Source organism: Leiobunum rupestre, chromosome 6 (genome assembly GCF_980474605.1).
Source record: "Leiobunum rupestre chromosome 6, qqLeiRupe1.1.hap1, whole genome shotgun sequence".
Classification (NCBI taxonomy): Eukaryota; Metazoa; Arthropoda; class Arachnida; order Opiliones; family Sclerosomatidae; genus Leiobunum; species Leiobunum rupestre.
Window position 1 is genome coordinate 51526473 of NC_143389.1, and position 64336 is coordinate 51590808.

Genomic DNA, 64336 nt, shown 5'->3' on the forward strand with positions numbered 1-64336 from the left:
GTCCATGTGTCAACGCATTGAAGTCGTTTGGATCCGAGCTTAACGCCGTTAAAGGACGTGAATTTAAGCAAGCTTCGATTTGGCAAAGAAGCGTTTGCATTTCTTCAAAGTTTAGAACCATGGTGCCAAGAACTCGTTTCAGATGATACTTGACGGACTTCACCCCGGCTTCCCAGAGGCCTCCAAAATGTGGCGCTGCAGGCGGGTTGAAGTGCCAATTAATTCCTTCGTCTGCGAGCCATCGTGATACTTGATCGTTGTTGTTTGTAGAGACTATGAATTTGATGAATGTTTTCATCTCTCGATCGGCTCCTGTAAAGTTGGTTCCACAGTCGCTGTAAATGTCGGCGCATTTTCCTCGTCGAGCAACAAAGCGTTTCAATGCTGCCAGAAATGCTTCGGTGGTCATGTCACTGACAAGTTCAAGATGAATTGATCTTGTGGTAAAGCAAGCGAAGACGGCAATGTATCCCTTAAACCTGAAGTGACTTCGTCCCTTCATTAGTTTAAGGGTAAATGGTCCTGCGTAGTCGACTCCACACTTCAAAAATGGCCGAGCAGGATTTACTCTCGCTGGTGGTAAATCGCCCATAAGTTGCTTTACAGTGACTGCCTGCTGTCGTACACATGAAACACATCTTCTGATATGGAAACGTATGGCATCACGAAGACCGACGATCCAATAACGTTTCTGTAAGACAGAAGTTAGTAGTTGAGCACCTCCGTGAAAATGTTTCTCGTGCTCGTGTTGTATTAGAAGTTCTGTTAATTTGCTCTGTCTCGGTAACAATTCCGGATGCCTTTGTTCGTATGGTAAGTTGGAGTGGCAAAGTCTGCCACCAACTCTAAGAATCCCATCTTGATCGATGTACGGACGCATCGAAAGGATTTTACTTTTCCGTGGTAATTCTTTGTTTTGTTTAAGGCAAGCTATCTCTTCGTTAAAACTGTTGCTTTGGACGACCCGAATCCAATGGGATAGCGCCTTTTCGTTCTCTTCCTTCGATAAAGGTCCAGTAATCCTCAATTCTGTCGCATTTCGCGAATTGAAGACAAAACGTAGAATGTAGGCGGTGATATGAATGAGTTTTTTAAGCGCTGAAAATTTGGAAAGGAGCGTGAAATCCATTTGATGATGTGTTACTAAAGAAATAATTCGTCTTTCCTCGGATAAACATTCATTTGGCTCTGAGAGTTCATGTAGTTCTTGCGTTGTTGCGGCGAAAATAAGGCATTGCGGTCCATGCCACCAGATACCATGATTTCCCAGTTCGCTAGCGGATATTCCTCGAGAAACGCAATCTGCGGGGTTGCTGTCTCCTGAAATGTGATGCCATTGCGCTCTCGGTAGTTTCTCGTGGATTTCTGACACTCGATTGGCTACGAACGTTTTACAACGTTGCGGTGGAGCTTTCAACCAAGCTAGGACGATTGTTGAGTCCGACCAGCAATGAACATCAGCTATATCCAATCTCAATGACTCCCTGATCAGTTGAATCAGAGAAGCCAAAAGTAATGCACCAGATAATTCCAGTCTCGGAAGTGTGATTTGTTTGAGCGGAGCGACTCTTGTTTTCGCAGCGATCAGTTGTATTTTGATTTGTCCGTTGTTATTCACCGTCTTCAGGTATACGGCAGCTGCGTACGCTTTCTCCGATGCGTCACAAAATCCATGCAGGCTAATGTCTGTAGCATTAGCTTGCGAAATGTGCCGTTGAACCGTAATGTTTTCAATTTCTGGTAAATCGGTTCGAAACGACCTCCATTTAGCTTCAAGTGGTTGGGGAAGTTGCTCATCCCAATTCAATTTTAGCTGCCACATTTCCTGTAACATCAGTTTCGCTCGAACGGTTACTGGTGCCAACAGTCCCAGAGGATCGAATATCCTTGCTGTATCCGAAAGAATCGTACGTTTAGTGATTGAACTTCTTGACGCTGGAGAAGTAACCATAAACGAGAAATTATCAGCCGAAGGAGTCCAATATAGGCCGAGAGTCTTGACTGATTCGTCGTTCTCGATGCATAGTGGCTTTTGTAAATCCTTCATGTTGGCTGGTAGTGTATCCAATAATGCAGCTTCATTCGACGCCCATTTCCTTATTTCAAATCCTGCTTGAGATGTAGCTTGAATGATTTCTGACTGAAGTCTTAAAACGTTCTCAATCGATTCGTCTCCTGTCAATAGATCGTCCATGTAGAAGTCATTTTGTAAAGCCGAAGATGCCAACGGAATTGTCTCTTTCACGTCATGGCCGAGTTGCTTCAAGACTTTAGTTGCTAGGTATGGCGCTGATGCGGTTCCATATGTAACCGTTAGCAAACGGTATTCGAGCAAGGGTTCGTGTGAGTTGTTTCGCCAAACAATTCTTTGAAGATCGGAGTCGTCTGGATGTACTCTAATTTGACGAAACATTTTGGCAAGGTCTGCTTTCATTACAATGCGATGTTGACGAAAGCGAATAAGGAGGTTGACCAAATCATCTTGAAGTTTTGGCCCCACTAGCAGATGATCGTTTAGGGAAACTCCAGTTGTAGATTTGGCTGAGGCGTCGAACACCACACGAACTCTCGTGGTGGTACTGTCTTCTTTGAATACCGCATGATGAGGCACGTAGTAAGATGGATTGGTTTCGATTTTTATTTCATTCGAGGGAATGAGTTCCATATGTCCAAGGGCAATGTATTCCCCCATGAACTTGCGGTACTCCTCATAGAGATTCGGGTTAACACGTAGACGTCGTTCTATGTGAGAGAATCGACGGATTGCCATTTGTTTAGAATCTCCAAGTTTTGGTGCATCGTTTATCTTTGGTAATCGTACAGTGAATCTTCCTGTAGAGTCACGTGTTTGTGATTCTTCAAAGTTCTTTTCACATCGAATTTCTGTTGGAGATAGTATTCTTCGAGGCTGGATGTCTTCTAGCTCCCAAAGATGTTTCAAATCTGCTTCCAATGTACAATGGTGGACCTTTATTTTCGAACTTCTTCCGGCCATCAGCAATGGACCGGAAACTGCCCATCCGAAAAGAGTATTAAAGGCACCTGTAAGACCTTCTTTCCCCTTGCAAATGCCATCTTGTAAGAGCTCTAGATACACGTCAGCACCTAGTAAAATATCCACTTGTCCAGGGCTATGAAAAGTTGGATCAGCAAGTGTTAAGCCTTTCAAGTGTAGACAATTTCCAGGATCGAACGGACTGTTAGGTAAATAATCCGTGACCTTTTTCAGGACGATTGCCTCGACGATGACCTCCGACGTGTTAATGATATTTGACTGAATATTCACCATGACACTGCCTTGAGAGGTGTTCATTCCGGTTGCTCCAATTCCGTCAACTGAGACGTTGAAACGTGTTCGCTTCAATCTTAGTTTCCTCGTGAATTGTTCCGTGATGAAACTGGCTTGAGAACCCGAGTCCAGAAGCGCTCGGGCTGGATAAAGTTGCTCGTCAAGTCCCTTGACTTGGACCATTGCGGTTGCCAAGATAACTTGGGTTGATCCAATTATTTCACGAGATGGGCATGAAACTACACCGGAGGTTGCCTTCGTCTTCGTTAATTCCTTCTCTTGATGTAGAAGTGTGTTATGTCGTGCGTTGCATTTCCTACAATGACCAGATTTGCAGTCATTGCTTTGATGACCGGTTCGTAAGCAATTGAAACACATGGCACTCCTCTTGACCATGTTCCAACGCTCGTCCGAAGATGCATTCAGAAAATTGGTACATTTGTATACAGAGTGTGTTTCGTTGCAAAAGTGACACGTCTCGCTCAGAGCACCATGATGAGCCTTTGTACTCGGTCTCTGATATAATGGAGGCTTCGACTTGATTGCAGTAGTTGTAGGCGGAGCTGCTGCTAAGGCTCTGGCCCGTTGTTCAAGAAATGTAACGAGATCCTCGAAAGTTGGTCTTTCGGTCCCCCTCAGGGAAAGTTCCCATTGTCGGCGAGATTCTGAATCCAGTTTTTCCTTTACAAGATGAAGTAGTATGGAGTCCCAATGTTGTACTGGTTCTTTGAGAACCTTGAGCGCCCTTATGCATTCGGCGGTGGTATCGATGAGCGTTCGTAAAGCGGATGAAGATTCTTGGATGACATTAGTTTGACTGAAGAGACGTTTTACGTGTGCATCGATGATTTCCCGGGTATTGTTGAACCGATGGTTTAAGATATCCCAAGCTTCCAGATAATTAGCGTCAGTTACCGGAATAGATTGAACTAGGAGCGCTGCTTCGTTTCGTAATGATGACTTCAAATACTGAAACTTCTGAGCTCCGGTGAGCGATTCGTTGCTGTGTACGGTGGCCGTGAAGAGATCATGAAATGGAAGCCAATCGACGTAACCACCGCTGAATGATGGAAGTTCCAGCTTAGGTAAACGTACATCACTAGCTGGTCTGACTTGTCTCACTGGAATGTTTGCTGCTCTTTCATTCGATTCAGTGACGAGTAGGATTGTCAGATCTTCGAGTCGAGCGATTAGGGGGTTGTATTCATCTTCGTGATCCGCGAAATCGTCGTCGTCGGGATCGATATTTGCCACTACGGCATCGTGAACCTCATCCAAGTCTTTCGATAGTTTTTCCACCTTGTCTACATACAGCTTCAAGGCGACGTCAGATAGATTCGTTGCTGTTTGACCCACCGCATTTTCAATCCTGGTGATCTGTCCCTTGATAGCTGCTCTTCTTCTCACCAGAACATCCATGATGACTTATGTTGATTCGTTTACGATCGGGATATGATCGATGGTTTAAACGGTTTCCAACGGAGAATCCACGCTAATTTTCACTGTCTCTCACGGAAAGATAGCCGATTCGATGATTAGTTGAGGAACATAATCAAGTTGACGAATGTATCCGGCTCGACGGACCAAAAAATGTCGTGAACAGCGAAATAAAAGACGCGAACTTTTCCGACATAAAAACCGGTAAACCTTTTTCCTCTTATTTCAAAACAGAACTGGCCGTTAATTTATTTTTACACGCGCAAAATAACACCTTTTTTAACAGCAACCAAAAACTCACTTTCACGCGCGCGTGCGCTATATAAACATTTGAAAACGAATATAGGTACATGTACTATACAAAATTACGATGTGTACAACCGAACAATGAGAATACAATACAGTAGAATTACACCAAGAATTTCAATGTACCGCACGTCGCAGATAGTGTTCGGAAGATTAGTCTTCTGGAGCGCTGAAATGAGCGTTGGTCGACGCCCAGTGTGATAGGCGCAGCTGAACAAGACGTGGTACGCATCGTCCATTTCACCGCAGCGAGTGCAAGCGTCCGTCACACTGAGATTGAACCGGTGTAGGGTTGCATTTGTGGGAAGCCTATCACAACAAAGTCGCGAGAGAAGAGTATCGTCCTTGCTTCAAATGGAGTATAGCGCTAGAGCCGGGAAAAGGTTTTGCCTCACGGAGAGGCCAGACTACCGTGCTGGTCTGCCATTCCGTACTCCACTCAGCTGTGAGCGCCCGACGACATGCAATTGCAATCTTTATTTCTAAAAGAGTAGACGGAAGGAGGAAGTCCACTCTAGGAGTGCGCTGGAGCCCAGTGACCGAGGCGCGACGATCAGCCATCTCTTTTCCGGGAATTCCCACGTGTGCTTGACACCAGATTAGATAAACCGGATACGGGTACTTATCGCAAAGCCCATGGATCGGCTAGGCTAATACCCAAGGCACCACCTTAGGCCTAAGTTATCAAGCTACTTTTGAAGCCAATAATTCAGGTGGCCGGGTTACAATGAGTAGGAGGGTGGTGGCAAGCCCTTCATGCCACGCGAGCCAACAGCTCCCTACACTAACTATTACCGTTAAGCTCAACAAGGTTTTATGGAGATGGCCCCCGGGTCAATCGACCGTCTTGCCAGTTGGGTGAGGGTGCTTTTAGAGTCAGAACAGACAACTACAGGCGAACGCAGATGTGTAGACGTGTAGGAGAGAGCCATCTGGATGGCAAATACTCGACCCGATTAATAGGATGTCTGGAGTAACCGCACCAACGTTGAGGGAGTTAATAGCGAAAGCAGCACCCGTGATCCCTGAATCGGGGGAAGCCGAACCGTCCGTGTAGAATACCGTCGCGTCCTTCGCGTGAGGTTTGAGAATCGCGAAAAATAATTGCCGTAACTGTTCAGAGTCAGCGCGAGATGATGGTCACCGACGGAGGGGTCCACGGCGAGGGGTAAGACACTCTGCGAACTCGGTGTACACTGCCGTACCTTTGACAGTGCTAAATGGAACTCGCGAACTCTTGAAAATATGTACCTTTAACAGTGCTAAATGCACGAACTCGGTGTACAGATTATCTGAGACTGTCTTACCCCTCGGTCCAGGGTGGATTTGCCGCAGTGACGAGGTGGCGACTAGTAACGTGGAAGAGCCAATCAAGATTTTGGGCCTGAGCCAGGCGCCAAGTCCTAAGTAGAAAAAGCAGCCTGTTCTTTTGGGAGCAATGCGCTGCCCTACGTTTCAAAAACGCATTATCGTCCATTTTTGGCTTTTTGAGTTTGAATTCTCCTCGTACTAATTTTAGGGTGCTGATTCTAAATATGAAGTCCGTTTTTTTCTATTCCTGTCTAATTTCCGAGATGTGAAAATGCAAAAACGCATTAAAATTGAAAAGTTTCGAAAATACTCCGCAGAAACGCATCAACGACCGTCGGAAATTTGCAGAAACGCATTATGTCGTTATTAACCAATAAGTGTCTTCTTTTCGTATAATTTCGTCTGCTCTAATTTCTTCAACTGCATTCCCATTGTAAAAGTCACAATCATAGATATAAGAAATGTATATCAAGGTCTAGATAAATTTCGGGTCGTCTAAGCCTAACATAAAATACGGAATTGACACCTAGCAGACACCGAGGAAGGCACGTGACCAAGAGCGCGAGCTCTCTTAGCATTTTAGTACTAACGTCGTAAGTGCTTGACCTTTCCGCAGGCCGTAGTCTTTAGACACCATCTGTTGGTGACTTTTAGTATAATTTTTAAGCAGGAGACAATGACTCTCGCGACGATAGCACGAGCTTTCTTAGCGATAGATAGCGCCTTATAAGGATAGCCTGCAGAAATTAAGCGTTTCTGCTAGCTGTCACCTCCGTATTCACTCCCTTTGAAATATTTTATCTAGACCTTTATATACGTTTCCTATATCTATGGTCACAATGGCCGTTACTCAGTATCATATAATGCGTTTCTGCCAAGAGTTTTAACCAAAAATAAACGTACAAAACGCATTATGTCAAATTATTCTGAGATTTACTTAATTTTGGCGATAGTCGTTGTCATATTTAGATTGCGGACTAAAAGAAACCCTTAACAATTTGTTTTCAGTTAAGTAAATACTGTAGTATCGTTATTTTTCATAATAATTAAAAAAATCGATTTCAAATCAAATTCAAATTCAAGTTTGTTTTTTAGTTATCTTTGACTTACATAGAGGTATTAAGGGCCAAGTCAATTTGTGACTTATATCCCTGGCTGGTTGTGCAAAACTGATTGTAAAACAATGGTATCAAATAAATTATGTAACAATAGTAAAAAAATAAAATTAAATTAAATAAATATAAACCTTATAAAAGAAAAACAACACTAAAAAAATCGCAAAAAAAAGAGCAGCTATATTTACAAAATATTTTCAGCGCAGGAGAGTGCATTAGAAGTCCGCCGCCCCGCATGAAACAAGGATGGTTAGACCCTCCTGTTTCTTAAGTGCGGAATGGCCGCTTCGGCATCCATTAAACTGATAGGAGAAGATGGTGGGGTCCCAAGGATGACTCTAAGGTCCACATTTGGAACTTTATCCAGTTTCTTGACGACTTAGGCCTAAGGTGGTAGCTTGGGTATTAGCCTAGCTGATTATTAACAAGCTGGCGCCGACGCGTAAAGGGGACTAGAGAAATCCATTCTAGAAAGTACAAGGTGGGTATACAGAAGCCGCGGAACCTTACGACCTGCACCCCACTGGGTACCCGAAACCACTCGCACGAGGTTTCATCGAAGAGGAGGAAAGGTCATCGATATGGGGAAGCCAAGAAAGACGGTCATCGAAAAGTCCACCTAGGTACTGATGTCCCAGTGTGCGAGTGAGGGCCGACGGAAAGTCGGTGTCTCGAGAGAAGGTCATAAAATTGCACTTGAGAGGTTGAAGATCCAGGTGGCAATGTCTTCCACATTCTCCCCGTGATTAACCACCATAGGGCAGTGTGAAGGAATCCCATCCAGCATGACGCTGAATAGGATGGGTTTAATGGCGCTAACCGGAGGGAGTCCTCTCCGGATTAAAATTCGCCGTTGACGTGAGCTTGAGAAATGCAATCCGCCAAAACGTTTTCAACCCACCACAGCAGGTTGCCCTCCAGGTCAAAACTGTGGCGTTTGTAGAGGAGCGCGCGATGGTGGACACTCCAGAATGAGTCTTTGAGATCCAGGAACACCGCTAAGCAATGCTTGTTGGAGGCCAGAGCGCAGTTGGCCGCAGAAACGAGACGAATCACATTTGATTTGATTTGATTTATTGATGCAAACAAAAGATACAGATCAATATTATCAGAAATAGTACATACATCACCCCTTTACCACATGAGAACATACTCGTGCGTGGTAGGGAGGTATATATTATTTAAAATTTTTATTCATAGGCAAAGGTATAAAGAAAGTTATTTATCAATTTATAAATATATATAATTTTATAAAGAATGTGTTATAATAGCTACTTGTAGTTAACAAATTATAAAAAAAGTAAACAAAAAGTGAACAAAGAGAGCGTATAAAAATACGAACAAAAACTTAACTCCATTCTAAGTTAATCTAGTGTTACAAAAAGTAATAAAAGTTACAAAAGTTAAACGTAAAATAAATTATTTAGTTCGACATATTCAATTTTTGACAACCACTCAATTATCAGTTTATTATATTTTCGGAAATTAGTACATTTTTTAATATTTTGGTTTAAATCACTAAATATTTTCGGACCTAAGTACATGGCATGTTTTTGACCAATTGATTTAAAAGATCTCTCAGGAATTAAATTGCCTATTTCTTGAAATCTCGTATTGTAGGTTGTTATTTCATTTTGATTTTTTTTTGTTTTTAAAAGTATGTAATAGTATCTCTTTCGCATAGAAGTGTCGAAACGAGAAGACCTTCAATTCACGAAGCAATAAATTGCTTGGATAATCATTTAAACATATTCGTATCATTTTCTTTTGTATTGTTTTTAATGGGTCTAAAATTGTTGTATATGTCCCTCCCCAGCCGGTTGAACATACACTCATATACAATGTAGTTTTCAACATTGGAAAGTTTTATGGAAAATAAGCGAATGCAACGAACTACTAAAAATACTGCACTACAATTATAATATGGAAAACCCTATCTTTAGAGATCCTTCCCACTAACTCGTGTTTACAATGGGGATTAGAGGATAGGCCCAGCGGACCCCACCAGGCTGGCGTCGAGTTTGACCCCCAATAGAAACTAGTTGGCCTAGTCGTATATGGTTTTACATATGTTTAAGTGTTTATATGAGTTGACTTAATATTTCGTCACAACATTCGACAGGATATTGCGTCCTAGCTGAAATTGAAGAGCATCCGTAATCTGTTTGACCTTGGATAGAACCATGTATTTGCATTTCAGCGGCTGGAAGTTTAGACCCCATCTTACGCCATAGGACGAAACATTGCCCAGGGTGACCTTCATGGTCGTATATAGACGCTCAAAGTTCCGACCACATATCCAGGCAGCGATGTCATAGGGAATCCCATCCAGCATGATGCTGAAGAGGAGGGGACTTACCGAGCTGCCCTGAGGCACGCCCTGCTTAACCGTTGACTCGCACTTGGGAGGTACGATCTGTCAAGAAGCTTTCCACCCAGCTGAGAAGGTTGCCCTCAAGGCCGCAACGTCGGAACTAATAGAGGAGCGCGTGGTGATGAACACTCCCGAATGCGTCATATAGACAATGTTGGTTGGTTGCTAGGGCTCACTGTGCCGCCGTAGTCAACCGGAAAGCATTATCCGTCGCCCGCCGACCCTTCCGGAAACACGATCGTTCTTGGGGCTGTTGTAGAAACTCAGAAGTGCTGTGCGGAACGTCGGAATAGTATTTTTGATAATAAGGTTATAAATGTTGTCCACGCCCAGAGCCGTATTGCGTAACCCGGAGATACCCCATATAGTTCCTCTGCCGAGAATAGGGCATTATACCTGGTGGTAGGTCGCGCGAGTAATGGTTCAGGGACATATACCGGCGGGGGATGTATGTCAGCGCCAGGTGAGGATGCCAAACACTCCATAACCTTTTTCTTGTCAGTGAGTATTTCAGCACCATTATGGAGCGTGAGGAGCTTCCTCGGGCGGATCGCTGTTTTGCACCATGTAACCTGGTTCCAAACTTGAGGCAGTGGCGTGTGTGCATGTAGCCGGTCGTAATAGGCCCTCCAACTAGCACGCTTCGTGTCACTAATCAGTCGCTTATAGACAGCCTTCTCCCTTATGTAAGCCACCTGGTCCAACAGGATGCCCGACCACTGGGCCCTGCGACGGGTCTGACGGACTTCCTTGGCCTTGTTAGAACAGCGTTCATCCCACCATGGAGGCTGGCGAGGAGGCGAGCCTCCCCCACCCTTTTTGATAGGAATCGCAGCCAGGGCCATCTGGCGGACAAGATTTTCCGCAGAGTATACCGATAACGGAGCGGCCCCCACTGTGTCATCCTAAAGTATTCTAAAACGTTTCCTGTCCACCGCTGGATAGTGCCAATGCATAACACTTGACGTAGAACGTGTAGTGTGCGCTGGGCGTACGATGGCAAACCTTCGGAGGGAACTTCAGAGGGCTTAACGTTAATTTCAATGAGGCCCTCAAAGCCCTCCGAAGGTTTGCCCATGTATGATGCTGGGTCACCTATAAAAATAGGGAGATGATCATTTGTTCCTCGGTTTAAGACTGTCCAGGGGAGGGAGATAGCCAAATTGAAGCTTACGAAAGTCAGATCGAGGGCAGCCTCTGGGCCTCGAGTTGGGCGGCGGGTGGCGTCTCCAGTGTTGAGGACGACCAGACGCTCCTGGGCTTCTAGCCAACTCTGGATGAGGCGGCCTTGCTGATCCGTATGACTACTACCCCAGAGTGTGTTGCGGGCGTTGAAATCGCCTAGGATAATGGCTGGTGTGTCAACTCCTAGGAGAAGATCGTCGAAAAATTGTCTGGAGGCTACACCACCCGGGTCATAGATGTTAAAAAGCGTAATCCAGCCAGTGGTAGAGCGGATCTTAAGAGCCAGCACTTCCATCCCGACACATCCTGGGGAAGGAAGCTGTACTGTCGGAAGAGAACTAGCAACCACAATCGCCTTTCGCCGGGGGTGTGAGAGAAACGAGGTCCGCAACATAAAATCCAAAGTGGACGTTAAAATTTTACTTCATTTTTCATTAATAGATGGCACCGCGGTCTCCACTCAAGTCGATTTTTTTCGAAGAATCAGATAGATTCATGGCCATCTCTAATAACAGGGGCCTTTTTATAATACAGGTGACAATGATAGAGCCGACAGTTGCTGTAAGTGTGACCGAGGTTTATGACTATGATTGATTTCTTAAATCAATATAAGATTCAGTGATTAATCTATGATTCCGTGATTCTAACGAGATTCCGTGATTCGTATGTGATTCATCGATTCGAGTAGGATTCCAAGATTCGAATATTCCCAAGATCCTGATTAGATTCTTGAGATTCGGAATCACGGAAACAAGGTCTGTACGAAAGTGACGGACCCCTCGCTTCTGCTATTATGTACACCAAAAACTTGTTACTTTTATTTCGACCAGGCTTGGAAATAAGGTTTATTTCTAAACTGGTCGATTTGGCCAGTGACTCCCAGTGACCACCGCTTATTTCCAAGCCTGATTTCGACCCCCTCCCTCCCGAGCAGTGATGCCAAGTCGAGGGAAATTTTCCAGATCTAGGGAAATTTGGTCCCCTAAAAATCCAAAAGGAAAAATTAGACAAAAAATTTGCGAAATCTAAGGAAATTTAAATATATATAATAATAAATATATTAGAAAATAAGGTTTAAATCAATACATTACACTTTGGAAATGAAAGAACGATAGTGTTACCATATCTCAAAACCAAATAAATAGATTTATGTGGTTTTGGAACTAAACATTTCAGTGCCAAAAACAAATAATTTTTTTTACTCAACTTAAGAAATAAAAAGGAAATAAATTCACCATTAAAAATCACACCTATAAAATGTGTAAAATAACCTAATATATTTGAAAAATATTGAGGAGCAAGTTTGAAAACTACAAAAAGTCGTTTTTCTAAAATTGAACTTTTTTAGATATCTGGTTTTGGAACTCAGGTAACGAAAAGGGAAAATTAGACCAAAAATTTGCCTAATCTAGGGAAATTTGACGTGGTGTGATTTTAAAGTGACGGTACCATAGACACAATAAAGAAATAGATACAAGATTCTACGAACGGTTAATATGGAAGCGACGTCAAGCAGATAACCGGTAGCTGTTCCGTATTCCTGGGGTACTACGTTTAAGTGACGCCTGTCGAGTAGGTTGGAAAATAAAAAATCATAACGTGTTCTTGTTTGTAATCTTTTAGGTACTCTGACGTGATTCGCAAATATTTCGGCTGTGAGAGGTTAGCATCACCGGTTTTTTCTATTTCACTTACAAGTGGATATAATTTCTTTACATTATTAAAAAAAACCTTATTTATTTAAACAAAGCCTGAGTTGGAATGGCTTTTTTGCGTGAGACACCTTTTGCCATTTACAATTTGTATATCCCGTTCTAAAAAGTGATCACTACAAAATTATATATATATACACACCCAAAAATAAAACAGTGAAAAAGCGAGAAAAAATGAATAATGAAAATTCACAATATAACTATAAAACACGACCGAGTAAAATACACAATGTCAGAAAGGAGTTCTTAGATCCGAATGGCACGTCGGAGAATTGTTAGAAGAAAGGTGCGCTCAGACCATAAGCCTATCAACCCTAAGTTTGAATCGAAAGGCAGTGTTGGTTCAAGCAAACGACTGGCGAAGGTACCACGCTAAATCCACCCGGTGGCGGAAAATAGAAACGTAACGCGTCCCGCAATGCATGATGCCAGCTGCTTTGGTAAGAGAGAGAAAGGGGGAAGGAAGAAGCTTCAATTTATCTCTACCAGGTGCCGATACTATCGCCTGATTTCTTCTTTTTCGCCCGTCCAGTGGTGGTACAACGGGCGCTATGCGCGTTTCAAACTTAGAGGTTACTCATTTAGTAATAAATCAATTAATGACTAAACTCCGTAAACTCACAAAGGTAGATGACTCTAAAGACATTTTTGTACTAAGGAAACTTTATAATTCAATTGAAACTAGTTTAAGAAACTTACATGTTTTGGGGGTAGATACCGCTGCAAACAGCGTATCATTGTGGCCAGTCATTATTGCATGTCTGCCCGATGATATTAGCATGGTTTGTATAGGAATAGAGTTTGATTTGGAGGAGTTGGTGCGTTTTGTGAAACGTGAAGTCGAAGGCCGCGAAACGTGTGCCATTTAAAAAGGTGAAGATATCAAGCCGCGATCGTTCTCCTCTCGTGATTTGCGAGAAAAAAGTAAATTCGCCAACTTCGATTCGCGTCCGTTACCGCCGCCAACCTAAACACGAACGTCACAACACAGATAGTTTACTGTATTTTCTGTAAATCCGACATCCACGCGACCGTGAATTGCAGTAGCTACACAATCGAAGAGAAAAGAAAGCTTGTCAGTAGCATGGAAAGGTGTTTCATCTGCACCCGTACTCAACACAGAGCATCGGCGTGTACCTCCAAATTCCGAAAATTCCAGATCTGTCAAAGTCGACATAACGCCGCGCTCTGCGAAGAAAACAACGCCCATAAAGCCGCGACTAGCCCTCCCGGCGTCTCCCCGCCGGTCATTCCCGACAATAATGGAGTAAACTCCGGCGCCCGTGGGTCCGATAACACCGCTGTGCGGTCCGTCATCTCATCGGTAGTCAGCTGTCATAAAGAAGTTCTATTAGGCACCGCTATGGCGATCGTGAGGAATCAAGAAAATCCAACGAGAGAAGAGAAAGTTCGATGCATATTTGATAACTGCAGTCAATCTTCTTTCATCAAGGAAGATGTCTCCAGAAAGCTGAACCTGCCGATTATCGGAAGCCAATTGGTAACAATTGAAAACTTCGCTAACGAATCACCGTCAACCTTGCTGAGAAATACGGTCAGCCTAACTTTGGAAAACAAGAGAGACCCGAGGAAGAAATTAAAAATAACGGCAATTGAAGTACCCTATTTATGCAACACAGCCACACTAGTAAATTGCGTGGAAGTTGAAAACTTCGCAAAGAAAACAGGGTTTATTTTAGCTGACGAGCCTACCGCTGAGCGGCGCTGACACCCCGACAGCCTCCAGTATTGGACTTCTACTGGGATTAGACCATTATTACGAAATTGTAACCAAGAGAGTTGAAGAAATCAATGGAGCTTTAGTAGCGATGGATACTATGCTGGGATGGGCCGTTCAGGGTCCCATCGATAGGAGAGTGAGAGCCGTTTCCATTAACCAAACGGGAGTAATTTGCATGAAGGTGGGAATAAGAGACGGTGAATCGGAAATAAACAAAACGCTTAAGTCCTTCTGGGAACTAGAGTCCCTGGGAATAAGCGACAGACCGGAGAAGAAATTAAGTGGAAAAGCCGTTATGGAACAATTCCGTAAAGAAACAACGTTCAAAGAAGGGAGATACCACGTGAAGCTGCCATGGATAGTCTCGAAAAACCAGCTACCGAACAACTACCAAGTAGCTGAAAAAAGAATGAAGAACTTAATCAAAACGTTCAATCGGAATCCGATCCTGTATTCGGACTACAAAGAAATTATAGAAGACCAGTTAAAGAAGGGAATAGTAGTGAGAGCGCATGCTTACAAAATATACCCGACTTGTTCGAAATTGGTATACAGCTCTGAAAATTTATATACACGTGCCTTGAACTATACTTTCGACTACCTAAATTTTATTTTTAAAAAAATCCGACTGGAAAAACTTTTATTTATAAGCAAAAAATGCGCTTGTTGCCGAGGCCGCGCACATCTTAGCTTATTTGTGTTGTAAAGGTGGTAAAGTTATGAATTTGTTTATGGTAATACGTGTCACAGTGCTACTTAAAAACTGATATAGAACCACATCGAGGTATTTTTTTACTTGACGTTTTTTGCCATTTTTCATTTTTCTCCATAGGGAAAAATGGTAAATCGCGTGTATCTCGGGTGGTAAAGGTGGAAAAGTTATGAAATTTTTTATGGTGATACGTGTCACGAAATTCACGGTTGGGGAAATGTATAGGCTCTTGCGAGTTGGGGGAATGGGCAACTCATTTCCCCAACTGCTCATTACGCCAACTTCGTAAAAAAATTGGTTGGCGAAATTTTCGGTTTGGGAAATGCTTAGGGGTTTGCGAGTTGGGGTAACGGGCGACTCATTTCACCAACTGCTCATAACGCCAACTTCGTAAAAAAAATTGGTTGGCGAAATGCTCGGTTGGGGAAACTACTGGTTGCGGAAATGAAAAATTGGTGAAATGCTCGGTTGAAGATATGATAAGTTGGGGAAATGAACCCCACCCGGTTTTCTCCCTTCGCGTTTGTGCACTACAAATCTCTTAAGAGGCCACTAATATCTGGACCAAAGCCCTGGACAACGGTCATGCTGTTGATATCATATATCTAGTTATCCAAAAGGCTTTCGACCAAGTTCCACACCACAAACTCTTCGAGAGAATGAAATTGGCTGGTATTCATGAACGACCTCTTCGTTGGATTCAGGCCTTCCTAATGAATCGTTCTCTGCGCGTTGTCATAAGGGGAATCCATTCTCCGCCTTGTTCTATAACTAGCGGAGTACCACAAGGCTCTGTTTTGGCTCCTTTACTTTCTGAAATATATATAAACAGCCTACCATCTGCTGTTCTGCATGCGTTCCCTAGCCTTTTTGCGGACGATTCTAAATTAATTCAAGTTCTAAGCGCAACTGATTCTTCGATTAAGCTTCAAGACGATCTATCTCGTGTAGAAACCTGGGCTAACGAATCTGGCCTTGTCTTTAATGCGTCCAAATCAAACGTCCCTCACCTTGGAAGAAACAATCCTTGGATTATCTACTCCCTTGCCCTGCAAGCCATTCCACCAGTTGTTGCCTGTGTTCGCGATCTTGGTGTTCAGAACTCAGGAGGACGAGCGTTTATCGTTCTCTGAACATTGTCGCGTTGTGGCGAAGAAAATTAATATTTTTACAGGGCTAGTCCGACGATCTTTCCACTTCAAAACGCCAAAACTCATTAAAGCTATATTCAATACTTTTCTCCTTCCGCTACTTGACTTTGTCTCACCTTTATGGTCGCCTCATCTCAAAAGAGACTACAATCTTATAATTAAATCCTTAAACAAGCTCACAAAACGTGTACCTGAGCTTAAAGACGACAATACCTATCTATTCCCTCTCTTCAAGTTCGGCACAGCAGCAATGACCCAGGAAAACGTTTTTCCATACTACATGGCACCTGTATTTTAAACGATAAAGATTTCTTTGAACGAGCATCAATTACCTGCACCAGAGGTCACGACCAAAAATTGTTTATACCGAGCACGAATACAGCATTTCGAAAACATCACTTTACAAGCCGTATAATCCCGCGATGGAACTCACTCACAATATCAAGGTTGCTAGAGACGCTAATATAGGTTTGCTCGCGCGGACGTTTTTGAAGCCTTAAAATACGAGACAAAAAGAAAGTGGTGGGGTCTGACGACTACGTCACTAAAACAATTGATTAGAGTTTCAGACGTAATAAAGTACGCTAAAAAATATCAAAAATACATTGGTTGGGTAGTCAAAAGTCAGAGCTAATATAATCCGAGGAGATAATACAACTTTTTTAAATCGTGACGTTGGTGTCAGACCCTTGAAACATTAAAGAAAAAATTTACCATTTCAAATCAAGCGTGAGCACCCCTAATTGGGTAACATTCGCTTACAAGAGTGACAGAATCAGATAGCAAAGGCTAAGTCTAAGCCTCCCAAACTAGACCTAAATACAGAAAATATGTTTTTTAATAATAAAGATAGTTACAACAATTATTCAAAAGATAATCTATCATCTCGTAAAATAACAAAGAAATGCTGTATTTACCTTTCGAAAAATAAGAATCCGAAAACCACATTCTGGATAGTTGCAGCTTGGATTAATTAACCCAAGTTTGTAGCCTTCTCTCGCTTTGTACTTACAGCTAAAACCGTTAAAGAAAGTGGAAAAGACCACTAATGAATCAACAACACCTCTAAATGGTTATTTACATCAGTGCCTACGTTATTCACAAAGTAGACGTGATCACTAGATAAAATAAGCTTCGTGCGTGCGGCGTAGATGGTGTTACTGTCGTTTTAGCCAAGAATCTAATCGGTGGTCTGCCAGCCCATGGATTAAAAAAACTAAGGATATTCAGCAGAGCTAAATATCTCTACTAAAAGAAGTGTAGCTAGGTGTGGGTGTCCCGAACTTTTATATGTCATCCCCTTCCTACCCCCCTTTTACTGCGGAAAACGGAAAAATAATTCTAAATACGGCGCCATCTTTCGTTTATTCACGGCACCAAATTAACGCAGTCACGTCGTGCTCTCGTAGCGTGTTTGAAATATAACTGTTTTCGCCGGGAGTAGTGGCTCACTCCTGTAATCCCAGGCGTCCGGGAGGCAGAGTTTGTGGATGGCCGTGTGAGGACGACCACCAATCCCCCAACGGGTGATCGGAATACTTCCGCCACGGGCGTCCCCACCCCTGTCCCCTCGTATCCCGTTGGCGTGGCCGTTACACATATCTCGCCCTGATTAATCAGATGGTGTCTTCGCTGGGATCGCGGTCTTCTCAGACTCAATTCAGCCCTTTCTTCTTTGAATTAAAAAAAAATTACGATTTTCATTTTATAACTACAGACGAGCCAACCCAGCCAAGGCTTAATGTAATTTTTAAATTAAATGCCGGCTTACCCGATGATAAATCTAAATGGGAAATTTCTTTGGCATCGTTTGATGAAGACTAATATAATGTTTCATAATTATAATTCGAAAACATCATCAATTTTAATCATTTAACCGTTGAGCAACATTCGTCTGCTCCTCCGCTCTAGCCTAGGTCACGTGTGACGCAGCAAAAACAATATTGCATCCGTTTTGACGATTTCGCCCGCGAGGTAGCGTTTGGGACAGGTATTTTTAATGTTTCTAGCTCTGTTGAACCAAGGGGTGCTCACGCTTGATTTGAAATGGTAAATTTTTTTCTTTAATGTTTCAAGGGTATGACACCAACGTCACGATTTAAAAAAGTTGTATTATCTCCTCGGATTATATTTGCTCTGACTTTTGACTACCTAACCAATGTATTTTTGATATTTTTTAGCGTACTTTATTACGTCTGAAACTCTAATCGATTGTTTTAGTGACGTAGTCGTCAGACCCTACCACTTTCTTTTTGTTTCGTATTTTAAGGCTTCAAAAACGTCCGCGCGAGCAAACCTATATTAGCGTCTCTAGCAACCTTGAGGCGATAGTAGGTTTTGTTGTAATAGAGAATCTAACCCAGTTAACCTTAACCTTGAACCGCATTAAATAATACACAATAGATGTCACTAGGGTAGACAATAAGACTAAGAAATGTAACAAGGAGTATTTTCCCGCCAGACTTACTCACTATGCTTAACATGAAGGAACGTTAATAAAGCATTCAGTTATATTATATGTATTTGATCTAATTAATTGAAATACAGAATAGGAATCACAACAGGTTTTGTGTCGTATGTAGCGCCGATAACGGGATTATTCATACACGCAAATAAACATTCGATGCGAGGCGATTAATGGGGCCGCTAAAGCGCGGTACGCGTGATTGAAGTTGGCCGTACACCGGCGATAATTTAGAATGCCCTCCATACCACGGACTGTAAATGACAGTCCGTGTCCATAATATTCCTTCATGCATGGATATTCTTTCCATGGTTGGAACCGCTTATTTTCAACTGTACGATAATTTTTTTTAAATCGATAACTTTCTAGACTCGGATTTTCAAGAACGGCAACGCTGCTCTGGTCAGTGTTTCCACATGGAGGGAAAATAATTCTTTTCGCTACTTAAAACGGGGAAAATAAAGTAGGCCGAGTGGAAACACTGGCTTTTTTGGCAGTTTTTGCACCGTGCGCTTGCATTATTTGAGGATTCTTTATGAGCGGCTTCTTTAATACAGATTGTGATAATTTCTTAAACAAATCGAACGAATGATTAAAAATACTATCTGCTGTAATAATTGACAATGAATGCCTTCGCTATTATCGTAGCAGGAAGATTGGTAGGTGCTCCTAAATTATAAATAACTGAAGTAAATAAACGTCTTTCAAAATAATACAGCACATATTTTAGGTTCAAACTGATTTTCAACAATTGGATGAAACTAAATTCTTGATTACAATTCCTGATATCACATCAATTAATCACATTGTAGTGTTTCTAACGGGTGCCCAGCCTCTTCCAAATGGAATTGGCGGATGTGTTTATTTCAGTTGGCCTGATCCTTCAGCCCCTCCAGCCTGGCAATATCTAGGTTTCATCAGCAATGAAAAACCAAGTGCCATTTTTAAAATATCAAAGCTAAAACCAGGTACTAAAACCAACAACTTTGTAAACCTCGCCGATTACTTACATTTTTCAAAACTTTCAGATACTGGTTCTATTAATCCCTTTTCATTAGCTCCTGGAGGAGGTACAGTAGTTCCGCATGTAGCTCAAATTGGAGTTTCTCTAGAGCCACACTCGCAAATTCAATTATTAACCCCAAATTCTAACGCTATACCATCTACAGTGGATTCATTTATGGAATTTGCACAAAAGATGCTTGAAAATTTTGTTAATTACGCTACTTCTTTTGCTATAACGAGAGCTGAGCTTGCTAGTCCAATGGTGGTTGGAGGAAATATGTCAGATAGCTATATACCCGTAAACACCATTCAACAATGGTACAACAACTTTTTGAGGAGGTTTCAACAAAATCCAACATTTTGGAAAAACTGAACAAAAAACTCATCAGTTACCACTACAGTTTAATTGAAATTAAAATTATTTTTGCTTATTTATAAATTAACTTGATTCTGTTTTAGTCCAAAAATTCTTGACTTATATTTCAAATAGTGAAGATACAAACACTATTTTTGCCACTAACTACACAATAATGTTCTTAACAGTTGTCCTATCACTTTAACATTTACACTATTACCCAACACACGGTATGTTTGTTTGTCAGTTGTAGAATCAGGAAAAGCTTTACCCAAAAAAATAAGTTATATTACCTCATGATTCTTTCTCATAGTTATGTACTTACAAAATGGTTTAGTGGAATTGATAGAAGGAAATCCCATTAAATTTGCAATTTCCCTCGCTGTAAAGTAACGGAGGTTGAGCTTTTTTAGGACGTTCACTTTGGCTTCTCCCTCTAAATTCGCCGCTTCCTCATAAATATCACAGACCTTAATAAAAAATAGGAGTATGAATTTCAAAAGAGGCCAATTATAATTTTCAATTTTACATTATAATTATCATTTTGATGCAGAACCGAGCCAGTACCTTCTACATAATGGCTATACCTAAGAAAAAAATGTTTTACTAAGGAATTTCTAATATAAAGCAATGGGTTTTTTCCAACAGACCCTTTAGTAAAACAACAAGAATGATTTGATAATTTGGAAACAATATCCAAAATGTTAGAAAATCTTTCCAATACTTTGTCAGGTAGCAAATATTTATTTGATACTCCATTTTCTAAATAACCTCCAATTAAAAGTGGATAAGAAAACTTTTGGATGCATTTACATTCACTGCTTAAGAAATCTGTCAAAACCTGAACAAAAGTATTAATACTATGGATTTTTTCGCAATTAATTATGCGCAGAAAAGAAAAGTTTACAGTATTTTCATCCATATTAAAGCAGAACTTCAAAGGTTTCCGCTTAGCTAATAGATAATATCGTAGCCTCGAATTTGGAATCCCAAATTGGCTTGGAGTTAGCAAAAATTCTTGGAATGAAAACCCAGATTCTCTAAGAACAGCTGTTAATTTATCTCTGGTCTCTGACGTTTCAAATCCGCATACATTTTCCAGAAGAATATAAGACACGGTTTTCAGGTGGGGCAAGAGATTCAGAAAATGAAAGAGAGATTGAGTTCTGACATCATTAGAATCACGTTTAACTCCAATTCTGAAGTATTAGAAATTCAAAGATATTTATGTTGCTCTGGTATAGTCAGATCAATCACGATAAATACCTGGTAAAAGGTTGACATGGTGGGCTCAGTGTTATTACATCAGCTGCAAAATGTTCAAATTCTTCCAAAGTGAGAGACTAATCATAAATATCACATTAGGTTTTATGGAAATACTTTAATATAAATATATTACTTGAATATTTCGCTGCAAATGATGAGTTTCTGGAAAATTATACTTGTATACAGTGTTAGCTGTAGTGTTGATGTCAACAGCAGCTACTACGTGATGAGGAATACCCGAATCTAATAATAAAAATAATAATAATATTTATATTTCAAAGAAAACTGCCAGAGGCAAAGCCCATTTCGGTGGTAACTAATAGCGTTTTTCATTGAAAACACTCCCAAGAGTGACACGATTTTGTCTCCTACGTCATCACTCTAGATCTGAGGTGCTCGGAGAACCCATCTATATTGCTCCCAATGAAATACAAATTTTTAATAGAGCGGCGTAGCTGTACGAAGTTTGTATTCCATTGGCGATCCAAGCACTCTGAAAATTTTGCTCAGTCTCTCGAGACAGGGCAGCTCGGATCAATCCGAGAGGGAGCAACAGGGTCAACGGAAAATGTGTGTCAGTCTCGGAGCTTCTCCTTTTTCCCCAATGGAATGTTTCATTTTCTAGGGTGATCAGAGACCGCTCAGAGCAGCCCAATGGAAAACGCTATAGAGTTGTAGCACTCCGTAGCTTTGGCCATGGCCACCATTGTGGGTGCGAATTTTTTATGAATAGGAAAAAGCATGGGTGACGTTGTGTGACGTAGCACTGCCATTACTCTATAAGACCAATTACAAATAATTTAAAAGAAATTTTAAAATTTACAAAATATTTAACTAAAAACATACAAGATATTAGAAAATAAATAAAAAATAATTAAATAAAATAAAGGAACCTTCAGAATTTTGAATAACCTAATAATCACTAAAAATAAAATCTGAAACCAAAAACAGTGTAAATTTTATCAATTGAGTGAAAGAACCGAGGTTTAATGACAAGTTCGCAAAAACGGTGTTATTTTGAGCAAACAATGTATAAATTTAAAAAATAACGAACACCAAACTTTACTAATAAAATATATTTACCACGAAAACCATAATGCATTCCACCAATTCCGCTGTAAAGTTCAAAACAGCGCAAAACCTTTTCGTCAAGTCCCTCTTTCTTTTCCATGTTTTATCAGTTTTAAAAAGTGGCAGACGACAATACTTTTGTATCTAATTGGCTTAAAATATGAAAACTTTATTATTGGATATATTCAAAAAATAGGCGCGGCGAAAATGACCGTTGGAGCAAAGAATTTAGACTAAATTCTTTGGTTGGAGCCTATAAATAAAGCAACGAGAACGGCTAGCAAGTAACAACCTAACAACCATAGAGATAGAAACGGAACTTTTATTTCCAAAATCAGGGAGATTTTAAATTTTGTGCTCTTTCGTGAATGCGAAAAAGCTGAAGAAAAAAGAGTGATTTCTTTAAAATCTAAAAACCGAGATAGAAGTGACCGTTTTTCTATTCTTTTTGATCAACTGGTAAGTTCAGAAAATTCTGGGTAAAATAATAATTTTTAAAATCAGTAAAGCCTATTCATTAGGAGCTGTGACCGTTGTGAAAATAAACACTGGGTTAATTATATTATCTGCTATTGCTATTGATTTTAATTATATCATTGTATTATTTAATAGGTTTGTCAAATATTAGGAAAATGGCACTTACAACTGCTCCACATGTTAACAAAGAGAATACGACCATGCTTGGGCTTGGTAATGGATGTAAACTTGTAATGTTTAAGAAATGTTTAACTAACAAAACCTTTCGTTATAGAAAATGTAAAACTAGGTCAAATTGTAGCACCAAAATTAACTCGTCCAGCACTTGGAGATGTGAGGAACAAACCAACAATCAAAACAACTCAACCTGCCAAAACCATCACCGGTGCTATTAAACCGAAACCAGTTGGAAAACTAGGAGTTTTTCATAAAGATGATGTCAGAGTCACAAGAAGCAGAACTGTGAAGGATAAAAGCCCTGTTCCCATGGAATGTGACGCTGATGCTTTGTCTGAAGCATTCTCCTCCAAGCTCCTGCCACCATCTGTGCGTGATGTTGATGCCGAAGATGATGATAATCCCCAATTGGTGCATGAATATGCTAAGGACATATTTGACTATCTGAAAATTGTTGAAAACTTGTTTCCCATCAAAGAAGACTTTCTTCATGAACAGAAAGAAATCAACAGTAGAATGAGGGGCATCTTAGTTGACTGGTTGGTTCAAGTTCATCAGCGTTTCAGTTTGCTACAAGAAACCCTTTTCCTAACAGTTGGCGTACTGGATAGGTTTCTTCAAGCGCAACAAGTATCAAAAAGTCATTTGCAACTAGTTGGAGTTGCCTCCATGTACTTGGCTGGAAAGTATGAAGAGATGTATCCAGCTGAAGTTAATGATTTTGTTTACATCACGGATAATGCCTACACCAAAAAAGAAATTTTCAAGATGGAAATGGCCATTCTGAAAGGTTTAACTTTCGATCTGAATCGTCCTTTGCCCATTCATTTCTTGAGAAGATACTCTAAAGTGGGAAACTGCGACGCTATGGTTCATCAGATGGCTAAATATCTCATGGAACTCTCGATGACTGAATATTCCTTGTGCCAGTTCCCACCATCTCAAATCGCAGCTGCATCGCTGTATCTTTCTCTGCAGCTTCTGGAAGAAGGAGAAGGCTGTAGATGGAATGAAACACTAGTTTATTACTCGGGCTACAGTGCTGATAAGTTAATGGGTCTTGTCAAAAAACTGGCCACATTGCTATCTAAAGCTGAAACAGCGAAGCTTCAAGCAATTAGGTCCAAGTATTCCCAAAGCAAATTTGGCAAAATTAGTTTACATCCTGTGATTAAATCAACAACTTTATATGATTTTGTAAATTGAGATTTCCCAATCTTATTATCCACGTTTTAAAATTTCGAAGCCTTATTTGGCTGAAATACATTTTAATTAAAAGAATTTAAAACATTCACCAAATATTGTTTTTGAAAGGAAATTTTGTTTTTAAAGTAAAAATGACAAGTGATTTTAAATTACTTTACATTAAAATTTTGTAATACATGCTTTGTATAATAAAGTATTTCTCTAAATTTTACTTATTTTAAACACTATACCATTATAAATAAACGTTTTGAAAATGACTTAAAACAAATGCCTCTAAAAATGGATATTGAAGTGTTTTAACCAATTAATCATCAGTAAAAAAGTTACATTTTACCTTTGACTCTCAACAGTGAAAATTTCTTGTAATAAATTTAATTCGAGAAATATTTCAAACAATTCTATTAAATACATAGACTTAAATAGCTTTATTTTGAGATTTTATTTCACATGTATTACCAAAAACCCATAATGTACATTTAAGAGTTCTTAATATTATAAATATTGTTTTGCCATAGCCCTTAGAAATTGACCTTTTCTTATATTAGCTGCTTCCCTCTGAATTTCTTCATTGTTACTGGCATTTAATTCTAACAATCCCAAATACTGCTGAGCCAAAGCCCTTCGATCATTTTCTCCTCTTCTTGCATGCATATTGACCAGATATTCTAAAAGTGTTACGTCCCAAATATGAGCGTAATGAGAGTTACAGCTGTCGCAACACACTCTTTCGCCAAGAACCTTAAAAGACAATGCGTAATTCGGTTCTTCAAGGAATTGAGTTAAAACAGCGGCTTGAGTATGACACTGAAGTTTACAGCAACACTGGATCATTCTTTTCACTTGTTGGTCGTGAAACAAATATCTGGGCAAAGGTTGACTGAAAAAGTTGCTACAAGAGGCTCCAGCTGATATGTAAAATTTCAAAGCTGCAGCAAAATGGTTTTGAATGTACATTAGGTCAGCTTGGGAATTTAACCAACTCTGCTGGGTAGGATGTGCCGATAAGGCATGATGCAAAAGGTCTTGAAGAAGTTGGCCAACAGATGAAATACTACAGTGAATGTTACTTCCAAGAATAGCGGGCCATAAGTGCTGATAGTCAGCAGAAATCTCTTGACTGGATTCATCTTTCACCATGTTGTAGATCCGTATTATTCCACTAATTATCAAGCCAAGTGCCAATGGGCCTGTTAAGCTACGTATAAACTTTTGAAACATGGTTTTGCTGTACTGTCCATTATCTCTATCACCTCGATACGATTCTTTCATCAACCCTGATCCGGATCTTTTAAACTGTCCACTGGTGTTAAAAAAACTGATGAAAATATCCCATAGTTCCCTTACTACCAATCTGTTGGATTTGGGCGAGTCAATGTTACGACACAAAATGGATAAAAGTCTTGAGAGTTCCAGAGATGGACTTGACCTTTGAATTTCCAATTCTGCCAAGATAGACCATTCTTCACAGTTAAGTAATATTAACGCAGCCAATTCTACCAGTTCATTCCTCAGTAGTGAGTCCCTACCATCATTGTAAGCTTTTATGCAGGAAACAGCTTGCTTCAACGCAGCCTGCCTTTTAGGATTGTCGGCGTCATAAGTGTGTGATAATGGGTCAGTGGTGAACTGCAGAAGATCAGTGTGACAGAGTTCCCACTGAATTGTTGAGTAAAGTTTTGGATATGACTCTTTGGCATCCGTTTCAATTTTTCTGAACATTGAACGAGCATCTTCGTAACATTTGGAGTTTCTTTGTTCAATAGCTTTGGCCAATAAAACATAAGTCACTTCTTGATCCTTAGGTGGAAGACTTCTGACCAGAACATCCAGGAAATGAGGTAATTCCCAGTGTTTGTTTAAAGAAACAGCTGTCAGTGTGGATTTGCTACCACTACCTCCCATTTTATGAAACTGCTTAACCAAAGAAATTACGGAATCAACCCTTTTTGTGCTGATTAGTTCTCTCTCTTTGCGTCCCGTTACTATGGGTAAAGCTTGGGTAAAGCTGACGTCTCTAGGAACCCTAGTTATTCTTTTCTCTTTCACAACTTTGAGACATTTGGGATTTCTAGTTCCAAACAGGGGTTCCATTATACCACATTTGGAGCAACGAGATGTTAAGGAAACATAGTCGGTTAAAAAAAGCAACAAAAATTTCTGCAATAAATTCTTCTGAACTAAATTTGCTTTGTCAGTTAACGCCTTCAAAGCTGTACAAAAAAAATCTTGGTTTTGCGCTGATGATAAGTATGGTCTAAGATCAGTCAAAATAACATCTCCATCAAAAGCATGTCTTAATGCATTCGCAATTACTATCTTCGGGTAAAGACTATGTTTGCTGCCATGCTGGTGAACAAACTCCATTTCCATTCTGTCTCTAACGGATTTAGGCATTTTACGCTTCAAGTTATCATCAAGGAGAATATTAACAATCTCTGGACTGCCTTTCTCCATTTCAATCAAAAGCTGAGCTACAGTCGATGAAGCTGTGCTTTGAGAACTCAGTTCTTTTTCGGGAACAGATAACGCTTGTTCACAGGCACTTATATACCCATCTAATTTTTGCTTGTCCAAAGTGGATACCACACATTCTTGTTTCTCAAAGGTATGAATGAGTTGGCTTGACTTTTTGAACATTGAATATGCTGAAGAGTATTTTTGGTTGAAAAAATTTATGCAGCCCAAATCGTAAGTTAGTTGGCACATTGCATCTTCTCTCTTGATATCGAGTCCTTCATTCCATTCATTTTTGGCACCGAATTTGTCTTCTGTCAATATTCCAAAACATTCTGGAATTGGCATGCGTATTTTGAACTGGCCATTTGATAATTTTTTCATCAAGTTTTCCAAAGAACTAACAGAATTATGAACTTGTTCTTTTAAAGTTTTTAAAAACCCTTCAGTTGCTTCTGGTGGGGCCCAAGTTGGATCGTTTTGACCAGGTACATGAACACTTATGCCTTTAGTCTGTCTTGTTGGGTAGCTTCCATTTATTACAACTCTCATAGTCCAACGATGCAGAGTAAAATTGGCAAATCTTACATCTTCATTCATATCCTCCCACATTTCTTCACTAATTTCCAGATTCGGAACAGAGTCCAAAATTTTAATTAATTCGTTGAATAGCAATGATTGCATATGCAGCGGTAGTTTGGTCTCAAGGATTGTCAGGTCCCATTTTAAATAGGCAGTAGCTTTCAAGGCTAACAGTTTCAACGCTCTGAACTTCTTTTTCTCAGTGGAGGTTGTGACTGGCAATGTGGGATTTGGTTCTTCAACAACAGTTTGTTCTTTTAATATGCCAGAATCAATTGGATCAACTGTTACGGGACTGCCTGGTGGCGAAGACCAGATTCCATTCCCTTCTATTCCAGATAATGCAGTTCCAGAATTGTTGTTTGTTGTGGCCACTGTGGAGTTTGTTGTTTCAGTTGGCACTTTGGCATTCGACAAGAAATTTGCAACCAGTTCTACAATTGATATTCTACCATCTTTATCTTCCCCTTTGGATAGCAAATATTCAGTTAATAAATTAGGGTTGATTAGAAATTCGAACCATAACATTTTCCCTTTGATATCACCCATTTTTCTCATTTTCCACTTGACCACAACCACAGCCAAGCACGGTGAGTACAGTGAGCGGGCTAGAAGCCGCTAGATCAGTAATAAGCGCCCTCTTTTAGTTTAATATACAACCTATACAAATTAATTAAAGCCTTAAATTCATAGCCATCTCTATGATTAAATTCAAATTACTGTACATTTCAAAAATCAATACATAATTTCAAGCACGAAGTTAATCGCCTTAAATTTATTTTATTCTCTAATAAGAGTAGTTGCGTCATGTACACGTACTCTAACAAACAAAAATGTCAAACTTTCAAAACACAAAAGGAAATGCATTATGGAGTCACTTTGGCAGGGGGATATTTATAACAGGGGAAATCACAGCTGGCTAAACTAGTTCTTTTTGCCCAAGGGCGCAGAAGTAAAAGACGCGGTAAGAATAGAGATAATTATGGTAGGAATGGGCTTAAAAAAATCCAAACAATTATCTAAAACATGTCGGTCATGTTCAATTTAATGGTAACTGGCCAAAAGTTCACAAACAAGAGACGAAATTATACAATACCTCAATGTAAAGACTCAAAACCATAAGAAAAATGCCAATTTCCATAGAGCTGCTCATTGTCATCGCTTCTATCACTGGTTTATCCATAATTTTGGGGATACTTTTTGGGATTTTTTGCTTGTAGGTTAAATATACTTCTGCATGAAATGTACAAAAACTCACTAATAAATACATTTATTTTAAATTTACAAGATGCCGTAAAAAGAGAAAAGTAAAAGAACCACATTGGCAACCAATGCCTTTAGATACAACTTCAGCTACTGGTCCCATTTATACTTCCAAAGACCACGTGGTGATTTTACCCAAACGAAACTCAAAATACACTCTGGTTCCCACCACTCAAAACATTGTGTGTATTCATAATGAAAGGGCTCAAATTAGTAGAAGTCAAATTGACCAAACATTACAATCAAACCCTGGACCTTCGTATATTACGAATGAGAATCTTGCAGCGCATTTACCAATTGGAACAAAACCCAAACTGGTTCAACCAAAGGAACATGATTCCGTACTCGTAATTGATGTAAGTCCGGATACACAGTTATCAATTCCCACAATTCAAGATCATAAAAATATTTTTTAATTTTAACAGGGAAGCGAACCTCCACCGCCTTATCAAATTTAATCATGAATTAAGTGTACATATTTTTTTAACTAGTCATTTTTATCACAATCTTAATCTTGTATAATCCTGATATGAAATAAACTATAGTTTTGCATTATTATAAATACATTTCAGTTTGAATATATGTTGGTAAATAAACGATTTGTACATGAATGGCAGGATATTTCTTTTATAAAACTTGTAAAAACCATCATTACTTTACATAGAAAAATATATACAATATTTACAAATGTATATATAATATACAAATTGTAATTTTTTTACATTGACTTTAACCTACAAAGTTTTGCATGTAGAATGATACCTAATTTAAAATTGGGATCATATGTATAAAAATAATTTAAGTGCTAGTTCCCCATTACCATTTTTTTAGCAAAACGTTTTCAATGGGCAACCAGCTGTAAATCATGAAAAAAATGTATACTTACTCGTGAGTTTTGAGCTTTAATACTGTTTCTTGAAGTTTCCTTAGGAAAGGCATGTTGTTGCTCCCGCAATTTGTTTTAGTTGTTAGTTTCAAAGATAATTTTAAAGGATATAATAGATGCCTTTCCAAATCAGAGCCTAATTCGTACTATAAATATCGAGCAACGTGATTAAGAAAACTTCGATAATTTTAGGCTAAGTAGTGAATTTTCATTACACTTTCAAAAGATGCAAAAACTGCTCTGAAAGATGGCTGTTTTCCATTTGTAAACACTCCTCTATTTCCATGCAGAATTGAAATGCCTCTAACATTGGCTGATTTGCATATTAGGCTGTAGGGAGTATTTGCCCGATGTCATTATCATGACCTCTGTCAAAGTCGTATCTGCTATACTGTCAAAATATCTCATTAATATTACCTGTACATACAATGATCCGGCCTATAATTCCATTCGCATCCAAATATGAGAAGTTTATCAGGATGATAATGAAATATGATGTTGATGATATCTTGATCTCCCCAAACTATTTTTAGTTTATATTCATGGAAAATTGGTTCTAAATAGCTGTGCCACTGAAATGCTCTCATGCGAGTGAGATTCATTAGCATAACCCCAGAATTTACGCCTAAAAATCAAAAACAAATTATATGAAGCTGATATCTAGGAGCAACAAACACAAGAAGAACGCAGCTAGCCTTAAAACACACCAACGCAGTGTTGTGTACGAATTTCATTGGACAAACCTTTACACTGAAAGTTTTACGGAAAGGGGGAGGACAATTTCAGTATTTTCAACTTCCGACAGCAGGCGCTAAAGCGTCTAACCAATGAAAACTGTACACAAGAAAATGCACGATTTGGCCAGTTTGCCTTCTCCTTGTGTGGGGTGCTGTGTTTGTTGCTCCTAGCTGATATAGACCTTAGACAATGGTACTAAATCAAAAAAATACCTAATGGTTTATAAAAAGGGTGACGGGCAAAACGATTATACCATCCTGTAGCGTAATCCTCAGTTTCGGATGATAAAGCTGCCATTTGAGTAGAGTTCATTTTTTTAAAGTATTTCCATAATTCATCAAGTGGTTGTAGAAAAACCACATCAGTATCAATGTAAACTACCGAGTCTATGTCACTAAGAACAGTCTGAAAAGAAACATATAATATATTTCATACCTAATTTAATTTAAAAAAAATAAAAATTACTGGTAAAAATAATCGTTGAGCAGCACAGAGCTTAAATAGCTTTTTCCATTCATCATCCATTTTGCTACCAGGAAAAGAAATGGGGTGTATTTCAAAAGATAATCTCCAGAGGATCGCTGATGGCCAATCTAATATCTGAAATTTCACTTAAATTTAGACAAAAACTCATTGCATTTTCTATTCAACAAATTTATTTCTTATGTAATTGCTCTCATTTTCAAAGATTCAAGCGCTTTATTCCCAAGCTTAAAAGGAACACGCCGAAAAAAATGGCTCAAGGCAGACCATGCGTGTTTGAAAAAATTGTTCCAAAAGCGGTCTTGATTCATTAATCTGTCAACAGATTCAACCAATCTCACAGTGCTCGAGGGAGGTAAATGATAAAAGTGCGCAAATGGAACAAGAAATGTTGATTTGGGCTATCTTGAGAGAAATCAAATGGAAAATGATATCAAAATATTTAAAACAACCATTACTTCTTCAGCTACTTCTTGGCGATTATTGTCATCAGCTATTATGGCTAAATGAACTGGCGATAAGGCCAAAGCAAGAACAGATTTTAGAGCAACCATGGCTGTTGTTCTTCGATCACCGCATACTACAATGGCTAATGTCATTTTCTCTTGACAATGACCGAACCTATGAATTAAATAATACATTTACATTTTGAAACACTATTAAATATATTTTAAAACAAACCTAATGACACGTGAATTTTTCATTTTCTCATATCCCTTTAATATTTTTGGCAATGTTTCCTTTTTTTGTCTGTACATAGGACCCAAAGAAACTAAACCCCTTGAAAGACTTTGATTTATTGGCAATATCTTTTCTACAGGATTTCTAATACCATTCCCATCCTCATCGATTTGGTAGTAATAAAACAATAGAATGGGAATTAGGCAACAGGCAACGAGAGCAATCCTTGTTAAATATTTCCAGGAAATATATCTTTTAAAATGACGCATTCTTCTTTGGCAACGTAATGTATTGTAAAATTAGTGTTTTATTGTTGACATTTGGATCATTGGCCTTTCAGTCATGACTTTAATTTCATCACACGCAATTTTTGTTTTTATTCAAGACGTCAACTTAAGCCTTGGTACATTTTCTTTTGGACCAACACGGAAGATCTGAATTAGAAGAAAAAATAGTACAATTTATTACTGTTAATAAAACATATTTTCTATGAAATAACGTACCTATGACAATAAGCTTAGTGGTAATTACAATTTATCTAAAACAAACGCTTTCATCATTCACGGGTAAATAAAAGATTTTCCTGGGGAGAGGATGAGGTTAAGCACCTGATATTAAACTGCAACTTCAAACCAACTACAGTACTGTCAAAAAAAAGCATTTGGCAAAATATGTTAGCGTCAATATTTCAACGTAAATCTTTTCTCTGAAATAATTCGTGATTTAAAATTTGCCCATTTATATTTCTAATATAAATATTCACAATAAAACTAAATAAAAAAATAAGAATTTAATGAAGGTTATTTACAGATAAAAGAAATGACAATGAGCTTCAAATCAAAGCCACATTCCACTTTCAAATATAAATACACGTAGTTTATAAAAAGTCCCGTTTTCTTTCTTAAATGTACTTTGAACTTAAGTTCCACATGAACCACCAGTATCCTAATGAAGAAGCCAACTTCCCAGCGCCAACATTTACTAAGACATCACGACTCAGTGGCCGCATTTTCCTTATCTTGGTCTTTGTCACCGTCAAAAAACTCATTATTTGCCTCAGCCTTCTTTTCAACTTCGCAGTCAGGAACTCTAGTGTCCATATTATTTTCTTCTTCTACAACTTGACTTTCTGGGACAGCTGGAATTAAATCAGGCGGAACATGTTGCATTTGGACACTTGGAGCGTGAGCTATGCTTTTTAGGTTTTCAGTTACAGCTTTGACAATAGCCTCCAAGTACTATAAAAATTTATAATAAATAAATACTGAAGCAGTTAATGGCAAGGAAAACCTTCAGTTACCTGTTTGCTATTGGCATTATCTTGTCTGGTAACAACTTCAGGATGTAAACTAAAATCACTGGCAAAGTATTCAAAATACTCTCCGTATGGAATTTCATTGCTTATAGTTTCCTCCAAAAGGAGGGATGTTTCATACGTCCAGCATCTAGCTACATTACGAACGGTATATCCACCACCTCCAAGGACTAGCAAAGGAAGGCCCAATTCTTTTACAAATTTGACACATTCCCTGTATAGTTGAAAAAGAGACATTTAACATCATTCAAAATTTAATAATACTGGCCACATACCCGTGTCCTTTAATGCTCAAATTAAAACATCCAAGCCTATCACCAGCTAGAGAATCAGCACCGCACTGAACATTAACATAATGTTAAGAGCATAATAAATATATCAATAATTAAAATTATCTTACTTGTAGAACTATACAAGTTGGTCTAAAATATTCCACAACTGATTGAATTACAGGTTTAAAAACGTTAAAATAACCTTAAAAAAAGATTATAATTAGCAATATATATCTTTGTGAAATGGAAAATAACATCTCACTCACTAGTATCATCAATGCCTTCTTTTAAAGGAACATTAACTGAGTAATAACGACCACTTTCAGCTCCTATTTCGTACATATCTCCTATTATTTTCAAAATAAAATTAAAAGGGGAACATTAAGCTAAACTAATTTATTTGATTATTAACCTGTTCCTGGGAAGAAATAATTGCCATATTTGTGAAAGGAGACTGTCATAACGCGATCTGTTAAATAAAAAGCTTCTTGCACTCCATCTCCATGATGAATATCAATATCAATGTATAAAACCCGTGGATTGAACCTAAAGGAGTTAATTTTCAATAAAATAACAAACCATTTGAAACTTCAAATTGTTAATAAAACTCACTTAAGTAATTCTAATATTGATATAACAATATCATTAACGTAACAAAATCCTGAAGCTTCAAATTTTTTGGCGTGATGTAGTCCTCCTGCCCAGTTAATGGCTATATCACAACACTGGAATATTTATATTGGTAAAATATGGAGTAACTACCAAAGATGAATCTTAGTATAAAGCTTGCCTTGTTATTAAGTTTCACAGCACCTTCGAGGGAAGCACCCGTATACATTGAGCAAAAATTAAAGAGACCATCAAAAACTGGGCTAGAGTCAAAACATATAATCAGCGAGCGCAAATACAGACATCAACTACACATGAAAATGCCAGACTAACCAATCTTCGCCAACGTTAAAGTGGCTTAAGCTCTTTGTAAATCCCTGAATATTCTGAGGAGTAACTCTTTGAAGAAATTCAATGTATTCTTCTGAATGAAAACGGCACATATCATGTACAGTTGCTTTATATGGCTTATAGACCTAGACCATCAAGTCAAATTTGGTGAATGGAAATGAAACATTTTGACCTCACAAATATGTTCCCTAATCCCCAGTACCTGCATTTTGTTGTAGAGACCATAATGTAAAACTAAACTGTGAGTCGCTGATAATCGTTGAGGTTTCATTGGATGACTAGGACCTATTATTTTGCAACAAGAATACTTTATATTAAATGTTGGTTTAATAACATAAGATGAAATTTAAAGCAGATAACCCAAGGCTTAAGAAAATTAATTCGTAAAATTGCTTTTAGATACTAACCATAATGAAAATTACCAACATCTGGATCCCAAAAATATACCACATTCTTCTTGGTCATTATTTCATAAAATAATATTGAATATAGCTTTTATAATTTCATAAAACTTAACTAAGAAATCATAGATAGAAATATTACTCAACTGGTTTGCCTGGCGATAATTTTACATATTTTTTTTTTATATACACAAATCGGTGTCGACCCAAGGCCTTAGACACCAGCACACAATAACTGATTAATCAGGGTGAGATAAGCGTAACGGCCACGCCAACGGGGGGGTAATTGGGAACAGGGGTGGGGACACCCGTGGCGGAAGTATTCCGACCACCCGTTGGGAGATTGGTAGTCGTCCTCACACGGCCATCCACAAACTCTGCCTCCCAGACGCCTGGGATTACAGGAGTATGCCACTACAGTAACTCCCGGCGATAATTCTACATATATATTTTTTTAAATATAAACAATATTATCGGTGCCGATTACAAACGGGGTCTTCACGTACACCAAACACTCCATGTTACCACAATCATTTAAAGAATCAAGAAAAAAGAAATAAAACAAATAAAGATCCCAAAAAAAACAAGAGCAAGGTTAGTGAAAACATGTGAAAAGCAAGGGGATCAAGATGATGTTTAAAAAAAAAATCTGTACGAGTTAAAATTGATGACGTCATCCAGATGAGCCTCCGTTCATTTTGAATACCGTTGCTTTTTTAATACGATCTCATCTGGGTGACGTCACGATTTTACACAGCAACGCAAAACCCGTAATATTTTGATAAAAAACCATGCGATCGTAGGCAACCTTATAGTTCCCTTTTTTGAAAAGGAGAAGAGCCATGGAGGGGGGGGGGAGGGTCATAATAAGGAAGGAAGAGGCGCACATAGCTAGGAGCTGGGCAAAGACTACATATATTCGCTTCGCTTACTAGACAGGCGTCTCCATACAAAAAACCGGTTACCACTTTCGAAACACGGGAGAAGCCTTTGACCAGCTGTTAGAGGCGCCACCAGTAGCACTCTGAAGCACGGGGAAAATTTTGACTAGCGTCTGCTTTCGTATGCATTTATATATAATCTTTGGAGCTGGACTTGCCACCACCCAAGGTTTTTTAAAAATCGTGCATGCACTACTGGCCACCACCCTTCTACGAATTGTAACCTGGCCACCTGAATTAATGGCTTTAAAAGTCGCTTGATGACTTAGGCCCAAGGTGGTGCCTTGGGTATTAGCCTAGCTGATTATTATTATTATTAGCCTTTATTTATTTACTGATACAGGCAAACCAAAAAACAAAATGGAGTGGGGACTAGACGGTTTAGAATATAAAATGGACGCTTCAATAAAAGATACTCAGTCTTTACTTCCCCCTCAAATTCATCTGGGAAGGAACTATTTCCGGTCGGTCGGTTAAACGGTTAGAATGGCTAGCTAAAAAGTCATATTTAAGCCAATTAGAATGCGTTTTTGCCGTCATGAGAATTTTGCGTCAGATAAGAAATGCGTCGGCTCACGTGAATAAGGAACATACTAATGTTAATTTTCGATAATATATTTTAAGGTAAAATATATAATGTTACTAAAACTAAGTATAAGAAGATAATATTATTATTATTATTATCATACGGAATATTTTTATATTACCGGGCAATTTTAAGGCTTCCCATGGAGGTAGAGTTAATTCATTTCGTATAAAATTATCTTTCGGAAAAAGATGAAAACTAATTCCTTTAGAACTAAACGTATTACTTTTGCAGTATGGTATGCAACAAGTGTTTCCTTTTAACCAGGTAACTTTTTTTGTCATATTAAGGCTTAGCAAAAAACCGATGTTATGTTCGAGAAAAGTTTCCAGCTTTCTAATATTTGAACAAGCACTATATAAATAGTAACTTATGAGTCCTGGCTGTCGGAAATATTACTTCTTGGCAATTTCTGGGAATATGTTTTATTTAAGCGCCTATTATAAAAATTAAGACAATGGGATTAAAGCTGTCAGAGAGAGGATGTGTTCAGGAACACTTTGGTGGAAGCCACAACGCGTAGTGTTGTTGAAAACTTCTTTTGGGAGCAAGTTCCAGTTCTTGATGGTGCGATATGTAAAGTACCATGGTCTTAATTTACTGTTTACTCTGGGCTTGGAGATTTTGGCCATATGGCCCCTAGTTTTGCGGAGGTGGTCAATTTTGAATAATGCGTCACAGTCAAGGTCGATGTTCCCAGACCACAAGCTCCATAGATGGACAATACCATTAACAGTGTGGCGGATGAGAGGAGAGTCGATGTTCAATTTTCGGTTCCTAGACTCCGGTGCCAGTTTTTCTAGGCCGCGTGTTAATTTGGTGAACCTGTTGTGCGCCTTCACTAGACAATCCAGGTCAGGAGGCTGGTAGACTCCACACCTCAGAAGCCAAATTGATGTTAGGGATTACCAATGAGGTGTAAAGTGTGCGCATTAGACGTGGGGAGCGGAAGTAAAAAGTGCGTATTGTTAAGCCAGTAATGGAGTTGATCCTTTTAACCACTTTGGCTGAAATCCATGGCGGAGTCAATCCAGACACCCAGGTCACGGATGTTATGGTGCGGGCAAAATGGCTTACACCGCTTTTGAAGACGTTAAAGATCATTCCATTATAGTTGGCCCAAGTAGACACCGCATCAAGATCAAGACGGAGTTGATAGCGTTCCTGATCAGTACGGACAGGGCTCGCGAGTTTAGTGTCATCAGCAAACTGATAGATTTTAGAGTGCTTGACCACATCAACCATGAAATTGATGAAGATATTGAACAAGATTGGGTCAAGCACCCTTCCCTGGGGAACGCCATTAAGAGGAGTCAGGGGGCATGATGTAGGGCCTTGGAGGACAACACACCAAGCGAGCTTTTTTTTAGGTTCCTATTGGGGTAAGTACCATAGCCCAGACTATCCATTACCCCAACCAACTTACACCCTGTTTACCCACAAAGACAACTTCTCATTACTCCAACAGTTGGAGTAATGAGCAGTTGGTGTAATGAGTAGTTGGTGAAATGAGCAGTTGGGCTTATGGAAAGCTAGAGAAATGAATGCCACCCTCCCCTTGCGTTAACTGTTCGCTATTTATAAGGGGTGGGTAATCACCAAAAACAAGGAAGTCAAGTCCTGGGGCAGAATAATTGGATGTGAAATGTTGGTTTAATCCAGCCATGGTTTCAAAATCGCCAAAAAACGCTGGCGAAAGAAACAGGACGAGAAAAGGGGAAAGCTAGGCAAGGCAGAGAAGGGACTGTGGAAGCTAAAACAAAGGCAGCAACGGTGGCGGCGTAAGGGAGGGGGGCGAGCGGGGCGGTCCACCCAGGGTGCTAGGGTATCTAGGGGTGCCATTTGCCACTGGGCAGCAATGACCAAAAGTCATTTGAAAAATAAAAGGAGCTACGAAGGGAGAAGGGAAAGACGGAGACGAAAAACGAAACGTCCTTTCTCACCACAGACTGGCGCGAGTCTCTTTCCAAAAGGCAGTATTCAGGAAAAAAAATGCCGAATTATCAGTACGAAAGATGGGACTCTATTCACGATCGAAACGAGTCTAGGTAGCGCCTATGATCTAGCGTCTGCTACAGACAAATTAAAAAGTCATAGGAACGTTTTTTCTTAAAGAATATAAATATAAGCAAACGATGCAAAATTAAATTAAAATGCCAGTATCATTATTTATTAAGTCAAATTTACGAATAACGATGAGGAAAAACTACCTATCTAGTTTTTAATGGTGAATCAAAGGGCCGTAATGATAGCTTTCGGTCGCGAATAGTTAGCTACACTCTACTTCAGAGCAAAAGTCAAACATATATAAATCTGTATTTGATAAAAACGAGTTTGGGCTTTTTACACCCTCAGCCTTGTAATTAATAAAGTATCTAAAGATCGGCCATTGTTTCTTCCTTTTATAACCACGGCTAGAATTAAATTTAACATTTTCCATAAAAATATAGACCTCGTACCCTAGATTCGAAAAAACTGCCTTGCGCGTAATCAATAGCCACGTCCTGCCGGAACTCCGAAAGAATTAGCTCAAAATGGTAAACAACTATAGATACTAGATAGCGCCCTACAGTGCCGCAAAAAGGTATCTTGGCGCCCAAGGCTAAAAAAAATTTTGGGCCCCCCCACCCTCTCTGTTTTTTTTTTATTTCCAAGGGGTTGAAATGAAGCTATTTATTACTCTACAAAAATTTGGGTAATCGCTTCGTTACAAAACCGTCAATCGAAAAGCTCTTGCTAAATAAATTCAGTGTCAGCGAGACGCCCCTTAATTAGTCTACAGCAAAATGAAGTGGAAGAATTCAAGCTTATAGCAAAAGGGCAGCAGACTGAGCAGAATAATTTTAAAAATTCGACCTGAATTTCAAGTGGCCTATCTTCGTGATATCAGACCAATCAAATTCATGGGACTACTTAAATTATATTAAACTAAATTATTTTAACGAGTGTCGTTCATTTTTAATTGGTTAGAAAATACATCCTACATAATAATTACACGTATCAGAGGTAAAATAAAATAAATCTATACCGTAAACCAAACGTAGCTTTCCGCTAATCGTTAAGGGCTAAAAATTTTCGATCTTCGCGATATTCCAGTATAACAAGCAATTTTGCGTCATATTAATCTTAAGACCTCTAAAAGACAGAACTCCCTGCAAAGTGTTATATTTGCAATCCACTTCTAATGGCTGCTTGTCCACGTTATAAACGTCATTAACATTGACTAGCATCCCGCATTTAGGGTCAAGCGCCATAGTTTTGACGCCAATTACGTGAACAGCGTTCATAACCAAGCTGGGTCTTCGTGATTCCGGAGTGGACGCTAAAAACTCTTTCACGTCCTCGCTCGGTTGCAAAATCAAGCTATTATTATTAGTAGCTAGCATACGAAGCACGAACGATTTTCCGTTCACGGTTTCACCGTCGTCGATATAAATTTCTCCTTCAGCCAAAATGTGGTCCTGTTTTCCGGCTCTCTGATCCAGGGCCACTTGAATCTTAAATTCCTGTTTCCTGGATGTCTCCGTATTTAATAGAGCGCGCTGACTAGCGATGATACTTCCTCCGCGGATATGGATATTAATGTGGTACTCGATGGCGGAAATGATGATCCAATTTCCGGTTCCTTTATAAACCATTGAACCGTCGTAGAAATCGTACCAAGTGCCTTCGGGGAAATACGCCTTGAAGGACGTAGTGGTCGGATATAGAACGGGAGAGATCAACAAGTCCGAGCCCCAGAGGAATTGTTCGTCTACTTGGCGAGCGATCGGGTCGCGGGGATATTCGTAAAACAGGGGTCTGACGACGGCGTCGCCATGGACCGAGGACCAATGGAAAACCGTGTAAAAGTAAGGCATTAAAGCGTACCTTATTTGTAGAGCGGCAGCGGCGACGCTACCGACAAAATCGTCGTCAACGAACGGGTGTTTCTCTTTATCAAAGTCAACTTGACGGTACGTTAAAGTCAAGGGTTGAAAGGCCGACAGTTGGGCCCATCGACTGCACAGGTCCCTGTCAATGGCACCGATGTAGCCGCAAGCGGGCATGCCGGTCAGCGGGATTCCGTACAGATTGAACTCCAGCATCTGCACCAACGACATTTTCAGCATCTTCCAAGATGCTTCCATCTGTCCGCCCCAGTGACCGGCGTAGCGTCCAGTTCCAGTGAACGTAGACAAGCTAACTAAGAATGGACGTTTCCCTTTGTTCATTTCCATGGCCGCGTTATAGACGTTCTCGGCGTGGCCGTGGCCGTACAGATTGTGGAGGTTATAATGGGTCGGGGAGCCACTCTTCAGAGTTTCCTCGGTGCACTTGAACGATTTGTGACACAAGTCCAGGCAAATGGTTCCGCCCAGAACGACAGCGGGGCCGGAATTGTTGTAAGAAGCCCCGGGTACGAAAGCGGTCAAAGCTTTGACGCAACGTTTCTCATCCCGCTCGTCAATCGGCGTGTTTGCGGTTAAGAAGAACCCGTCAAACCCGCGATTATCAATAGAAAGCGTGGAACTGTTAGCCAATTTTTTAAGTTGATCCATCGTCCAGTCGTAACTGGTTTTATCCTGGAACGGATCAATGTAGTTAACCGCTTTCGTTCGGTACAAACCAGAGTACACTTCGTCGTTCGTTCCACGTAGCAGCATCGACCTATCATTCGCGTACGGTCCGTATTTCTCGACTAAGGGAGAGTGAACCAAATTTAATTTCACCTGAAGGTTCCATTTGAAGTGAGCGGATAAACGTCGGTATGCAATAGAAAGGGTGTCGCCTTGCCACGGAAATTTAAGAATGTCGTCGAAGATGCAGTCAGATTCGTGGGGTATGCGCTTCATTCTCAACCCGTAAGCGGTCTGATTAATTTTATCGAAAACGTCGTTTTTAATATCGCCTTCGATAGTTCTGCAAACGTGATGGCCCATAGCCCAGTACGGGGGCATGGCGGGTTTACCGACGACGCCAGTCAGTTGACGAATAACGTCGGCCGGAGTCGGACCCATAAAGACGTAAAATTTCGTCGAACGCCCTGAAACAAAATAAAGCAAATGTCAGTGTTTCAAAAATATTTCGCTATTTAAAATATTTACCATTTGATCGAAAGGTTAGAGATGGTATTCCTTTACCCGTTATGTCAATGGCGCTGGTGTGGGCAAAAAGAACGCCGTGGGCTTTACCATCGGGTTCGATGCAGAGATAAAAGGGGTGAGAGCCGTACCAGCTCTCGATCACTGTGTTGTTCCCATCGTCATCCGCGCCTCCGTTGGTGGGGATCCGGTTAAACAATGTTCTGGTACCACCGTCTTTCAAAGACGTATTAAAGAATAAGTGATTGCCCTCCCCCAATCCGAACACGTCGCTGGAGGGGATCAAGGCGGTGAACTCCAAGTACTGCTCCGCGTATATGAACGGGAAAAGGTTGGTGTTGAAAATACTGCGTTTGTTGTCCCCTATTCGAGCGATGTCGACGAAGAAGCGTTCGTTCCAAGACGCCAGGGTCACGTCGTACGTTCTATTGCTATCGTCGGGACAGTTACCACTCGAAGGTGACGAAAAAAACTCTCCCCTTTCGTACTTTAAGAATGGATAAGGCTCAAAGTCAAATCCGTCAACGTCAAATATTTTGACGGTCAAATGATTATTGCTAACGTAGTCCACCTCTACTTTCAAGTCCCTGGGTTTGGCCCCGGGAATAGGGAGAGGGATACGCGCTTCCGAGACGGCGGTGACCGACTTTCTTCGGACGTACGATTTCTTGCCGACGTCAACGACAGTCCAGGGTGGGACATCGACGGCGTAGCAATAACCTTCGTTATAAACGTTGATCACCTTGTAAGAGAAAGGCGTAGGCAAACAATGGAAACAACTGGGAACCGTCTCGCCTTCGAGAGAAACGTAAGGATCCCAACAACAGCCGTAGCTGTAACAAGACGTATTGGTATACTCCTTCGCTTGCCAAGTGGCCGCCAAACATTCGTGCCTAGGAAAAACAAATTTCACTTTCAAATATCGAAATTTACATTTATCAGAAGTTTATAACATATCTCTTACGAGATAAGTATCCACCTTTTTTCAGAAAAATGATGCGGGCAAAATGCGTCCTGATATTGAATATTATCAAAAGTAAATATTGGGGAGAAAGTCTTGGACTTGGGTCCTTTAGCGCGACGACTTATTAAAGGGGCAAAAATATTTTCAAGAATTTGCTTCCATCCCCCACACTGAGAGAAAAAAGCCCTGTTCAAATTACATGAAAGTGTTGGAAGCAGGGGATGCCAAGACGTTTCTGTAAATATAACAGCTTATTCCGTATTATAATTTTACAAGTAATTTTATGATAATTTAACATGATGAAATAACACAGTAAAAAAGTCTGTCAAATCAACATGAATAACAGTCTGGAGTACGTGAACCTTATACGTAATTTAATTGGCATATTAAGGTTGGTTTTACACATCCGTCGGTAGAAATTACTTTTTACACCTCAGTAAATTCGATAAGTAGCAAATAATTAAATCAGCAAACATTATTGTAGAAAATACACTAACACGTTTAGTCAAATTTACGAATATGAAACTGAATTTTTACATGGTAGCTAGGGAAAATGCAGCTAATATGTAGGGCTGATCTCACATTTTCCAATAATATATAATTAAAAGGTTATCCGCACAGACAATTCGTTAAAATCCGGGGCTAAACGGGTCAAATCCCTCAGAGAGACCCAATAAAGCACATTTTCACAACTTGTTCTTGGGTCTTTTTAAAAATTAGCCTTATGTACAGTCCTTTTAGGTTAGAATTTTTTAAAGTTTCACGCGTAAGGTTGATTTGTAGTATATAGCTAAGGTAGCCTACGTAAAGAGACTATATTTCAAAATATAGCACGATTTTAATTTAAATGTTTACGTAATTACTGATACACAGCTATTTCACTAGTAAAAATGATGTTGTTTAAAAAATAACAATAAAGTCAGAATACTTTGGATCAATATTTTACATGTTTTACGAGGCAACTGGGTTTTCAGGTTTGCCAGATAGGTACTAATCTAATTGTGAGCCTCTCTGGTTCAAGAGAAATCGGACTGAGCCTTTAGCCTCTCTATAAACCAAAGTAAATAATCACGTAAGTAGTATTTTACCGAATTGTTTATTGCTGTAAATCAATTCGACAAACGACTAAATATTAAAACGCTCGCTCTTTTCCGAAATAAACTCTCGCCTAGGTTGTAAAAAATATCTCACGGTTTTTATATTTATTCATTTTTCTTATTTATTTCTTACAATTTGTATAACGTTTTAATTAAAATTTAATTAAAACAATTTGAGGCCGATAATGGATGACTATAACCACAAAACATATCATGACTCTATCATTAAAAGATTTCAAAATAGAGTTTAGTCAATCCCTGCCTTGGGCAGTGCACCCAAAAATATAATTTTGGGCAATGTCGGAATCGAAAACATTTCAAAATCACTTCTTGGTCTGCAGGGTGAAGGATTATCAAAGAAATTACCATGCATTATGCATAATTAAATTGACGGGGTTCAGATGCTATTAACTAAGTAGATGAAGGGTGGTCGTACGGGGCGCACCCCCACAGCAATGAAACAATAAATAAAACTGTTTAAAAAATTTGTGTGTTGAAATAATCACTTTTTCAATAATACTGGCTCTCCGATGAATTATATGTTTGAGTTTTTAAATTGAAATTAATGGATTCCAGTATATCTACAGTGTCAGATATGCTAAATGTTTTTAAAGAACTTCAATGTTAATCTTACTGAAGCTAGCCGTTTAAGTACATATCTGTTATTCAAGTAAATTTTACATAATGAACTGTTAATTTTACACTCTCGATGTGTGTAATAAATACAGCTGCAAATATTCCTGAACATTTTTACTATGTCCTTCTGTACATTTTACAAGACCAACCCATTTTTATAGAATACAGGCCATTTATGTACTTATGTTCCTGTATAAAAAAAGGATACGTGTAATTTGTACAGGATTATTCTGTACTCGTTGTACACACATGTTTCCTGTTCATATCTTCTGTTAAATTAAAGGATAACAGTAATTATCGAAGGATTATTCTGTGCAAGTGATATACAGACGGTTCATGTAAAATTATCCTGTTAAAACTAGGGTTTTTTCTCTCAGTGCAGTCGTGTTTACAGGGATTTTTATTGAAATTTTGTACTCAGCATCAGAAAAAATAGTTCCGTTCTTTCTGGGCTTTTATTCAGGCAATACTAAATTTGTAAGTAGTTAAAAATTATATTATTCAGTTTATCAACCAGTTATTCATTTCTATTGCTAATGTATTTCAGATTTTAATAAAATTAATCAAAGTCCGATGATTGGATAATTTCACAACAACCAACTGTGCCTCGGTTCTTACTAGGGAAAACGTGATTTTCAATTTAAAAATGGTCAGCCAAGGCTTAAGTGTCGAATTATTATTGTATAACTATAAGGATGATTTTTTTTAATTGGATGAAGATTTTAAATCAATTTGTGGTACCTTTTCGCGGCATATTAATGCTTATAATAAGCTAAAAAAATAAAACGTACTATAAACAATGAAATGAATTTACACAACACAAGAAAATCGCTCGCTTCAAATACCTACCCAGAAGCCTCTAGGGGAGCACTATTTTTGAGAAAAAGGCGCGAATTTCTAGCAATAATATTGACTCTCTGATTCAAATATTCTCCAGTGCGTGTAAAAGCAAAGATAATCTAGACTACGATAAAAGCATAGCAACCACAGTGGAAGCTACAAGAAGGGGGCAGTGCGAGACTTTATTCCCAATATTTACTTTTGATATTACATCGTGAAAATGTGGTTTAAAAATTAGTAAATAGCCAGAGGCAGTATACATTTTAACATTTTTAGTTGGTAATTGTAACTTTGTAAGACACGCGGTTTCACGGTTTGGCGGGAAATTTGGGACCATTGTACAAATGGTCTCGAGTTATTTTTACATACTAGATCTAGATGGGTAGTTTTATCGTAAGAAATGTATTACATACTCAGTGGCGGATTAAAAAAACACAACGCTAGGGCCCCGGACCTTTTCTAGCGAGGCTAGGGAAGGATCAGCCCGATGATATTTAATCCGTCACTGTATATCCTCATATACTGATTTCTAGCAATGCCGTTTTAAGGCACAGGCGAGCGAGGCAACTGCCTTAAGGCCCGCACCACAAACTTTTAAGAAAAAATGGCTTTCAAAACTACTAGATCCAGGATTGAGTGTGCATTTTACCATTTCTACGAGTAAAGTCTGCATAAAAAAAAACTTTAAAAACAGGGCATTCTTACAATGTTTTGTTTTTTTGTCACTTGTACTATACAATTGGATATTTGAGTGTTTGCAACTCTGGTAGGGAGGGCCCACAGTGGCCCACACCACAAGTCTGCCTTTAATTTGGTTAAAACGACCCTGATTTTTCAAGAAACAATCGAATACGAGTACCTGTACTGCGAGGGAAGTTGACATTCTCGTCTGATATGGGAAAGATCCTTCCAATAGTACTTTTCCATGGTGGTTGGAATGGCGATGCCAATCAAAAGGCCCAAGACGACGACGCAACCAACGACAACCCGAATGTCCCGGCAACGGTTTAAGAAACATTCCTGTTCGAAACGGCGATTTTGCAGTTTCCCCGATTCAGCTTCTTCGTTAAAGCGCGCGTTTCCGTTCATTTTAGTGCTATTATTTAAATTCATTTCTACGCCAAGCGAGTGTATTCCAAAGAGACGTTGGCATTTCGATATTTTCGTCACGATTGAAAATAACGCGTTATCGGGCGACCTTCTTTTATCTTTCATCCGCCCATGATAACCGTAAGTGAGAAGAGTTATTGGAGTCACCCGATAACGATTAGAGAATAAGCGAGGTGCAATACTCATTCCATTTAATGAAATTGTCAGGTTACACGGAACTGGCGAATGACTACAGCGCGTACGGTGTTAAAAACAAAAAATAGTTAAAGGGTATACAGGGTGTTTCAAAAGGTTATGCAAAAAATTTGAAGGAGTTGTAGGGGGTGAGTTGAGAAGTATGCCTTTTTCCCCCCATTTTCCTACGATGAGTTAAAAGAGTGCCAGAGAGCTTTAAAGTGCGGTCTACTAGCCCCTGGATGTAGGCTGCAACAAGCGCGAAACCAAGCAGCAGGGACTTTAAAGTTTACTTTTGTACGCTGTTTACCTCGTTTTGTTTACAAAGACCTTTTTTACCTATCACACGAACCCTAAACTTAATGTTCGCGTTTCCCTGTTGCTTGTTTGGCGCTTGTTGCAGCCTACTTCCAGGGGCTAGAAGGCCACACTTTGAAGCTCTCTGGCACTCTTTTAACTCATCGTATGAAAATGGGGGGAAAACAGGCATACTTCTCAACTCACCCCCTACAACTCCTTAAACGTTTTGCATAACCTTTTGAAACACCCTGTATAACCTCCACCACATCCAACTTTGATCTCTCGCGCTACAGCGGCCATCTCATTCGTTGAAGTTTCTGTGTTAACCTATGAGCAAAAGATGTGTATGATATGAGCGCCCCTAGCGGATTATTTTTTTAGAATAGTTTTTACATTGAAGCCAATATAAAAACGAGCGTGGCTCTGAACTCCTACACGTTTTAGTACAGTTTATAGGGGGAAAATCCTTGCTCGCGGAATTTCGACGAATGTGTTGGCCGCTGTAGCGTGAACAGTGCGAGATCAAAATTGGCCGTGCCTCCACGTACGCGTTTTTTACGGAATATCCCGACAAAGCTTACGTATTTCCTCCGAAACAAACTACTAAGCAGCGCAAAGAAAATGTTAAGAGCCATAGGAGGGAGCGACCAATATTGGAACCCGTTGTGGGTGACATAAATACTAGAGGTTATATTCCCTTTAAAAACGCACCTTAAAAGTTCAATTAAATAAAATCAACGTAATTTTTTATTGGAAATTATATTATATAATGGAGAAATCGCAAGGAGTCGCGCTGTCAAACGATTTTGACTGATCCCCACGATGCCAGCGCCAGAATGGGGCTGACAAATAATGGGGTGTGACAATGTCCAAGAGAGAGAGACCACTAGTGGGAGAATCTTGGAGCTTCACGCCTGAATGTCGACCCCCATATTTGTCAGTATTCATTATCTCGTTGTTATGACCATAGATATAGGAAACGTACATAAAGGTCTAGATAAAATACTTCAAAGGGAGTGAATACGGAGGTGACATCTAGCAGAAACGCGTAATTTCTGCAGGCTATCCTTATAAGGCGCTATCTATCGGTAAGAAAGCTCGTGCTATCGTCGCGAGAGACATTGTCTCCTGCTTAAAAATTATACTAAAAGTCACCAACAGATGGTGTCTAAAGACTACGGCCTGCGAAAAGGTCAGGCACTTAGTACTAAAATGCTAAGAGAGCTCGCGCTCTTGGTCACGTGCCTTCCTCGGTGTCAACTTGGATTAAAAACGTGTTACTGGATATTGCACTCCGGGAATTTGGTGATTTTCAAAAGTCTGAGATGCCGCTCGCGCCATCTATCGGATTTTCACGTTTTGGTGATACAAACAAGGGGGCGTTTTAGGTTTAAGGAATTAAACAGCTTGGATCAAAAACGTTATATCAGTTTTCAGTACGTTAAAACGTAATCAAACTTCTATTCTTTCGTATTTATAACGCACTGTAAGATTTCATATAGTCTTAATAATTTTAGGTTTGAGTTTCAATGGCTGGAATCAGTTTTTAGGAATAAATCATAATGATTCAAAACTTGATCAGATTTTGGATTGTGACTCCACTGAGTCAACTTTTGATGAAAGTCAAAGAGGATAATAGGTAATGAAAAATGAGCTTACTTTTAAATGAAAGGGATCCGGAAATTATTTTGATGGTCCTTTACCCCCAACAAAGGGTTTTGAGCATATATGTGTATTTCTTGTGATGTTTTTACATTGGAAATCTTTCCTAACTTGCCTTAACCAATTGAACCATTTTTGGAAAGTTTCTGGTGTTCTTTTTGGTTTTGGGAAAGCGAAAAAGGATACCCCGAACAAATGTGGTTTCCTATCATACCTGGAGTCGCTGTTACATTTGGGATAAACACAGTGCTTAGTTCTTCTCGTAATATTCAATTTCAAGTTAGCGCAAATATTTAAAATATCTGCTAATTTCTATATTTACCACAAAATATTCATACCAACAAGGATAAGGCTTAGGTAATCAAGGATCTAAATGGCGAAGAAACCAGTAACTTTTTCAAATCACTGCACGTTACGCGCAATCGCGCATGCACCGAGATTTACTTGTATCACCGTTTCCATGACAACCTCACCTCACCCCGATTTTTTTGGAGCCATTCGTAAGGCGCCAGAGAATGCATTGGCGAAGATAGAGTGCAATATCCAGTAACACGTTTTTAATCCAAGGTATCAATTCCGTATTTTATGTTAGGCTTAGACGCCCCGAAATTTATCTAGACCTTTATATATATTTCTTATATCTATGGTTATGACGGTGACGCGTTAGAACACAACACGACTCCTTAGCTTTTCTCCGTGATTATACGCTACAATTATTTGGTCAACCGGCGAGAATGAAACAGCGCAGCGCATCGCCTATCAGCCCGAGGAGGAAATAGAGAAAAAGGATTATCCGCGCAACAATCATCCTTCTGGAATAATAATTGAACGCGATTTTCGCCAAATGAGCGGATCTCTGCGCCGCGTGGATAACGAGATGTATAGATCATTATTTATATAGAGGTAAAGAGGTTGAAAGAGCGGGTTTCTATTTGGATCATCGCTACGGAAAACGAAGCCAAACGAGAAGAAAAAATTTCGCCCTAACAGCGATAATTTTGAGCCACAGTGATCTCTCTAAGCCTTATCCACTTATCGGTACAGGATTCCACTTGGACCAGCCCACGCATCTCCGTAATGCGCGGAAACTCAGTAGAGAGGTTAAGCAGAGTACCCTAGAAGTTTTAACAACATCGGGAGTCACGTGATCATTTGAGACGTTTTACTTTTCCCGTTTGTACTTCTGAGTCGAATATTTAAGAATTTCAAGATGACGTCATATTTCTGTCGAGCTTACGTGTCACGTCGTAATATATTTATACTTTTTAAATAAAAATACCGATAATTATAATTTTATAAATACTAGCAGAAGTAAATGAACCGAAGTTATCAGACCGCTATATCTCTCATACTAAGCGCCATTTAGATATGAGATCTCCCTTTAATCGACGTTTTCAAATTTCGCGCCTTCATAGCTCCACTATCGCCATCTATAGACTAGTAGGTGATGACGCGTATATCGAATGTGGATACCCACAATTCCCTAGCGCAATTTTTGGCGGGAACTAAAGGGGGATGGATTTTCATCTCACCACGTTAAGGAAAATGTTTTTAAAATTTTGGCCCTCTACTATAGCTGCAGTTCATTTACTTCTGATACTAGTTTAAATTGAAATACGCCTCGGCCTTGTACAAGTAAGACTAATTTGGCAAAATAAGTGCGTGTATACAAAGAGAGATATTCACGGTAAACACGGGCACACGGAGAAACAAATACACTCATACTCATACAGAAATCCTGTTTTAGTATTGTTCAAACGACGTCATTAAATCTTCGTGTACCCTGGTTTAGACGAAGGTGTGCAATTTGTTAACATTTCAAACGTACTTTTTTTGCGCACTGAAAGCGCGCTTAACCGAGTTTAAAGAATTTTTATCCTCGAACGTCGTGGTACTCCCGACGTTGTTGTTAAAACTTCTAGAGCGCTTGCTTAACCTCACTACTATGTTCGTACAAACGAGCCAGAGGTTCTGTGAGGGGGAACGCGTAGTGGGGGAGCACATATCAGAAGTGTATGATATACAGGGTGTTTCAGAAGTTAGTGCAATAAATTTGAGGTGTTATAGCGGTTGAGTAAAGATGTTTGACTGTCTTTGTCGCGATCCTCTGCGACGAATAGGAAAAGCGCTAGAGAGCGTTAAAGTTTGGCCTAAAAACGCCTAAATGTAAGCTTTCAACGAACATAAGAACCCAGATAGAAAACCGGTTTTAAAGGGGTAGTAGGAAATTTTACTACTACCCCTTTAAAACCGGTTTTCTATCTGGGTTCTTATGTTACTCATAAGTATGCCACTAGCTCTATTTATTCACTAACGGTTTGTTTCACAGATATTGCGTCATCAGTACCCTACGTAATATTTGACGTCATCGCATTTCAAATGCCGATTATACCGTCGCCCAATTAGTCTGATAAACCGACGGTAATTATTTTAGATAACAAACCGGTTTGAACAACCAAGGATTAGGAGCTAAAATGAACTACAATATACTGTTAATGCAATTAATATGCAAATTAATAAACTTTTCTCAGTTTCTAAAATAAATTGGCCTTGTCAAATAAAAGAAGCAAGTTTATTGGAAAAAATAGTTGAAATTCAGGTTGAGCATTTCTGGGGCATCTACAAGGTTGGAGTCTTTGCAGATTCTTTTGAGCCTAAGCCTAACTCTTCTAGGCTTGATATGGGTTTTAATAACAATTCGTTCCATTTTCGGAAAGCGATCACTGAACCGAACCGTATTGGTCATTTTCCCCAACCTTTTCTTTTTCTAAACTACTCATTATTTAACTTCATCCGCACAAACCGAGCGAGTTTATAAATTTCAATAAAGCTACATTGAGCTGACTAAAATTTCGACACAAAAATTCCTTCTCAATTTAGAGGTTTTCCATTGGCTTAAATACATATGTTACAAAATTACTAGGATGAATAAAAAGGTTAAAATCTAATGTAGTCCACCTTTTTATTGGTTCGTGGTGAAACAAACCGTTAGTGAAGATTTTTGAATGGAATAAAGGTACAGTGGCATACTTATGTGTAATTATGTAACATATGGTTTTAGCAATAATGTATATTTTTTACTTACTTAGTATAATTATTTTGAGAACATTTTTTAGTAATGCTCCCAATCGCCCGTCTCAACATAGTAATTTTCCCTAATTAGAAAAAAATTAACACATTCTAGATTTTAATAAGTAAAAATATGATGTATTTTAAAAATTGATCAGAGCCTGCGAAGTAGAGGCCTGCGGCGATCTGATATGGGTCGGCGGCGGCGTTTGACCCAAAATATACCGGCGGCGGCGTCTTCGGCGTGGCCAAAATGACCGGCGGTGGCGGCGTACGCCGGCGTTTATATACATTTTAGAGCTATTTTTTGTAGCGACAGTTTAAAAAGCACGCGACCAGAATGGCAAGGGCAAATACCAACTCGTACTAGTCCTTCCATGGACTAATTAATGTACTTCACACAGGGACGCCCCGTTTCCGAATATTTGCTTCAGGCGATTGTTAAATGTGCGCTCTGGCGGCGGAGTTAGGAACTAACGGAAAACTAGGGTCAACCGGCGAAGAAGGAAAAAAGGGGGGGGGGGATATATCGATAAACCAAGCAACATTTAAATTTAAAGGGAATATAAATGTGAATAAGCCTTGGTTATATTAGTGACTCTCTCTATAGCCAAGATAGCAATGCTGGAATCTATTGCAGTGAAAATGCTATTACTCCGCGTCGACCGAAATCCGAAAACCAAAATTTGACGTTCGACGTCTTGTTCAAATGTCGTTATTTTCGCGTAAATGAAAACCAAGCTTAATATACCAAAAAAAAGTGTATAAAGAAAAAAAAAGAAATGGCGGCGCGCCGTTCTTTGTATCGGCAGCGCTATCGGCGCGTTCAAAATTACGCAGCACCCTATATAAAAATATTTTAAAACAATGTCGAGATGAACCTGCAAAGGAAGTTGATGAACCTGCAAAGGAAGTTGATGAACCTGCAAAGGAAGTTGATGAACCTGCAAAGGAAGTTGATGAAGGTCACGATTGGTAAATCGAAAGTCTAATAAACGTAACGGATAAATATGTGTTTGGGCTTAATTGAAATTGTTACTTCTCTTGATACAAACCCGTTTCTACGATTGATACTGTCCGAGAAAAGTAGCTAGCAAAAAATCAAAGCGGAAAGAAAACGGATATAGAGAGGATAGACAGTGGCAGCAGGCTGTGCATGGTTGAAAGGAAACACTTGTTGCATACCCTACATGTGAAAAGTTTCCATTATTTCAACAAGAACTATATACACAGCTAGGAGCAACAAACACAGCACCTTACACAAAGAGAACGCAACCCGTCAAAGGTTGTGCATTTTCTTGCGTATAGTTTTCATTGGTTAGACGCTTTAGCGCTTGCTGCCGTCGGAAAGGGGAAAATTCGGATATTGTCTTCCACCCCGCCCGTAAAACGTTCAGCGAAATGGCTCGTCCAATGAAATTTGTACACAACACTGCGTTAGCGTGTTTAAAGGCTAACTGCGTTCTCCTTGAGTTTGTTGCTCCTAGGTGAGAGGGGAGCGCGCGCGGAGGGGATTTTTTTTCTATCGTGGTTTGTTGCTCCTAGATAAACAGTAACTTTCAGGTCCTGGTTCTCGGAATTATTACTTCTTGGAGATTTACTTGAAAATGTTTTATTGAAGCGTCGGAGATACGTTTGAAGATTTTAGTGCTCAATCCTTCCTATGTGTTAAGATGCTTCCGAAAAGCTCGAGGTTGATTTGTTGGCCGTCTGAAGTTCAGTGGCGTCGCTAGGGTGTTTTAGGTGGCGCTTGAGCCACCTCTCAAATTTCTGAAGCGCCACCTAAAATTTCCGAAAAGCGCCTCCTAAAATTCCCAATTTTTCCAATTCACTTGTCGAAACGTTTCTTCGAACTTAAAATTGGGCATCAAAAATTTAATTTTTCCTAGTCGGCCTCAACCTTTTTGGGAGCTCCCCCCTCCCCCATATCACTCACTAGGACGCCCCTGACCAGTGCTTATGGCTTAAGCGCCACCAGTTTTGAAATCCGGGTGACGCCACTGCAGAAGTTAGCCAAAGAAATGTAGTACAACGTGTTCTCAACTTTGTTCAGCAAGAAGATAAAGTAATTCTACACATTCCGACGATTTGGCGGAAGAATATCGCTAATTTTTCGAGTTCAATTCCCGAGCAGACCTGTCCTTACTTTCAGTTAGTGGTTCAATTTCTAATTGTTAAAGAATATTTGTATTTGTTTCTCATAATCTTCTTTTTTATAGATAGATGCAGAAAAAACAAGTTCACTCCTTTATCTTATAAAATGAGCACATAAAATCTGAATATGTTAACTGATCTGCTTTTTACTTTGAAAATCCGATATTTAAACAACTATCGGTTTTCGGAACAATATTATTTTGATAAATGAAAACGTAAAGAGAAAGTGTTTTATTTTCGGCTAAAGGGTCGTTTTGAAATCTCACGTGAAGTAAACTTTCTGATCTGATAGCTTTAAGTGCCCCGTTTGCCAAGCAATAGCTAGGGCTCTGACTGTATTTGGGGCTCATCTTACCGGGCAGGGAATCTGGCATACGACTAGATACACGTATAAAGAGTGGCATTCGCAAACCTATATAGCGCTGTTAATAATAATATTTTGTTCAAACAATAATTAAAACGTCAAAGTAAAAAAAAATATTTTGAACCGCGCAAAGTACAGGGTTGCCATAAAAATTTGATAATCAAATTCCCTGACTATTCCCTGTTTTCCCTGGCCATTTTAAGAGATGTTCCCTGGATTTTTAAGGTCAAAATTTTTATTTTATATTTTACTTTTTTCAAGATGTTAATAAATTTAAATGGATTTATATTTCAGTAAAAAGGTTATCGCAATGTTGAAAAAAATTAGCCAAACTTTCAAGGAAATAAATGATAATCATAGAATTTGTCATAGATCTAGAGTAGAATTACCTTCAAAAAGTGTCAAGATAAAATTGAATTCCCTGACTTTTTACAAATTCTTAAAATTCCCGGACCTTTCCTGGACTTTTTAGGCCTATTTTTAAATTTCCTGACTTTTCTCTGACGTGTGGCAACCCTGCTGTAGCTACAAGCATTCCTAATCACATTTTCACTCCTTTTAGCTCCTAATTGTAAAAAAAGGAGATATCACCCTATCCGATAGTGGGACACCGTGGGGTATCACGCGGGGGAAAACCCACTATATAGAGGAGTGTTGTTACTAAGGAAGGAGGGGCTAATTACAGCGATTACCTCTCCGGCAGTAGTGACTGGCACATCACCTGCGGAGAAGAGCTCGAGAATATATATCTATCGATCTTGGGACTTATACGCCTCCCGTGGCTTAGAATCCCTCCGCAGTAAGCCGAGCCAGAAGAAAAAATAGACGGGAAAAGATCGGACGATTTCTGGAGTAAAAGCCTGGCCGCTCAATACGTCCGTAAGGTGCGGATCCCAGGTCGGTTCTCAGAGATATATCGTGGCAGGAGGGGAGGAGAGAATTTCAGGGATTACGAGATTTCCTTTTGGCTCGTACCTAACTGCGATGAAAGATCAATAAACTATCTTCGAACAGTATTTTCACTAAAAATGTTAGCACATAAATACGTTAAATGTTGCTTGGTGCAGTGGTTCTAGTTCATTCTATCATCATTCATAATGTTAGCACATAAATACGTTAAATGTTGCTTGGTGCAGTGGTTCTAGTTCATTCTATCATCATTCATAATGTTAGCACATAAATACGTTAAATGTTTCTTGGTGCAGTGGTTCTAGTTCATTCTATCATCATTCATAATGTTAGCACATAAATACGTTAAATGTTGCTTGGTGCAGTGGTTCTAGTTCATTCTATCATCATTCATAATGTTAGCACATAAATACGTTAAATGTTGCTTGGTGCAGTGGTTCTAGTTCATTCTATCATTCATTCATAAATTCAAGAAATTTTACTTAAATTAGACATTTTAAGATGAAATCTTTAAATTAAAATTAAATTAATATTTAACTCTGATCGATGTAAAATTTACCTTTTAATTGAGTTTTTTGATAAATATTTACTTTTCTCCCTACAGAGTTTTAAGGCTAGTTTTTACTAGGACAAAAACGCTATGACGGTGCACCGTGTACGTTGACGCAAAAAATACCAGTTAGGCCTAATGCAATTGTTTTGCGTCTACGCCCTAGTGAAAACCAGCCTTTAAAAGTACCTACTTTATAATGGCAGATTATGTTAATTAGACCACGGCCAACTTAGATCCACTGCTACTCGCACTAGAAGGCCCCCCAGCTTTATTTTCCTCCCATGTTAACGACCGTATGAGGAAAAGCCGATTTACGCGGGAAAATTCCGCTTGGCACGCTAGGAACCGGGACAACCCTTCTAATGTTATCCTACGGGGAAAATTTTTCGAAACAGTCCCACTTTTAGGAACCTTTTCCCTTATCTTTTCAATATTGTTCAACGCTGAGATTTTAATATGATTTGAAGTAAGGTTTTAGCTTTATTTTAAGACTATGTTTGTAATTTTCCGATCTTTGGTTCGCGTACAATCTTCTTTTAAAATCGACCAAAATTTTAAGGCGAGGAATTGACTCCGTTTCGAAAATAAGCCTCGGCGTCATTTGCGTGGCGCGAGATTAAAAAATGTAAAGCTAAGAACACAAAATAAAATATCTCAGATTATCTGAAATACAACTTGGGTTCTATTTTTTACTTTAGTTAATATTTTATTACTTAAATTTTTACGTTTTATTATTATTAAACTGTTCAAAACATTATTTCAAATGGTTAAAGTTTGCTGTCTCTGATACAACCTAAGCTAATACAGTGTTTTGTATTAATTTGTGATTGTAGCAATCAACAACACACTGAGAAATTGGATAAAACCATTATGAATCGCTTAGTTCCTCCTCTTCTGGACCATTTGATACACAATATTTCTCAAAAATTTAAAAAAGTTAAACACCTACAATACAAACCAGTTAGTCGAAAAGTTTTGAAACTTTAAATTTTATCTAAAACACTTTTATATTTCACGTAAATTTGTTACAAGAAATTCAATTCAATTTGTAAAACTATGAAATTTAATATAAGATAAGTTTTTAAAATTTAATACAGAGTTTGAAATAGGCCTACTTACTAGTGGAATTTATGTTTAGTTTTCAATCAGGTTTTATCCAATTTCTCAGTGTGTTGTTGATTGTTAAAATCACAAATTAATACAAAACACTGTATTAGCTTAGGTTGTATCAGAGACAGCAAACTTTAACCATTTGAAATAATGTTTGGAACAGTTTAATAATAATAAAACGTAAAAATTTAAGTAATAAAATATTAACTAAAGTAAAAAATAGAACCCAAGTTGTATTTCAGATAATCTGAGATATTTTATTTTGTGTTCTTAGCTTTACATTTTTTAATCTCGCGCCACGCAAGATGACGCCGAGGCTTATTTTCGATACGGAGTCAATTCCTCGCCTTAAAATTTTGGTCGATTTTAAAAGAAGATTGTACGCGAACCAAAGATCGGAAAATTACAAACATAGTCTTAAAATAAGGCTAAAACCTTACTTCAAATCATTTTAAAATCTCAGCGTTGAACAATATTGAAAAGATAAGGGAAAAGGTTCCTAAAAGTGGGACTGTTTCGAAAAATTTTCCCCGTAGGATAACATTAGAAGGGTTGTCCCGGTTCCTAGCGTGCCAAGGTGAATTTTCCCGCGTAAATCGGCTTTTCCTCATACGGTCGTTAACATGGGAGGAAAATAAAGCTGGGGGGCCTTCTAGTGCGAGTAGCAGTGGATCTAAGTTGGCCGTGATTAGACCTTAGACACTTCACTAAATCATACTACCAGGAAATCACCAAGAAGTAATATTTCCGAGAGCCAGGACCTGCAAGTCACTGTTTATATAGTGCTTGTTAAAATAATGAAAAAATTTCACCTTTACGGCAGCAACAAGCGTTCCCCATGGCGTACCCTTTTAACCAGGTAGCTTTTTTGACATATTAAGGCTTGGCGTACTGTTTACAGGTGAAAAGTTTCCATTATTTCCGCAAGAACTATATACACAATACCTTGCGAGTCCTGGCTCTCGGAAATATTAATTCTTGGCGATTTCCTGGGAGGGTGATTTATTTAAGCGCCTATTTTGCTCTATTTTAGGAAATATTTGGATTATTTCACTGTGACGGTGTTCACCGCAATCCCCTCTGGACATTGAAAAGGATGGGGAAACTATCCATTTGAGAGTCGGGGAAACTCATTCCGTCAGTCGTATGAATATTCAAATTACAAAAGGAAGAAAACATTAGCGCCGCGTCGTGGCGATTAATTTATTCTTTTCCCTCCAAACCAACCGAACGAGGACATGGTCCTCTCTTTTCTCCGCGATATTTTTTTCGGGGGACACGAACCTCATCCGGAAAGTACGGCGTCATCTTTTCGGGGGTCTCGATGGACGAAGGGGTCTCTATTACGAGTGAAATTTCCCGCTGTCAAATTTAATGAAAATCCCCTTAGGGGAATTAGCCAGAATCTGTTTCCTCGACACCAGGCGGCGTGCCAGTAATCTGGGACTAATAATACCCCAGTGTTTTATCAAAACAAAGAGATCTCGCTAGAAAGCGGACCGCCTTTCTCCGCGCCATCTAGCGCGCTGGCGCCGAACTAATCAGTACTTCCTCTCTCCGGTCGGCTTTGAAATAAATAGTCTCTTTAATCCCCGGAGTGGCGGATAGATCGCGCCACCAGCGGATTTTACCGACATGTTGCGCGCGCCGAGTGGAATTATACCGAGGAAAAGTGGGATTAACTAAAGACGGCTATGTATTAAACAGGATGGGGAGGGGTTAACGAGTTTCGGCGTTTAGGTTTAACTAAACTATTATTAAAGACTATAGAGCTATACTATACCATGGATAATCACCTTTAGGCTTAATATGAGCTATATCGAAGTGGTGGCGCCAGGTTTTTGGACCCTTGAGAAGAATTTGTGGGGTCCATTTTTAATTTCCTAAAGCCAGAAAAGTATGATGATTCATCGTAAAAAAATTCAATTTTTAAGCTCCCTCTAGTAAATATCAGTAGAATTTTAAGAATTTAAAATTTATTTTCAAGAGGTTTTCTCGCCCTCGTAATAGGATTTGGGGGCTCCCTTTAAAATTTGTATGTCACTGTCTATCTAAACGGTCAGTTAGAAGATACCGATGGCTGAGTTTAAAGATCAGCCGGTCAAAGTTATAAAAATAAACACGTTTCGAACGGTCGAAAACGGTTTTTTTAATTGTCAAGAGTTAATTGTTTTATCGTAGACGCACGCATGCAGACGCGCTACACACTGAAAAATTTAGCATCTGTTGGAAATTCCTGCAAAGCTGGATTTTATTAAATATTTTATCAGTTACTTTTTAATTTTACCAGTAACATTTTAATTTTACCAGTGACATTTTAATTTTACCAGTGACATTTTAATTTTACCAGTGACATTTTAATTTTACCAGTGACATTTTAATTTTACCAGTGACATTTTAATTTTATCAGTTATTTTTTAATTTTACCAGTAACATTTCAATTTTACCAGTGACATTTTAATTTTACCAGCGACTTTTTAATTTTACCTGTGACTGTTCAATTTTACCAGTGACCTCTTAATTTTACCAGTGATCTTTTTAATTTTACCAGCGACTTTTTAATTTTAACAGTGACTTTTTAATTTTATCAACGACTTTTTAGTTTTACCAGCGACTTTTTAATTTTACCAACGACCTTTTAATTTTACCAGCGACTTTTTAATTTTACCAGTAACTTTTCAATTTTACCAGTGATCTTTTTAATTTTACCAGTGATATTTTTAATTTTACCAGCGACTTTTTAATTTTACAAGTGACTTTTTAATTTTACAAGTGACTTTTTTAATTTTACCAGCGACTTTTTAATTTTACGAGTGACTTTTTAATTTTACCAACGACTTTTTAATTTTACAAGTGACTTTTTAATTTTACAAGTGACTTTTTAATTTTACCAGCAACTTTTTAATTTTACAAGTGACTTTTTAATTTTACAAGTGACTTTTTAATTTTACAAGTGACTTTTTAATTTTACCAGCGACTTTTAATTTTACGAGTGACTTTTTAATTTTACAAGTGACTTTTTTAATTTTACCAGCGACTTTTTAATTTTACAAGTGACTTTTTAATTTTACAAGTGACTTTTTTAATTTTACCAGCGACTTTTTAATTTTACAAGTGACTTTTTAATTTTACAAGTGACTTTTTAATTTTACAAGTGACTTTTTTAATTTTACAAGTGACTTTTTAATTTTACAAGTGACTTTTTTAATTTTACCAGCGACTTTTTAATTTTACAAGTGACTTTTTAATTTTACAAGTGACTTTTTAATTTTACAAGTGACTTTTTAATTTTACAAGTGACTTTTTAATTTTACCAGCAACTTTTTAATTTTACAAGTGACTTTTTAATTTTACAAGTGACTTTTTAATTTTACAAGTGACTTTTTAATTTTACAAGTGACTTTTTAATTTTACAAGTGACTTTTTAAATTTTACCAGCGACTTTTAATTTTACGAGTGACTTTTTAATTTTACAAGTGACTTTTTTAATTTTACCAGCGACTTTTTAATTTTACAAGTGACTTTTTAATTTTACAAGTGACTTTTTTAATTTTACCAGCGACTTTTTAATTTTACAAGTGACTTTTTAATTTTACAAGTGACTTTTTAATTTTACAAGTGACTTTTTTAATTTTACAAGTGACTTTTTAATTTTACAAGTGACTTTTTTAATTTTACCAGCGACTTTTTAATTTTACAAGTGACTTTTTAATTTTACAAGTGACTTTTTAATTTTACAAGTGACTTTTTAATTTTACAAGTGACTTTTTTAATTTTACCAGCGACTTTTTAATTTTACCAACGACTTTTTAGTTTCACATCGAATATATATTCGAAGTGACACTATTGCTATGGACGGAATGTCGTTAAGTGTTTGTTTGTCGTGGAAAGCGACGACACGGTAGACGGAGCTACAAGCTACACGTCGAGCTTTGGTGGGAAGTTTGAAATAACGCTTCGCGAATCGTTATATATTGTTGGAGATCTGGTGCGAAGTTTGAAATTAAAAAAATAATTAAAAGAAAAAGAATTAAAAATGTAATAGGATTAGTTTGGCGGGAAGTTTGAATTAGACAATTTCTTTCGATCTGCTAGAATAGCTAGAATAGGATTATAATTGGCGAGTAGTGGGAAGTTTGAATTAGACAATTTATTTCGATATGTTAGAATAGGATTATAATTGGCGGGTGGCGGGAAGTTTGAATTAGACAATTTCTGTCGATATGTTAGAATAGGATTATAATTGGCGGGTGGTGGGAAGTTTGAATTAGACAATTTCTGTCGATATGTTAGAATAGGATTATAATTGGCGGGTGGTGGGAAGTTTGAATTAGACAATTTCTGTCGATATGTTAGAATAGGATTATAATTGGCGGGTGGTAGGAAGTTTGAATTAGACAATTTCTTTCGATATGTTAGAATAGGATTATAATTGGCGGGTGGTAGGAAGTTTGAATTAGACAATTTCTTTCGATATGTTAGAATAGGATTATAATTGGCGGGTGGTGGGAAGTTTGAATTAGACAATTTCTGTCGATATGTTAGAATAGGATTATAATTGGCGGGTGGCGGGATGTTTGAATTAGACAATTTCTTTCGATATGTTAGAATAGGATTATAATTGGCGGGTGGTAGGAAGTTTGAATTAGACAATTTCTTTCGATATGTTAGAATAGGATTATAATTGGCGGGTGGTGGGAAGTTTGAATTAGACAATTTCTGTCGATATGTTAGAATAGGATTATAATTGGCGGGTGGCGGGATGTTTGAATTAGACAATTTCTTTCGATATGCTAGAATAGCTAGAATAGGATTATAATTGGCGGGTAGTGGGAAGTTTGAATTAGACAATTTATTTCGATATGTTAGAATAGGATTATACTTGGCGGGTGGCGGGAAGTTTGAATTAGACAATTTCTGTCGATATGTTAGAATAGGATTATAATTGGCGGGTGGCGGGATGTTTGAATTAGACAATTTCTTTCGATATGCTAGAATAGCTAGAATAGGATTATAATTGGCGGGTGGTGGGAAGTTTGAATTAGACAATTTCTGTCGATATGTTAGAATAGGATTATAATTGGCCGGTGGCGGGATGTTTGAATTAGACAATTTCTTTCGATATGCTAGAATAGCTAGAATAGGATTATAATTGGCGGGTGGTGGGAAGTTTGAATTAGACAATTTCTGTCGATATGTTAGAATAGGATTATAATTGGCGGGTGGCGGGATGTTTGAATTAGACAATTTCTTTCGATATGATAGAATAGGATTATAATTGGCGGGTGGTGGGAAGTTTGAATTAGACAATTTCGGTCGATATGTTATAATAGGATTATAATTGGCGGGATGTTTGAATTAGACAATTTCTTTCGATGTGCTAGAATAGGATTATAATTGGCGGGAAGGTTGAATTAGATAATATCTTTCGATATGCTAGAATATTATTATAATTGGTGGGTGGCGGGAAGTTTGAATTAGACAATTTCTTTCGATATGTTATAAAAGGAATATTTTTCGACGTTGTAAATTAATTATATTGGATTATTATTGCACGTCGTAAGTCATCGAAGGTAGCTTAACTATTTAACCTTTGATACTTTGCGTGAAACTAATATTCCGGCTGGGCCGACATGTTAATTTTACCAGTAACTTTTCAATTTTACCAGTGATCTTTTTAATTTTACCAGCGACTTTTTAATTTTACCAGTAACCTTTAAATTTTACAAGTGACTTTTTAAATTTTCCAGTAACTTTTTAATTTTCCTAGTGACCTTTTTATTTTACCAATGACCTTTTAATAATACCCACAATCCAACGGAACAGAAACGAAACATGTCGGTCGCAACCACAAGTCTGGCTATCTTTTGATTCGTTACTCTTTATTTAGCGTTCTAAGTTGAATACTCGCAGTTAATTAATCCATGATACTCCTATCTTGGTGAACTTCGACAATTATGAATTCGCGACCGAAAAGAGTCTAGGTGTCGCTGCAGCGTCACGTACTTCTGACTTCCACGTAGCGTCCGCTATTGTCAAATAAATGTTTAAATCTGGACGTCGTTAAGAAACACAAAACAGTGCAAATATTAAATCTCTTACAGCTTCTATTTGACCCATTAAATTTAGTTTTCAACGGCACCCAAAAGATGGCGCAGCAATAGGTTGCATTTTTACAATGCTTCTTCTTCTTCAGGTTCTTAATTTGGCTTCGTAGGTGGTTTCTTTTCGCTTGTTCCGGGATTTCGGAGTAGGGTATGAAGAGTAACGCTATGACGTAATTTTACTCCAATTCTGTGGTGGCGAATAGTTCGAGTCGGAGTAAAAACGCCTGTTCTCGGATTAAAGTGTACTCTTTATACTCTAACACGTTTTATTCGTCTGTCGATATGTTAGAATAGGATTATAATTGGCGGGTGGTGGGAAGTTTGAATTAGACAATTTCTGTCGATATGTTAGAATAGGATTATAATTGGCGGGTGGTGGGAAGTTTGAATTAGACAATTTCTGTCGATATGTTAGAATAGGATTATAATTGGCGGGTGGTAGGAAGTTTGAATTAGACAATTTCTTTCGATATGTTAGAATAGGATTATAATTGGCGGGTGGTAGGAAGTTTGAATTAGACAATTTCTTTCGATATGTTAGAATAGGATTATAATTGGCGGGTGGTGGGAAGTTTGAATTAGACAATTTCTGTCGATATGTTAGAATAGGATTATAATTGGCGGGTGGCGGGATGTTTGAATTAGACAATTTCTTTCGATATGTTAGAATAGGATTATAATTGGCGGGTGGTAGGAAGTTTGAATTAGACAATTTCTTTCGATATGTTAGAATAGGATTATAATTGGCGGGTGGTGGGAAGTTTGAATTAGACAATTTCTGTCGATATGTTAGAATAGGATTATAATTGGCGGGTGGCGGGATGTTTGAATTAGACAATTTCTTTCGATATGCTAGAATAGCTAGAATAGGATTATAATTGGCGGGTAGTGGGAAGTTTGAATTAGACAATTTATTTCGATATGTTAGAATAGGATTATACTTGGCGGGTGGCGGGAAGTTTGAATTAGACAATTTCTGTCGATATGTTAGAATAGGATTATAATTGGCGGGTGGCGGGATGTTTGAATTAGACAATTTCTTTCGATATGCTAGAATAGCTAGAATAGGATTATAATTGGCGGGTGGTGGGAAGTTTGAATTAGACAATTTCTGTCGATATGTTAGAATAGGATTATAATTGGCCGGTGGCGGGATGTTTGAATTAGACAATTTCTTTCGATATGCTAGAATAGCTAGAATAGGATTATAATTGGCGGGTGGTGGGAAGTTTGAATTAGACAATTTCTGTCGATATGTTAGAATAGGATTATAATTGGCGGGTGGCGGGATGTTTGAATTAGACAATTTCTTTCGATATGATAGAATAGGATTATAATTGGCGGGTGGTGGGAAGTTTGAATTAGACAATTTCGGTCGATATGTTATAATAGGATTATAATTGGCGGGATGTTTGAATTAGACAATTTCTTTCGATGTGCTAGAATAGGATTATAATTGGCGGGAAGGTTGAATTAGATAATATCTTTCGATATGCTAGAATATTATTATAATTGGTGGGTGGCGGGAAGTTTGAATTAGACAATTTCTTTCGATATGTTATAAAAGGAATATTTTTCGACGTTGTAAATTAATTATATTGGATTATTATTGCACGTCGTAAGTCATCGAAGGTAGCTTAACTATTTAACCTTTGATACTTTGCGTGAAACTAATATTCCGGCTGGGCCGACATGTTAATTTTACCAGTAACTTTTCAATTTTACCAGTGATCTTTTTAATTTTACCAGCGACTTTTTAATTTTACCAGTAACCTTTAAATTTTACAAGTGACTTTTTAAATTTTCCAGTAACTTTTTAATTTTCCTAGTGACCTTTTTATTTTACCAATGACCTTTTAATAATACCCACAATCCAACGGAACAGAAACGAAACATGTCGGTCGCAACCACAAGTCTGGCTATCTTTTGATTCGTTACTCTTTATTTAGCGTTCTAAGTTGAATACTCGCAGTTAATTAATCCATGATACTCCTATCTTGGTGAACTTCGACAATTATGAATTCGCGACCGAAAAGAGTCTAGGTGTCGCTGCAGCGTCACGTACTTCTGACTTCCACGTAGCGTCCGCTATTGTCAAATAAATGTTTAAATCTGGACGTCGTTAAGAAACACAAAACAGTGCAAATATTAAATCTCTTACAGCTTCTATTTGACCCATTAAATTTAGTTTTCAACGGCACCCAAAAGATGGCGCAGCAATAGGTTGCATTTTTACAATGCTTCTTCTTCTTCAGGTTCTTAATTTGGCTTCGTAGGTGGTTTCTTT

The 64336-nt window shown here is 38.6% G+C and overlaps 8 protein-coding genes across 11 annotated transcripts; 3 read left to right on the forward strand and 5 right to left on the reverse strand.

Annotated features, from left to right (window-relative positions):
- Positions 1-19140: 19140 nt before the first annotated feature.
- LOC149941442 (protein OPI10 homolog) lies at positions 19141-20241 on the forward strand. Its single transcript, XM_090178335.1, has 3 exons — positions 19141-19456; positions 19528-19765; positions 19826-20241. The coding sequence occupies exons 1-3, from the start codon at positions 19421-19423 to the stop codon at positions 20173-20175; spliced, it is 624 nt and encodes a 207-aa protein (XP_090034461.1). The 5' UTR covers positions 19141-19420; the 3' UTR covers positions 20176-20241.
- A 15-nt stretch (positions 20242-20256) lies between these two features.
- Mt2 (tRNA (cytosine(38)-C(5))-methyltransferase) lies at positions 20257-22674 on the reverse strand. 2 transcript variants are annotated; one of them, XM_090178334.1, is made up of 8 exons: positions 22507-22674; positions 21557-21666; positions 21424-21500; positions 21065-21356; positions 20808-20998; positions 20687-20744; positions 20483-20627; positions 20257-20422 (listed from the first exon to the last, which is right to left on the reverse strand). In XM_090178334.1, the coding sequence occupies exons 1-8, from the start codon at positions 22592-22594 to the stop codon at positions 20319-20321; spliced, it is 1065 nt and encodes a 354-aa protein (XP_090034460.1). In that variant the 5' UTR covers positions 22595-22674; the 3' UTR covers positions 20257-20318. The 2 variants fall into 2 exon arrangements, with proteins under 2 accessions (XP_090034460.1, XP_090034459.1); XM_090178333.1 differs by having other exon boundaries at positions 20808-21356.
- A 102-nt stretch (positions 22675-22776) lies between these two features.
- LOC149941444 (G2/mitotic-specific cyclin-B-like) lies at positions 22777-24560 on the forward strand. The gene is made up of 3 exons (XM_090178745.1): positions 22777-22953; positions 23107-23184; positions 23246-24560. Exons 2-3 carry the CDS (start codon positions 23127-23129, stop codon positions 24352-24354), a joined length of 1167 nt encoding a protein of 388 aa, XP_090034871.1. The 5' UTR covers positions 22777-22953; positions 23107-23126; the 3' UTR covers positions 24355-24560.
- A 224-nt stretch (positions 24561-24784) lies between these two features.
- Positions 24785-27998, reverse strand: IntS8 (integrator complex subunit 8). Its single transcript, XM_090176897.1, has one exon. It carries the CDS (start codon positions 27946-27948, stop codon positions 24847-24849), a length of 3102 nt encoding a protein of 1033 aa, XP_090033023.1. The 5' UTR covers positions 27949-27998; the 3' UTR covers positions 24785-24846.
- A 223-nt stretch (positions 27999-28221) lies between these two features.
- LOC149941446 (uncharacterized) lies at positions 28222-29252 on the forward strand. 2 transcript variants are annotated; one of them, XM_090176900.1, is made up of 3 exons: positions 28222-28606; positions 28679-29009; positions 29079-29252. In XM_090176900.1, the coding sequence occupies exons 1-3, from the start codon at positions 28518-28520 to the stop codon at positions 29109-29111; spliced, it is 453 nt and encodes a 150-aa protein (XP_090033026.1). In that variant the 5' UTR covers positions 28222-28517; the 3' UTR covers positions 29112-29252. The 2 variants fall into 2 exon arrangements, with proteins under 2 accessions (XP_090033026.1, XP_090033027.1); XM_090176901.1 differs by having other exon boundaries at positions 28225-28354; positions 29079-29249.
- On the reverse strand, positions 29246-32027 carry LOC149941447 (glucoside xylosyltransferase 1-like). Its single transcript, XM_090176898.1, has 9 exons — positions 31945-32027; positions 31442-31875; positions 31219-31381; positions 30743-30877; positions 30490-30682; positions 29957-30164; positions 29755-29869; positions 29540-29685; positions 29246-29415 (listed from the first exon to the last, which is right to left on the reverse strand). Exons 2-9 carry the CDS (start codon positions 31708-31710, stop codon positions 29388-29390), a joined length of 1257 nt encoding a protein of 418 aa, XP_090033024.1. The 5' UTR covers positions 31711-31875; positions 31945-32027; the 3' UTR covers positions 29246-29387.
- A 181-nt stretch (positions 32028-32208) lies between these two features.
- HDAC3 (histone deacetylase 3) lies at positions 32209-34826 on the reverse strand. Of its 2 annotated transcripts, XM_090177807.1 has the most exons (12): positions 34808-34826; positions 34396-34441; positions 34191-34273; positions 33971-34113; positions 33819-33900; positions 33641-33753; positions 33441-33574; positions 33295-33375; positions 33157-33230; positions 33032-33096; positions 32742-32970; positions 32209-32679 (listed from the first exon to the last, which is right to left on the reverse strand). In XM_090177807.1, exons 3-12 carry the CDS (start codon positions 34257-34259, stop codon positions 32431-32433), a joined length of 1239 nt encoding a protein of 412 aa, XP_090033933.1. In that variant the 5' UTR covers positions 34260-34273; positions 34396-34441; positions 34808-34826; the 3' UTR covers positions 32209-32430. The 2 variants fall into 2 exon arrangements, with proteins under 2 accessions (XP_090033933.1, XP_090033932.1); XM_090177806.1 differs by lacking the exon at positions 34808-34826 and having other exon boundaries at positions 34396-34539.
- Positions 34827-38872: 4046 nt separating this feature from the next.
- On the reverse strand, positions 38873-45700 carry LOC149941449 (lysosomal alpha-glucosidase-like). The gene is made up of 3 exons (XM_090178961.1): positions 45397-45700; positions 41004-41893; positions 38873-40942 (listed from the first exon to the last, which is right to left on the reverse strand). Exons 1-3 carry the CDS (start codon positions 45648-45650, stop codon positions 38982-38984), a joined length of 3105 nt encoding a protein of 1034 aa, XP_090035087.1. The 5' UTR covers positions 45651-45700; the 3' UTR covers positions 38873-38981.
- Between the last annotated feature and the right edge of the window lie 18636 nt (positions 45701-64336).

Coding starts and splice junctions, on each gene's coding strand:
- LOC149941442 (XM_090178335.1), top strand. CDS start 19,421: ATGAATGCCTTCGCTATTATCGTAGCAGGAAGATTG. Junction 19,457..19,527: donor TTATCGTAGCAGGAAGATTG/GTAGGTGCTCCT, acceptor CACATATTTTAG/GTTCAAACTGATTTTCAACA. Junction 19,766..19,825: donor AATATCAAAGCTAAAACCAG/GTACTAAAACCA, acceptor CAAAACTTTCAG/ATACTGGTTCTATTAATCCC.
- Mt2 (XM_090178333.1), bottom strand. CDS start 22,594: ATGGAAAAGAAAGAGGGACTTGACGAAAAGGTTTTGCGCTGTTTTGAA. Junction 21,501..21,556: donor ATTTGCAGCGAAATATTCAA/GTAATATATTTA, acceptor ATTTATGATTAG/TCTCTCACTTTGGAAGAATT. Junction 20,423..20,482: donor CAATTCCACTAAACCATTTT/GTAAGTACATAA, acceptor TTTTGGGTAAAG/CTTTTCCTGATTCTACAACT.
- LOC149941444 (XM_090178745.1), top strand. CDS start 23,127: ATGGCACTTACAACTGCTCCACATGTTAACAAAGAGAATACGACCATG. Junction 23,185..23,245: donor TACGACCATGCTTGGGCTTG/GTAATGGATGTA, acceptor CTTTCGTTATAG/AAAATGTAAAACTAGGTCAA.
- IntS8 (XM_090176897.1), bottom strand. CDS start 27,948: ATGAGAAAAATGGGTGATATCAAAGGGAAAATGTTATGGTTCGAATTT.
- LOC149941446 (XM_090176900.1), top strand. CDS start 28,518: ATGCCAATTTCCATAGAGCTGCTCATTGTCATCGCTTCTATCACTGGT. Junction 28,607..28,678: donor CTTTTTGGGATTTTTTGCTT/GTAGGTTAAATA, acceptor TAAATTTACAAG/ATGCCGTAAAAAGAGAAAAG. Junction 29,010..29,078: donor ATTCCGTACTCGTAATTGAT/GTAAGTCCGGAT, acceptor TAATTTTAACAG/GGAAGCGAACCTCCACCGCC.
- LOC149941447 (XM_090176898.1), bottom strand. CDS start 31,710: ATGCGTCATTTTAAAAGATATATTTCCTGGAAATATTTAACAAGGATT. Junction 30,878..31,218: donor GCCAAGAAGTAGCTGAAGAA/GTAATGGTTGTT, acceptor GTGAAATTTCAG/ATATTAGATTGGCCATCAGC. Junction 29,416..29,539: donor TTAAAGCTCAAAACTCACGA/GTAAGTATACAT, acceptor ATTTTAAATTAG/GTATCATTCTACATGCAAAA.
- HDAC3 (XM_090177806.1), bottom strand. CDS start 34,453: ATGACCAAGAAGAATGTGGTATATTTTTGGGATCCAGATGTTGGTAAT. Junction 33,231..33,294: donor AGAAGGCATTGATGATACTA/GTGAGTGAGATG, acceptor TCTTTTTTTAAG/GTTATTTTAACGTTTTTAAA. Junction 33,097..33,156: donor CAACTTGTATAGTTCTACAA/GTAAGATAATTT, acceptor GTTAATGTTCAG/TGCGGTGCTGATTCTCTAGC.
- LOC149941449 (XM_090178961.1), bottom strand. CDS start 45,650: ATGAATTTAAATAATAGCACTAAAATGAACGGAAACGCGCGCTTTAAC. Junction 41,894..45,396: donor CAACTTCCCTCGCAGTACAG/GTACTCGTATTC, acceptor TGTTTTTCCTAG/GCACGAATGTTTGGCGGCCA. Junction 40,943..41,003: donor TCTAACCTTTCGATCAAATG/GTAAATATTTTA, acceptor ATTTTGTTTCAG/GGCGTTCGACGAAATTTTAC.